The 72,089-nt window shown below is 36.5% G+C and overlaps 1 protein-coding gene across 2 annotated transcripts; it reads right to left on the bottom strand.

The window, feature by feature from the left end:
- Positions 1-49,900: 49,900 nt before the first annotated feature.
- Positions 49,901-71,490, bottom strand: LOC131145021 (uncharacterized). Of its 2 annotated transcripts, XM_058094049.1 has the most exons (4): positions 71,394-71,490; positions 70,618-71,200; positions 69,426-69,590; positions 49,901-50,392 (listed from the first exon to the last, which is right to left on the bottom strand). In XM_058094049.1, exons 2-4 carry the CDS (start codon positions 70,904-70,906, stop codon positions 50,340-50,342), a joined length of 507 nt encoding a protein of 168 aa, XP_057950032.1. In that variant the 5' UTR covers positions 70,907-71,200; positions 71,394-71,490; the 3' UTR covers positions 49,901-50,339. The 2 variants fall into 2 exon arrangements, with proteins under 2 accessions (XP_057950032.1, XP_057950031.1); XM_058094048.1 differs by having other exon boundaries at positions 70,618-71,490.
- Between the last annotated feature and the right edge of the window lie 599 nt (positions 71,491-72,089).

Here is a 72,089-nt window from a genome sequence, read left to right as displayed (position 1 = left end):
AAATATTTGAATTTTAATCATAAATAATTAAAAATAATTTCTAGTGAAAGTTTTTATTTAAAAATATTAATATTTGTAATCTAAAATATGATTAAAAATAACCACATAATTCTATAATAAAAGTAAACATCCAAATACCATTTATTTTAAATACAGCCAAACATCACTCATAACTTTCAACACTTTTTTAACTCAACACTTATTATCAGTATTTATTAAATTCAACACTTTTTTTTTATAAAATAAACTTATGCATAAGTGGATCTAAACGAACCATAATTATGTTGAGTTACTAAAATGCACACTTTTTGAAATAAAACAATTAGTTATATATTATATAATGCATGTATAATTTAATTTTTAATCATTTAGCCACGTAAACATAGCTATTGTATCATTAAAAACAAATGTTAAAACTATTCACTATATTTTTGACATTTTAACAATGATTTTTCTCATTATTACTACATATAAATTATAATTAGTGTTAACGATAATTGTTATCTCTTCGTCAATATTATTGAATTTTTAGTCTTCAATATTTTTTCTATGACTAAAAATTCACAATGACAATAACCAATATTTTTTCTGTGACTAAAAATTTATAATAAAAATTCATATATATATATATATATATATATATATTGTAAATAACAAAAGAATGCGTAACTTCATATTAATAAAATAAAAAATAATGTTGAGTTATGCTAGACTACTTTTTAAAAATTTTATTAATAAAATTCAAACACATTAAGCAAACAAAGCCACCAAATACTACAAGAAAAATGCATTTTAGAATAAACCACAAATAGAAGTTTGAGCCTCGAACAAGGTAGTATCCATAAGATGTCGAAAAGTAATTAGAGGATTTAGGCATTTTAAAAAGAAATAGCACAATTGGTACTATCTATTGAATGCCTTTCAACACTACTTAAATTTCTAAGTGCACTCAAGAGCACAACAAAAAAACTTATGCCTTGATTTGCATTGTCATTAGAACAAATATATAGCATATCATGTTATTTTAAACTAGTAATCCCAAAGAATGTTTTCAGTTGGAGAAGGAAAAATATTCTTGAAATGAATTGTTCCAAAGTGAGTTCTTCCATTGATACATAAAATTATCATTATGAACTTTTTTTTTTTTTTTAACTAAAGCAGGGCGGCACCTCCAATTATTTATTGATATACCCTTACTTTTGGCGAAAGAATACCGTGGTTACAAGGCAAGCATTGAGAGATTACATATAAAAAAAGATTAAAGGCCTCCCAAAAAACAACACCAACAACCAACCAAAACCGAACTACAAATCCAAAAAAAACTAAATAAGAAATAAATCTAAACAGACCTATCAAAAACAAAATTAATAAAATAAACTAACATAAAAAAATCGAAACCAACCAAACAAAAATCGAAAGGATGAACTAATGACAAAAGGAAGTGAGACCCAACCTATCCATTCAAAGGATACCTTTTAGAGAACGTGGTAAAATATGTTGTTCTTTGTGGATGACATTGTTTCCCATTTCTCCTTCTCTAGCAAGAAAATCAGCCGCACTATTGCCTTCCCTATATTGATGGATCAGCATGAAGTTCACTCCCTTTAGTTCCCTTATTTAAACAACTACTAGCTCATTTTAGAAACCAAAGAGATCCTCAAACTAATGGTTAAGACATAAATGTGCAACTGACTCATCTCAAACTTGAATTTTGACAACAATGACCAAAAACAGTGAAAGTTTAAACATGCATAATTCCAATAGCAAGATTATCTTCTAGAATTTGGGTTGGGGGGGGGGGGGAGGGGGGGGATCTCATTACCTTAGCCCATAAAATAAGGAACCCAAAAGAAGTAATAAATGAGATGTTGACCTTATGGTCATATCCGGTTTTGATAATAACAAATACTCTTAGTATTTGATGACTTCGAGTTTGTGTGCAAGTATATATTAGTAGATAAATTGATGACACATAAAAACTCAAAGTATAAAGACCCTGAAGTTTTCTTTTGTTGTAATTTATATTATGGCTCAATTTGGGCCTATAATAGTAAATATAGGAAAGTTCTGTAATATTAATGCATATCATACATGTAGGATTATAAGCTCAAAGACCATAGATTTGCCTTAGGGTGATCGTCGACTGACGCCGAATTTTTTCAACAAACAAAATGACCTTAGAAAGACCCTAAGTCCCAACACTTGCACATAAGAAAGTTCCCACAACAACTTATATTATTAGGGGAAACAATTGAAGTGAATAGAACATAAAAGCTAAATTTTGTAAGTGATCGGACGACCGAACCTGGTAGTTCAAATTGCCTCGGTCGACCGAACCATGGACCAGTCAACAAGTTGACTTGTGTTCGGTAGACCAAACCAAATTGCATGTATCTTCCTAGGTCAACCGAACATGTGTCAAGGTACTTTCCACCAACCCAGGTACCCGAACCTTTGCGTTTAAAATGGCCTCGGGCAACCGAACTTGTCAGTTCGGTTAATCGAACATTAGACTAGACACTCGAACTGCGGGCAATAGGAAAATTGCCTTGGTTCAGCCAAACTAACCTAGACTCGGGCACCCAAACATTTAAAAATAGCTTTTTGAGTTGAGTCTATTCGAGCGATCGAACTAAGGTTTAGCCACCCAAAACCTCTCGGGTTCCTTATATTTTACCGGGGTTAAATTTAATTAAATGGGGCTAATTTTCCTGATTGTTTTTAAAACATTTCTAATAATGACCCCTATGTCCCCAATGGTTATAATTTGGCCTATGTCTATATATAAGGCTTCATTTGTGTGGATTAGCAGGTGATTAAGAAAATCACCAGTGAAAAATCCTCTCAAACACAAAAAGCTTATTTTGCCTATTCCACTCCAAATACTCTAAAATATCCATTTCCTTGATCACCCAAAGTATTGTGAGAGTTTATCTTGTGTTATTGCTTTATTGTAGATTGCTTAATACTCCCATAATTTTCCTTGATTGATTGTTATTGATTTTGGGAAGTTAAGCAAGAGTTATCCCACATATTTAATTTGATAAATCTAGTGTTGGTAAAAACTCAGTAGCTTGAGGGTCTTTGCATTATCATTGCAAAGATTCCTATAGCAATAATCTTTTGTGTGCAAAAATTTTACAAGCTATATACTTCAAACTACTCTTGTCCTTATTTCATTGAAGGAAAATATTTTGAGTTAGTTTTAAAATTTAATCAACATCTTTGAAACCCTAATCTAGTATTGAGATCTGTTATATCTAGTTTCAAAGAAATAACTTATTAGAACACTCTTGTGTTTAATTGTTTATAGACATAACTTTGAGTGTTGATTTCACATATAGAGCACCAAGCTTATAGTTCATACATGTTTGGTGTGCATTGATCATACTATGCGTAGTGGTACATTTCTACTTGTGTAAGAAGTATTTTCGTGTATGCAAAAATTGTATTTCACATTTGTTGTATTCCAGGCATGGGCCTAAAGAGGGAGACTAGACCTTTTGAATAGTCTCAGATTGGCTTAGACACAGTTAGGAAAGTTAGGTGCACCATCCTGATAAGGTGTAGGTAAAGGTCAGCCTCGTTAATTAACCTGGTTGTAGCCGGTGCCGCTCCACCCTTTAAGTGAGTATTAGTGGAATCCTCAGGCTTGCGAGTTGGAGGCGAGGACGTAGGCAGTATTGACCGAACTCCGATAACATATTGGTATTGATTTTATTTTGTGCAATTTACGTTCAACACCTGTATGTTTATACATGCTTATTATTTGAATATTTTTTTGGTATTGTGAATGATTGGGTTTACGATTGTATAGACAGACCCTAGGTTGTGTAATACTATTGCTAGACTGGTTAACCTAAAAATAAAGTTTAAATACCCAATTCAGGCCCCCTCTTAGGAATACACCAAAGCTAACAATTGGTATCAGAGTCTCGTTGCATAGACTTAAACGTTTTTGCAAAAGATCACAATGGCTCAATTTGGTGTATCCCTATTCGGCAAGGGACAATCACCTTCTAGGCCTTCTGTATTTTGTGGTGTCGATTACACCACTTGGAAAATTAGAATCAGCATATTTATAAAATCAATGGATTGGATAGCCTGGCGAGTGATTGTTAATGGAATTTGTATGCCCTAGGAATGAGAATGATATTAGGATAATACATGTGAATTCATATGCCATTAACATGTTATATCTTGCATTAGATTCTAATATTGTTGTTGAGTTTACGGTATGTCATAGTGCATAGGAAATCTGGGATGAACTCGAAAAGAAATATGGAGAATCCCAGGAAAAGGAGACCATCACTCTAGAGGTGTCATGTTTAGATCATCGGGGAGTGGTAAATGATAAGGTAATTGCATTAACAAAAAAAGAGGTATATGATTCTCACTCTAGCTCAATTGATGATTCTAGTGCCAAATCCCATGCTATGTCAAATGCTAAATCATCTATTGAATATCATAATAATTTTGTTAATGATGCATGTGATGATTCTTATATTGAATGTTGCAATATATTATGGAATAAATCATCTCTTGTATTTTGTGATAAATTTGTTGATGATGCATGCAATGATTTATGTGAAAATAATTGTATTAAATCTTATGTTGAATCATGTGCATCAAATTTTGGAAGCATGACATATTATGACAAACCAAAAAGGAAAATCCTTAATGCTCATAAGATTACAGTTAGGATGTCTAAGCAAAAAGTTTTTTTGAAAAACAAAAGTAAAAAGTTGGCAACACAATTAGAAAATCTAAAAGCCTATCATGCCACATTAGAAAAGAGAAAGATTAAGAAAGTATTGAAAATTATCTGCTTAGAAGAAGACATAAATGATTATTCTAAACTAACACCCAAAGTTAAAAATGAAAAGAATAATCATGTAAAACCTTTTGGAGTAAAAAGAATTATTTCTTTCAAAAATGGTTCATCTTTTAAAACCCATATTTTTCTGCATGCCTCATCTAGTGTAAATAAGCAAAATTTTTCACATGCATATAAAGTATGCTTATACGGTGAAAGAAAAGGGCACATCATATACACTTATCCATCTAGAAATGTCAGAGGCTTAAATATGAAAATGATGTGGGTAATCCTAAAGGCGAACTTTTCAAAACCAAAAGATGAATGGATTCAGATTTAAATTACATATTCATTTAGTCCATCCTTAAATCTTAGGGTTAGGGGTAGTGATGACCAAAAGGCTAGGAAGTGGTCTATGATTAAAATGTCAAATCTTAGTATGTGCATTTCATTATATACTAAGACCATTAGAAAATCTAGCCAATATGAAATCTCAAATAAAATATTCAATCTAAACTTAACACGAATATATATCATAATGATTGGATAAAATATGAAAGCATTGGCTATAGCATACTTGAATGAAATCCACTTCCAAATGGACAAAGCATTATTTGTTTGTTAAATAAGTCAAATTGCTTAACTAGCAATCATCTAAAGTTAAGCATACTTTCTCTATTGCATAAGTTTGAGTTTTAGGAAATGAATCTTCTAGTTAAACATCTTATCCTAAACTCATCTTAAAAGCCTAAAATGCCTAATAAAATGTTTAGCCATCACTCTAAGCTTAAGCACTATTAGTTATCAAGTTCCCATTCCATCAAGTGCTTATTTAAAAGACATCACTTCTCAACCAAATTAGGGGCATCCACTAAGGGAACCAAGTCTTCATCTAGTTATCATAAAATTATTCCCTTCATACTTGAAATATAAAAATCCTTTATTTTGGTTCCCCATCCCCTCCATAGGTAATCTTTATCATACCATGATCACATTCAGTAAAGATTTTACCTATTCCTTGGTTTGTATCCTTGCTCAATATTGTAATCATATTCAAAGGATAATTTCCATTCTCTGAAGAGAATTGTTCAAGAAAACTCATACTCATAAATGCTCTTTGCCTAAGCGGTTGGACATATTCTATTCCATGAAAATATCTTGAATCATGTCCACTCATAATGAACACTCTTTGAACATAACATAAAATTTAATTTTTAAAAGTATTTACCCTATACTTCCCTTCACAAGCTCTTAAATCATTAAGTCTTATCCTTTAGAGCTTTATATACTTTGAGATAAGATGAATGGCTAATATGATAGCACTAGGTCTCAATCTAGATGGATGCATAAAATTCAAGTAGACCTATGCACATGCAGTTAACCATGAGTAAGCCCAAGTTGTGACCACCCTTAGAAGTGGCAAGGAGGTAGATAATAAGGTCGGAGAGAAATTAGACTTAGGTAAGGGTAAGGAGAAGATAAGGGTCGATCCCATTGTTGAACCATGTAACCCTTCTTCCTCCGATCCGATGAGTAATCCCATGATGCCTACCTCCTCCGATGATGGCATATTGCCCCATTATATCCTTGCAATACCATTTCCTGCAGCTCTCCAGTCAAACTCTAAGTCTAAGAAGGAAGCCGACGTAGAATCCATGATGGAAACATTTAAGCAAGTCAAAGTTAGTCTTCCTCCCTTAGATGCAATTAAGCAAGTGCCAGCATAGGAAAAATTTTTCAAGGACCTATGCACCCAAAAGTGCAAGTCTCAGATGCACATGAACAAAATGTATAGTTGTGTCCACAGAAGATTGGTGGTCTAGTTGAAGATTGTCCCTTTCCAAAGGGAGCTACGCCTAATTGAGTCATTTAGATCTTTTTATAGCTACTAATTAAGATTTCCTATAACCCCTCTCTGATACCAATTGAAAAGTAAGGTGTAGTCCCAAGAGGGGGGTGAATTGGATTATAAAATTTCTTTTAATTCCTTCTGAGAATTCTTAAACTTCTTTTATTTCTTTTACACAATTCTTGACTCGTTTGTTTAACTTTTTAATCACAAAAGAACTTAGATTCTTTTATCCAATCAACAACACTATTGCCTAGCCAAACATGTAATCAATAACTCAACCAAACCAATCAAGCACAATGCTTAAACCAAACAACCAAATTATTTGTCAAATACAAGTTAACTGCAGCACTATTTGATTAATAGAAGATTCAGCACTCTTTGAAATATAAACACGAACCACTCAATATCAAACTTTAAATCATTCAATCACAATATAGCTTATGTTGTCAGCCTTGGATATATATAATTGAATTAAGCCCTGTATGAATGAATTTGTCTCTTTAATATGATGTGTAATATAGAATTCAATCAACACAATATTCACACTCTTCCCAATACTTAGAACTCAACTAAACTCTCAGTTAATTTATCTTTGGGGTGTTATCCAAATAACATACTCTCGTATGGTTTCTGCAAGATATAGTATAATCAACATACTCCCTTTGGATTTCTGCAACCCAAATCAAAATTAGACTTCAAGTTTACTTAATTTCTAAATTACGTAGTTTGTATGATTTAGATATTCAAAACATCCACGCAATTGTATATGTATTGAAAATAAAAAGTAAGGGAAAGAGAGAGTGAGACCGGAATTTTTACGAGGTTCGACTTATACCCAGCCTACGTCCTCGCCTTTGGAAAAATTCCAAAGGATTACTAAACATGTTCCTTAAATGGGCGGAACAATACCTTTACAACACTCCTTAGTTAAGGCTAGAGCCCGCCTTCTCCAAACGATATCCCCTCTTCTGGTCACTACTTAACTAGGCTAGAGCCCGCCTCTCCAAACGATGTACCCTCACTTGCTCACTCCTTAACTAGGCTAGAGTCTACCTCTCTAAGCAATATCCCCTTGCTTAGCCAACGATCCAAACAGTCCTTGGATTTGTCAATCTACAAGATAAAAATCAAATAGATGTGTACAAAGAACTTGCTCCTCAAAGAGCTGGTTAGTACAACAATTACAGTACAACTAATATACTTCGAAGTAAGCTCTAGAATTTTTTCACTGTAGAATTCTTTCAATAGATGAAAGAATTAGCAATTTAAGCACAAGATTGGTGAGAAGATCAGCAAGACTTAAGTTGATTCGTGAATAAAAATAGGATATTAAGTCTTGTAAGGCTAACAATCTCCCCCTTTTTGATGATGACAAACAAGAAACAAAAATTGGAGTGGGCCTTAAATAAGACTCCCCCTTTCGATAAGCATCATTTTAACAACATTCAAGTTTCAAGTTTATGAAACAATTTCAAATACTTCTCATCCTTTTGATATATATATATATATTATGTTCAAGCTCAATTTTTGTAACTCAATTTTTGCTAAACACTTCTCCCCCTTTTGACATCGATCAAAAAGAAAAAAAATATGATGATCAAGTTCAAATATCATTTTGAGTATATCATCAAACATGTGTACACCTCAATTTATTTTTTAATATAGCATGGGTAGTGTGTGTTAATAGGCATATCTTTATTAACAGGTTTTTCTTCCTTTGTTATTATTCAATTTAAAATTTGATTCATGGTATCAATTGATTAATAGGGAAATGAGCATATAGAAGTGATAAGTCATAACACTCCCCCTGTCAATCAGCATACTCAATAATTTCTTTTAAGTCATAAGTTCAGAAGATTCAAAGTTTCAAATTTAACATTAACATTAGAACTTATAGTAAATCAAACTGTTAACAAAACATTACATAGGTTCAGAGCTTCAGAACTAGAAACAAATACATACAAAGACTCATAGACTTTGGTCACATTTACTCCCCTTTTTCACATCAACAAAAAACAAAAACAAAAAAAAAACAAAATACATCCAGATTTTGAGCATGTGTAGCATACAAAGTAGAAAAAACAATATCAAAAGTTTATGTATCAGTATTAGTGTCACTATCTTCAGCAATTTCTTTTCCTTTGGATTGTTGTGAACCTTCTTCTTCCTCTTCAGTTGCTTCTTCATCATCTCTTGCATCTTCAGCTTCTTCTTCATCTTCTCCTTCATCTTCAGCTTCTTCACTTGCAGCTTTTTCTTCATCATCTTTTTCATTGCTCTCTTTATTTTGTGTGACATAGTGTTCTATTTTGGCAATGCGTTGGTCTAGTAAAGTGTATTTTTCATCAATGTTTGCAATTTTGTCCTGAAGAGAAGCAAAATTTTCTCTCATCTCATAACTAAAGTCGTAGTAGTGCTGATAAAATGAAAGAAAATAAAGTGGCATATCAGCTTCTTCAGAAGCTAGATTCCTTTCTTCTTGTGCAGGTCTTGCCGGTCTATTGCCCCGAAACATCCAACCCTCGGTATACTTTTTGTAACCCATTCGTTTCAGTGTAGTAGTTGAGAAAACATGATAATGGGTCTACTTTACTATTTTTGAAGATGGAGAGAGGACTTGAAAATGAGCAACGATCAAGGAAAGAATGCCGCCATACGGAAGCCCAATTCTAAGAGATTCGAGCTTCATAACCATCCATTTCAGTATAATGTTGAATAAGTCTAATTTCTTCCCTTTTAGTAAGCACCACATTAAGAAACAATCGAAGAACGAAACATGATCAAAGGATCTAGACCTCGGAATTATATTGTACACAATGATCTTATGCAGGATTTGTGCTTGAAGATTGAGTTGTTTATATGGTGGAGGATGTCCAAAATAAACAGGTGCATCGTTCATCACAAGAGGCAGAAATTCTTGTGGTGAAAATCCTTGCTCCATAGTCCATTGCTTTTCTACTGGAGTACACTCAAAATCTCCATGCTTGATGCGAAGAATTTTTCGTAAAGAGTGTGGGGTAAGTGTTATTTTCTAGCCATAGATTTCAGTAGCAATTCCAACTTCTTTCCTTACCAAGTTTGAATAAAAAATCTTAATCTGATCTGAGTAATACCCCTTAACTCGGTGAAGAATGAACTTATTCCATCTTATAGTTTTTAACATTTTAAGAATTTCAAGAAAATTTTCTTCAAAGAAAGTGACATCTAGTACCTTGCACAACATTGGATCAATTGCCGAAATGTGATTTTGATATAATGCTTTTGCATCCGATGAAACCAGCCATTTTTCTATGTCATCGTTGCTTGTAGGCTTTGAAGAAGACGAGGAGGCTTTTTCTTTTCTTCCTACAGTTTAGGTACAAACCATTTTGAACCAGTTGAAGTTCAGAAACCCTAGATGTGTATGGATTAGGGTTATGATGAATGATTGTTGGGAGAAGTTTAGGAGAGAAAGAACTTTGAAGAGAGTGAAGAGGAGTTGATTTAGAGAAGGGGAGACGAATGGACAAACGTCTGGGGGGGGTTTAAAAATAGTGTTCTGAAGTGAAATGAACACTACTCGCCGCGAGACAGTCGTCTGTCCACTGTCTTTTACACTGATAGTAGCCTACGAATCGCCTGCCAACTCTCTGGAAGTCGTCTGCCCTAAACAACTATTCTCTTCTCTCTTAATTCACCTCTCGTATATGTAATATGCTTGATTTTTGCTTTCATATGACTTTTTCTTTCAAAAACTCTCTATCATGAGTTTGTATGAATCTTTTTATGATTTTTGGCCAATAATGTTATTTAATTATTTATGTATTTCAATAAACACTATGAGTTTTTCAATGCTTTTAATCTAGGTACCCATACCTTTTTGGGTCCTGTAGGTTTCACAAGGGATGTTTCCTTCATTCTCCATATTTGTTTCATTTTCACATTCTTTCTCTTGAATGGACATTCAAACTTTATATGCCCCTTTTTCTTACATTGATACAATATTGTATTAGTGTTGGCATTACTAGATGTGGTAGTGTAGTCTTTGGATTCTTTTGAAAAATAACCCATATAAAGATTCTTTTTCCTTTTATTTTTAATTCCATTAAAACCAATGCCTTCTTTATTTAGAGTCATCCTTTGTGAGACTATCATCTTGTCAAAGTTTGCTTTTCCTTTTGTAAAGTTATAGATGATCTTTTATTTATCTTTAATTTGATTTTTGAGATCATTAATTTAAATGTGTTTCTTGTTATCATCCTTCTTTTGTGATTTCTCTAACTTTAGAGGTAATTTTCTTATTTTATCCTCTAATTCAGAAATATATATATATATATATATATATATATATATATATATATATATCTTTCTTATATTCTATAGAAGATAGGGATCAAAGGTCTTCTATCATCTTTTCATTCTTGCTTTCTAATTCTTTGATTTTTAAGTCTTTTTTTCTTTTTCAGCAAGATTTTTAGCTTCTAACTCCTTTGACATAGCTTCATTCTTACTTTCTATTTTCTTGTTTCTTGAATCCTTTTCTCTTTCAGTAGTTCTAAGACATTCTAACTCTTTCATCATTCCTTCATTCTTGTTTTTCAATGAAGTATTTTGTTTAGTTACTTTAATTAACATCTTATGCACCTTGAATAAATCATTTTGAAGTTCTTCATAAAATGGCATGCTTTCATCATTGGATTCATTACCACAAGAATTATTTGAAAATTTAGATGAGGAGTTTTCCTTATCATCCCAAGCCATAAAGCACGTATAAGCAACCTCTTGATCACTTGATTCAATTTCAGAACTACTTGTACTCATCATGCCCCAAGTAGTGGCTTTTATGGCCTTTTTCTTTTTCTTCTTAGACTCTTTCTTTAGTAATGGACATTCTGGTTTAATATGTCCAACTTTGTTGCAATTGTAACACGTAGGAGTTTTATTCTTTGATTTCTTGGTGCTAATATCTTCTTCTTCTGATTCGGAATCTTGACTTCTTCTTTTAAATTTGTTTTTCCTTCTTAGTATCCTTGCTAGCTTTTTAGATATGAAGGCTACTTCATCTTCATCCATTTCTTCTTCACTACTTGAGTTGTCTTTTAAGGCTTTGAAGGCTATTGTCTATTGGGTTTTGGTTTTTCCATTCTTTTCATTCATTGTCATTTCATATGTAAGCAAAGAACCTATAAGCTAATGTAGGGAAGTGGTTTTCATATTTCTTCCTTCCATTATAGCAGTGGCTTTTGGTTCCCATTTAGGTGGCAGCCCTTTAAGAATTTTCCTAACCATCTCATAAGTAGTGTAGGTTTTTTCTAGTGCATTTAGGTAATTAATTATGTGAGTGAACCTAGTAAACATATTAGTTATGGATTCATCCAGGTTCATCTTAAAAGCTTCATACTCACTCGTGAGCATATCGACCCTATTATCCCTAACATCTATAGTGCCTTCATAAGTGACTTCAACCTTGTCCCATATTTCCTTAGCTGATTTGCAAGCCATTACTCTATTAAATTCATTGGCATCTAAAGCACAATATAGAGCATTCATAGCACTAGAGTTTATTTGCAACATTTTACATTTTCTTTCAGTCATGTCTTTCTTTTCCTTAGGTATTTGTTTTCCATCTACTAATGTGATAGGAATTAGATCACCATCCGTGACAACCTCCCAAGCTTTCCAATCCATGGTTTGAAGTTATATTTGCATTCTCTTTCTCCAAAATGTAAAGTTGTATCCACAGAAGATTGGTGGTCTAGTTGAAGATTGTCCCTTTCCAAAGGGAGCTACGCCTAATTGAGTCATTTAGATCTTTTTATAGCTACTAATTAAGACTTGCTATAACCCCTCTCTGATACCAATTGAAAAGTAAGGTGTAATCCCAAGAGGGGGGTGAATTGGATTATAAAATTTCTTTTAATTCCTTCTAAGAATTCTTAAATTCCTTTTATTTCTTTTACACAATTCTTGACTCATTTGTTTAACTTTTTAATCACAAAAGAACTTAGATTCTTTTATTCAATCGACAACACTATTGCCTAGCCAAACAAGTAATCAATCACTTAACCAAACCAATCAAGTACAATGCTTAAACCAAACAACCAAATTATTTTTCAAATAAGAGTTAACTGCAGCACTGTTTGATTAATAGAAGATTCTGCACTCTTTGAAATATAAACACAAATTACTCAATATCAAACTTTAAATCATTCAATCACAACGTAGCTTATGTTGTCAGCCTTGGATATATATAATTGAATTAAGCCCTATATGAATGGATTTGTCTCTTCAATATGATGTGTAATATAGAATTCAATCAACACAATATTCACACTCTTCCCAGTACTTAGAACTCAACTAAACTCTCAGTTAATTTATCTTTGGGGTGTTATCCAAATAACATACTCCCGTATGGTTTCCGCAAGATATAGTATAACCAACATACTCCCTTTCAGTTTCCGCAACCCAAATCAAAATTAGACTTCAAGTTTACTTGATTTCTAAATTATGTAGTTTGTATGATTTAGTTATTCAAAACATCCATGTAATTATATATGTACTAAAAATAAAAATTAAGGGAAAGAGAGAGTGAGACCAGAATTTTTACGAGGTTAGTCTTATACCCAGCCTACGTCCTCGCCTTTGGCAAACCACCAAAGGATTACTAAACATGTTCCTTTAACAGGTGGAACAATACCTTTACAATACTCCTTGGTTAAGGCTAGAGCCTGCCTTCTCCAAACGATATCCCCTCGTCCAGTCACTCCTTAACTAGGCTAGAGCCCGCCTCTCCAAACGATGTACCCTCGCTTGGTCACTTCTTAACTAGGCTAGAGCCCACCTCTCTAAGCAATATCCCCTTGCTTAGCCAACGATCCAAACAGTCCTTGGATTCGTCGATCTACAAGATAAAAATCAAATAGATGTGTACAAAGAACTTGCTCCTCAAAGAGCTGGTTAGTATAACAATTACAACACACCTAATATGCTTCAAAGTAAATTCAGAATATGAAATTCAAAATTGAAGCTCTAGAATTGTTTCACCGTAGAGTTCTTTCAATAGATGAAAGAATTATCAATTTAAACACAAGATTGGTGAGAAGATCAACAAGACTTCAGTTGATTTCGTGAATGATCTGAGCTTTGAAGAACTTTCTGAATTTCAGAATTTCAGAATTTCAAAAGACTTGAGAGAGTATATTTGCAAAATTTGATTTCTTGGTGTCTCTCTTATTGTTTTAAAAATCAATGTATCTTGAGGTATTTATAGAGGTAGAAAACCTCCTTGCTTGTTCCCCAATAATACTTAGAGTTGTTTCCAAATAATAAAATTATTTAAGCTTCCAATAATTTGAATTTCAAAAATTATATCCATTGGAAAATTGAAACATGCCGCAAGCCAGATGACTGTGAAGTCCTGGTAGTCATCTGTCCATATAATATAACTATAAAAAACATAGGCAAAGAGGTGGCAATCGTCTGTCCCTTGATTGGCAGTCGTCTGTCACCAGAATAATGTAGTTATAATACAACTCCGTAGGGTGGCAGTCGTCTATTCATATGGTGACAGTCGTCTGTCCATGAACAAATCAAATTTCTCAATATACACAGAGGGTAGACAGTCGTATGGCAGAACACTCATAGACTTCTCACTTAGCACTGGTAGTCGTCTGTCAAAACTTTGACAGTCGTCTGTTAGGCTTCTGTCTTCAGTTAAACTACACTAAATTGGCTAGTCGTCTATCCATAAACAAATAGTCGTCTGTCAACTGACATTTTTGCATTTCAACCTATTTTTAAATTCTCTCTTATTTGCTCAATTCATCTTGGAATATGAACTTGTTTGAGCTTGGAAAATTTGTTCCAAGTTTTACATTAAGGTCTCTAAGTCTCTTTGCCTAATGAGCTTCAAAATGAAAACTTCATATTTGAATAAACTTAGAAGTACTTATAAAGACTTGGATCTAAGTTGTTTTGACATTTTCTTGGCTTTAAGGTCTCTTGATCTTCTTTGCTGAACTTCTGATCTTCCAGACTTCTCTGAGCTTTCAATTTGGATCATTTGCATTTATATAAGGCTTTCATGTTCCTTGATCCTTGTGAGCTTTCAAGTTATAGCATTTGAAGTTTGAGCTTCATTTGAACTTTGAGCTTTCCATGTTGAGTTTTGGCTTTTTATTCTTTAATCCATGCCTCAAGCTTGATATACTTATCCATCTCTGAAGTACAAGCTCTCATGAACTCTTTAACCTTGCATTCTTTATTTAGTCCTGAAAATAACAACACTTAACCAATATGTTAAGTTCTACTTTTTTGTTATCATCAAAATAGGATATTAAGCCTTATAAGGACAACAATCTTCCTCCGTTGTTGCGCCCTTGTCTCTTCTTATGAGGGGCCTTGCTAGCATGACACACCGCACCGATGCCCGGGGTGCTCCTAAGTAGCCCTAGTCTTATAGTGCCGCATCGAAGCGTAAGAGGGTTGAGGAACAGCCCGTGGTTGAGTCTGGCTTCAAGTCTAATCGAACTCCTCTATTTTAGACCAAGAAAAGGGGACGAGAGGCCTAGAAAGAACAAAAGAAGAAAGGCAAAGGTGAGAGGGTTTAGTATATGACTTTAGAGGATTATGTTTTCAAGCCGATGTACTCATACCAACTTGATGAGACTCGGGCCCATCCAAGGAAAAAATTCTACATCGATGTGTTGGAGAAGCAAAAATTTGACCACTACATGACCCCTCCGACCAATTTCTATCATCCGCAGTTAGTGCAGGAGTTCTACACGAACATGTAGCATGATCCCTCCACTTGCATTTGGACCACTGAGGTGCAGGGGATCGGTTTTGAGCTGACAATTAAGGTGATCGATAGAACTTGGCTGCATGACCAGATCGATGACACCCTATGGCAACCTATCGACTCCACTGACATGCACCATATCATTGCCCAGATGTTTTATGGCTTGTATTCAGATGGTGTTAGTTATCAAAGGGGGGATATGCATGGCTCGAAACCGCTTGTACAACTATTTGCTATTGCTTGACCTCACTCTACAGTGCAACATTTACACTTTTGGGCACCATTCGGAGAAAGGGGGCATCCATCTCCAAGTTTTGTATGCGGTGCATCGATTCCCTAAACTTATATTGGAGGACAAACTCACATTCTACGAGAAGAACATGAAGCATTCTAAAAGGAAGAAGCCCCATTTGAGGCCTGTGCAAGGTCAGCCTTCTAGGGAGCCCAAGCGGCCCCTCATCCCCTACGCCCAGCTTATCATGGCCATCTTGAGGGCAAATAAAATTATTCTGGGTAACCACAATGCGCATATTCCAATTGGCAAGATCACCAATGAGAAGACTTGGAGTCAGAGTCTTAGTTCGGTTGCCACTGCGTGGTTAAGGGTAAATAGGTGGGCTCCATTTGAGGGCGCCTTGAGGACGAAGTTTCAAGCACCACAATTCTACCCTGGGCTCGAAGAGAGACTAAATCCTCTGATTCCCCTGCCACACCGAGCCCCGAAGAAGAAGAAAAGGGCAACTGATGTGTCCTCCACATCTTCTGCTGCCCCGCCAGAGAAGACGACCTTTCCTCCAGCTTCCCCCACTACTGTGCCTCAAGCAAGGGATAGCTTGGGTCAGCTGCATCAGAACTTCCATAGCTTCACTTCGGCGGTGCAGCGCTAGCTTTCATAGTCTCACTCCAAGATAAGGCAGGGATTATGGGTTATCTTTGACTTCCTCCGCATCTACTTCCCATGCACTACGAAGACATTTTTTTTCTAGGTTTTGCAGATCTGCCATCACTACAATAAATAAGGTTATTAGTGATGGTTTTAAACCATCACCAATAATCAAAAAATTGCCACTAATACTATTAGTCACGGTTCTCTAAGTATTAGTGATGGTTCTAACTTTGTCAGCATATCTGTGGATACTATTACTTATTAGTGACAAAATATTCAAACTGTCACTAATAGTGGAGTATTAGTGACAGAAAAAACTGTCACTAATAGCCTACGACCGTCATTATAAATTAGACATGTGGTCAGTTCAAATTCGTCATTAAAGTGCTTATATTAGTGACAGATCTAATAACTGTCACCAATGGTACGCTTTTTAGTGACGGTTGTGAAAACTGTCACTAATATTTAAGTATTAGTAACAATTGTAAAATTGTCACTAATATTTGGCATTTAGTAACGATTTTGGCCCCATAATGTTGATTCTATAGTGACGGTTCCTAAACCGTCACTAATACTTCATCTTCCCATTATTAGTAATGGTTTTGTAAACTGTCACTAATCCTTTGAAAAAATTAATTTTTTTTAAAAAAAATTCCTGTAAAAACTTGTAATTACATTTTAGCAAGCATAAAATGAAATTAGAATTACTAAATCATTCATAAATTATTAAAATTTAAAACACAAATTGGTCAAAATTAAAATACATACAAGTACAAATTCAAATTAAAATATAAAAATTAATTTTGTTCAGTTAACAAGAAATACAGGAAAAGTCAAAACTTGCGCATATTCGACCCGACTGCAATGTCTGGCATCGTCATAGTGTTCTGATAGCCGCAACCCCCAAAAAGTAATAATTTCATAAGAAATTAGCTAGCTAGTATACAATGTTTGAACATATATGTACATACTATATTAAGGCATGATTTTTTGTTCATAACCAAGAACAATCCATATTTAACCATAAAGCTTTAAGAGCCAAATACGATGTTCGAGGTTTTCGGAAAAGCCTCAATATAAAAAGTAAAGCACGTGATGCAAATGGGTTCTTTATACTCTATTTCTAAGAATGATGTTCAGCTCCTCTATATATGTTCTTATGCATGCATTTTCAATTTAGGATGAAGATCAATTTTCAATTTGCAATCACTCATCCTTTTAATAACAATTTAACCATGCATCGTATTATAAACATTTAGCACTTGATTTTTTTGCTTTGATTATTTTGGGAAAAATTTTAGCAAAATTCTGGCAGCATGCCATCTGTAAATAGAACATTTCCCAAATCTGTAAATCAAAGAGAGTATACCAGATAGCCTAACAGTTTTCTATAGCATACAAAACATAAATCAGTGCATCAGCCGTGTAGATGACATTCCAAATAAGGCATGCAATCCAATAGCACAATTAATAGTTCATACAAAATATAAACCATTCATCAAAGAAATTTAATCATTCACTTGGTTTGCAAAAATGAGACACAAATTTTCACCTGCTTAATTGAGCGGTCATCCAAGAACACATCTGAACTCTGCAAGAACTTATGGGGCAGAGGGGTCTACGATTTTTCTCTCTTCCAATGCAAACGTCTTGTGTGAGCGCTTCTAATGATCTGCATACTCCACGAATAAATCCCTTAGCTCCTTAGTTATCCTATATTTTGTAGTTCCTGAGTGATAGAACTTTAATTCTTCGCCAATTATAGCATTTGTGCTCTATAATTCCTATTGTAAGATGAGAATCATAAAATCAATTATGCAGTTCCACAATAGAGCTCCAATAGTAGCACAAAATCTCACTTTTATAGTTGATGATATTTCCTCTAGAAAATATCAAAAATAAAAATAAAAGTTGTAACAACCCAAAAATTATACTGCCATAAATTTAAAAATAATTAATCTACTAAGATACCAAACTGTAGCAACCTTGTAAATTCTACTAAAAATATGCCCTGATACCAATAATAATATCCACAATGCCAACCCAAACCCAAAGTGAGGTACCGGGGATATACCTGTCCATAAATACATACTATCAAAGCAGCGGAAAACATAATGTACCTGAACCTCATATACAATACCAGAGTTCTACTGTCTCCATAAATATACATACATGTCCCCAAAAATCCATAACATATCCTAGGGATTACATAGACATATCCCCCAACTCAAAACACTTAGCTTGATACTATGGTACCAAGACCTCCTCTACCTCGGAGCTCGCTTTACACGCTTGTCTGAGTTTCCTAAAATGTTTAAATTCTTGGGTAAGACACATCTTAGTAAGATAGTTTAGATTATCATCAGTGTGTGGCAAAATGAGTTCTATTGTGTTATAAACATATACTGTACATAATTAATTATATCTGGTAAATCAGGTAAATTTATACTCATAATTATATAATTCTTGTGAAATCATATTTTCAACATAAGCATATTGTGTCATAATAAATTTCTATATACATGTAAATCATTTTCTATATATGAATAATACTAAAATTTTTCCTTGGATAGATAGCTAGCTGATATCATGTATTACCCTCATATAATTGGGCTGTGCAGCTCGTAGGCAGGACTTAGTAATGGCTGGCTGACCACACTAAGCCAAAACTGACGCGTCTGTAAGTACAATTGGCCACCCCTACAAAGGTCTGGACCTAGGAGGGTATCCTACTCTCCAATGGCCCAATCGACTATCCAATCACCTACACTCTATTAGAGAAGTGTGGGGGCACTAACTGATCTCATCTGATTAGCAACGGTACCGTGCTTTGAATCTAAACTAATCCATCAAGGTTCTACTATCATATAATATATTTCATATAATATAACTGTAGCATATCTCATTTCATATTTCTGTGTAAAATTTGTCATATCATAATTTATGAATAAACTGTTATATTATAATTTATCACGACATTGGGTCGGCTGAACTGTCACGACACTAGGTCGACTGATCTGCCACGGCGCCCAACCGACTGAAACTGAACTGTCATATTACTAAGCAATATCATAATTTCTGTAAGGTTTATACGTATTCTGAAAATCATTATCTAGCTACACATAGTTTGTATAATCATAAAATATTCTGGCCTGCTGATATATATATATATATATATATATATATATATATATATATATATAGTAAAACTATTCATACTCATGCCACACAAGTGAGTGCTATACTATATTATACTATCTGCCTGGGGAAAACATATTTTTTCTAAAAATAATATTAAAACATCTTCTTCTTCTAGGGTTTACTCAACTCAAACATCTGATTTCCCAAAAAACATACTTTAATTCATAAAATTCATTCCCATATGCTTAAATATCTAGGAAAATCATACATATAATTTCTGTAATTAAATACTGCATTTTAGTCGATATATCTTCTAAAAGTACCTTACATAACCTATCCTCTTACCTGATTCTTGGAGAAATACCTACAAGGATCCTAAAGAGTGCTTGCGGCGTTCGCAAAAAACCATGTATTCATATACCCTAATTTAATCAGCTTGTTAGCTTTGGTGCAATCCCAATAGGGGGGATGAATTGGGTATTTAAAAATTTTATCCCCTAAGTTAATCACTAATCAACAGTATTACGCAACCCTAAGGTCAACCTAGTGCATGTAAAATAAATCAATGCAAATATACAATGGAATTTAAACTACAATGGAAATTTAATCAAACATGCACAATAAAGAAGTAAAGGAGACGACACCCAGAAATATTATTGAGGTTTGGCCAAATTGCCTACATCCCCGCCTTGGCTAACAAGCACAAGGATTACCACTATAGGCTCACTTAATAGGTAGAGCGACACCTAATACAACCAGGTCAATTAGCACAGGGCTAACCTCAACCTTTACAACCAGGTCAATTAACACAGGGCTGACCTCAACCTACACAATCCTTACCAGGCTGGATTACCACCCCCTTAGGCTACACTTGGAAATACAACAATATTCATTCAATCAAATGGTATAGTGATTGTGTTTTCATGTAAAGCATATATGTACCCAATACTTGCAGTATAATCAATACACTACCAAAAGATAAGATTTGATAAGCTTAGTGTAGTCTAAGTTTCTACTCTCAAATAATTATGCAAATATTGCAATCAGTGTATGAGAGTGTAAGTGATATGATCTTTGTGTCAAATAATAATTTCAATCACAATGCACAACCAAAGATCATAAGCACACTTCAAATATCTCAACAGATAATTGTTCTCAATATAAACCAAAAGAGATATTCAAAAATGGTTTACAAAATTTATTTAATCTTTGTATCAAGATAAAAATATATAGCAACAAAGATCTTCAATATGCTAACAAATATCTCAAAATATTTTTCTCAAGATAAATCACAAGAGATATTTGAAATTGGTTTGTAAAATATTTTATCTTTGTGTCAAGATAATATTATCAATCAAAAGGTACAATACCAAAGATCTTCACAAGAAAAATATCCCAAAAATATTTTTCTCAAAAATAAGCACACAAGATATTTGAAAATGGTTCTTAAAAATTTATTTCACAAACAAAAAGTAATACGAACTCTTGAGTATTGCAATGATGATGCAAAACTCACAAGTTCTATGAAGTTTTCCTACAAAAGACTTATTAATGAAGTCTCCTAGAAAACCTTCAAGCTTACTCATGGATAAAAATATATATTAATCAATCTAGAATTAACGAGAGTGTAAGCTTTACTAGATACTCACACTAGCACCCTTACTTAGCAAGATTTGCAATGAGGATGAGTGAGAACGAAGAAATAAGGCTTGGTTGTGAGAAATAGAGCTTTTGGAAATCAAAGAGAATTTGCTAATCTGCTTGCTAATTTTCCCAAATGAAGGGATATATATAGACACCCCATGAACTATAACCGTTGGGGACAAGGTTGGGATTATTAGAAAATTTTTAATGACATTTAGTAATTTTGTCCCTGTTAAAAAATTAGTTAACCGCGGTAAAAATACAGGGCAACCCGAGAACACCGGTCGACCGAGATGGGTTCGGTCGATTGAAGTTCTTGAGGTTCGTTCGACTAGGCCAAAAATGAACTGCAAGGTCGATCAACCGGACAAGTAAGTCCAAAGGTGATTTTTCAGTTTTGCGAGATTCGGTCGACTGGGAATATTTGAACTGGAAAGTTCGGTCGACCATACCATTGGGACATCTCCCAAGGACCCTTGGTCGACTAGAGTGTTGGAGTATATTTTGTGCTCAGTCAACTAGGAGGTCAAAAAGTTGACTCTTAGGAGGTTCGGTTGACCAGGTGCATTTGAACTAAGCGAGTTCGGTCGATCGGGCCATTTTGTACATGGGAGTACAGTCGACCGAACATGTAATTTTCATGCATTTCGATTCTTTTCAAGTTGTGCAAACATCCTAATCAAAGGACCAAACATATATGTGCATGAGTGAGTGTGCTAGGGTCATTTCTAGGTTTTTTGAAGACACTGAAAAAATATGGTGTAAAGTCCATCTATGGTCTTGAGCTTATCCATCCTATTATGCAGGTAAGCATTAATTATTATAGACCATGTTCTCCTAATTACTGTTACAGACCCAAATAAATGATTAAATTACAATACAACATAAACAGGGTCTTCAAGTCTTCACTTCGAGTGTCGTGTGCGTGCACCATATGATACTTTCAATTGGTCCTGCACACAAACTCATCAACCATTAAATATCAAAGTATTTGACATAATCAAAACTGGATATGACATATAAGGTCAACACAGCTCAACCCCAGAGTAATAGTCATTTTAATATTCCTAAGCCCACACATTCCTAATAACTTATTAAACTTTAAAAACATCTTCCTTACCCTAGTTTTGGAATGGTGCTTGGAATGCCTAAACTGCAAAATTGCTTCAATTAAACCACAGAGAATTGCTGTTGGGATCTCGAAATCACATTTATCCTTTGATTTGGGATAAAAATGGGTGAAGAATTGAAAAGAGAGAGAGAGAAGGCCACAGCTTAGAGAGAGAGAGAGAGAGAAGAGGGTTTTAATTTTCCAAATATAATGAGCTTGAGGGCTATATATAGATGGTTGTAACCAGACAAAACCATTGACGATTTCCCTAAAACCGTCAACGGTTTGGTCTTTAACCAAATTGATTTTTACCATTTTACCTTTACCGTCCCTCGATTACTCGAAACCGTCGGCGGTTTCGCTGAGCTCCTTGAAATCGTTGACGGTTTGGCCTAGACCAAACAAACTTTCCTCTTTTACATTATTATTTTTATTTTTATTATTTTTTTGAATCTTTACATCCTCCCCTCCTTTTATCAATTTCGTCCTCAAAATTTGCTACTAACACTTATACCACTTCTGAAAAATTCGCTGAACTTTTATTAATTACCCTCACTTATGGCGGAAGAATACCATGGTTACATAAACGGCTATGGGAGATTACAATTAACCATAAAAACTCTCCAAAAACCATGCAAAATATAAAACCATTAAATAAAAATCTACAATTAATTACACCCAACTGATTCACCTACTCAAAACATATTTACATATCACTAAATTCTTACTTGGACTATTATATTATCTGTCTAACTCTAAGCCCCACTGAACAAGTGTGGGGACCTCTGGAGCATCTCCTATTCTAGTTCCCATGAAACTTCCTCGACTACGTGATTACGCTAGAGTACTTTTACCAGTGGGATTTTCTTAGTGCGTAATTCCTGCTCTGTCTGGTCTAAGATCTGAATTGGCACTTCATCGTATGATCAAGTATCTCCAAGCTCTAGTGCTTTATAACTTATTACATGTGATGGATTCGAGACGTACGTCTTCAACATAGACACATGAAATACATTGTGGATCCTAGATAATGTTGGGGGTAACGATAACCTATAGGCAACTGGATTAATTTTTTTCAGTATCTCAAACGGCCCAATATACCTAGGGCTTATGTAACGACCTCAAAATTATATCATTTTTTTTTTACATATGAACTATTCTAATACCCCCTGTTATAAAATTCGAGCCTCGGAAGGCACTGGGGTAATCCTGTATACAAAAATCATACCTACGCAGTGGAAACATAAATCATACAACCACATATACCATACAATACCAGAACTCAGTATTTCCATTCCATAGTCCTAAAATACATCTCTCCTTAGTAAAATCTATCTCAAAAATACAAAATTATATGCCATCTTACCCTGTAACTAGGGTAACCAAGAAATCTCTATCCGCGAGCCTGATCTACTCTCCTAACTAGCTCACCTAAAAAATGTTGGAATAATAGGGTGAGTCGACACTTAGTAAGTGGAAATATGCTATTACTAGTGTGTGGCAACTAAGTTATATATATACTTTAAATAACATCTAAGCTGTAATGAAATGATAAAGATGTAAAGCATATCTAATATTTTTCGCAGTTTATAACATAACTGTCTTCTGTGTTTTTCTACTTTTCATACTACTAATATCATACTATATTCATCAAATATTATAAAACTGTATACATATATATAATTGTGCTTTATCCTTGAAGTTCTATATGTCATGATTTGACCCCTCATGACAGGGTTGTGCGGTCCGTAGGTGGGACTTAATCTGGTCGGCCCTCCAAATAAGTCACTATACTCTACACTACCTCAGCCCGGCCAAACTACATACTCTCTTAGACGTAGGACTGGCTGCTACCTCATCAAACTAGCCCCCTCAACCCAGTGAACTAGGGAGCTACAAACTCTCCGAACACAGTTGATGGTACCCACACACTATCTGAGATATATTGTTGCACTCTATCTGTATTAGCAACGGTACTGTGCTCTGTATTTTGTATCTGTATTTGTATCTGTCTGTAATCTTTTCACAGGGATCTGAAACTATATATATACATATATACTCTTTTATTGTTTTCATCATGTTTCCAAAATAACCATAACACCATAACTCTATACCGTAAATACTGTAATATCTGTAGCATCTTGATGCTAAAACTGTATCATCTGTCTGTATACTCTGTCTGTATAATCTATCTATATACTTTGAGTGTTACGGCATTTAGGAAAACATAGCTTTCTATATACACTGCATATACTGATCTGAATAAACATCTGTATACTATTATATATATATACATATATATATATATATATATATATCTGTCTATGTAATCATTTGAATAAAAACTGTATATGTATACACATTCTGTCTATATAAAATCTGTAAATATCTAACTATATCTGTACAACTTGATATACTGAAAAATTGTATAAAACTCCATATCAGATATTATCTACTCATGCCACACATACTTTAAAAATTCATGTTCTGTATAATAACTGGTATACATGCATATATATATATATATATATATATATATATATATATAATTTCTGATAACGTAAGTAAATCTCCTAGCATAGCATATTTCCCTTACCTAGTTTCTAAAAAGCCCTCCTAAACTCTGGCCCTACACCTACATGGTTCTCCACTCAACACCCTGAAACGACATCCCCCATAACAAAACATCGGTATTTTCTTGCATACAACATTTTCTCTAACTATAGGGAAAGCATATTCTGAATAACGAACCAGCGAGCAACAGACTCGGAATCGAAAAGAGAAGGAGTGAAAGACGTTTTAGAGAGAGAGTGTGTGTTTACTACACCAGTTTCTATAAATTAATTCAGGTTTTTACTATTTATAGAGCCTAATTGTCGATGAGAAACATCATCTCGTCGACAAGTCCTGTAGAAAGTTCATCAACGAACATGTACCCTCATTGACGAATTTCAGACTTCCAAAAACCCTCTCTCAGTATCTTCTCATCAACGAGACGTGCCTTCATCGACGAGACACTCAAGAACCCTCGTCGACGAAACCCCTATGTTCGTCGACGAGATGCTAAAAAATTCGTCAGGTTATTACAGCTTAGCTTATCCTTCTTCCCAAATCTCATCACTCCTTTCATTGGTGCAATTTTCAAGAACACGTTATCTCCTACACCAAATTCCAGCGCTCATTAATGGGTATCTGCATAGCTTTTCTGTTGACTCTGAGCTGTTTTAATTCTTTCCTAGATAAGCTTGATTTTCTTAGAGGTCCGCTATATGATTTCCACTCCTAAAAGCTACCTTTCACCAACTTCATCCCAATATAGAGGAGTTTGGCACCTCCAACCATATAATGCTTCCTACGATGCCATTTCAATACTGACCTGGTAGCTATTATTATAAGCAAACTCCACCAGTGGCAAGTATTGAATCCAACTACCCCCAAAATCCAACACACAGGCTTGTATAATATCTTCTAATATCTGAATAGTCATCTCTGACTGTCCATCAGTCAGGGGGTGAAATGTCATGCTAAAAGTCAATTGGGATCCCAAAGCCCTCTGTAAGCTTTTCCAGAACTGAGACATGAATCGTGGGTTTCGATCTGATATGATGGACATTGGTACTCCATGGAGTTTAACTATCTCTTGTATATATAACTCAACCAACCTATTCATGGAGTAGTTAGCCCTGATTGGAAGAAAATGGGCAGTCTTTGTCAAACGATCCACAACTACCTATATGGCGTTTTGCCCATGCTGTGCTGGTGGCAATCCTATAACGAAATCCATGGAGATATACTCCCACTTCCATTCTGGAATGTGGAGTGGTTACAATGGTCCTATCGGTCTTTGATGCTCAGCCTTCATCTGCTAGCATGTCTAGCAGCATTCGAATGGCTTCCATTCTAGCTACTGGTGTGAAGGTTTCCTCAAAATCTTTCCCTTCCTCCTGGTTATATCCCTAAGCTACTAGTCTTGTCTTATTTCTAACAACTATTCCATGTTCATATTTCTTGTTCTTATATATCCATTTTATTCTAATAACTATCTTATCCTCAGGTCTAGGAACTAATGTCCAGACTTTATTTCTCTCAAACTATTTTAATTCTTTTTGTATAGATATTATTCATGATTCATCCTCAATTGCTTCACTCACATTCTTAGGTTCTTCTTGTGATAAGAAAGCAAAATGACTAATCATATTTCTAAGTGAGGATCATGTAGTTACTTCATGTGATGGTTCCCCTATAATTTGATCTATAGGATGATTTTTTATGTACTTCTATTCTCTAGGTATTTCATTAACCTCTTTTTCTACTTGATTATCTTCAAACGATGTTTCCTTAGCTTCATTTCTCTTCTCTAAATTATCTTCAGTGGATAATTTTTCAAATTCCTTATTAATTTCAATTTCATCCACATCGGTCTTTTCAGCAATTACTTCTAATTTTTCTCATATCTCTTTAACAGTTTTACAGGCCATTACCCTATTAAACTCATTAATGACTAGTGTGCAGTATAGAAGGTTTATAGCAGTAGCATTTATTTGAGCAGATTTCCAATCATCATCAGTATACTCATCTTCAGTCTTAGATACATTTACTTTATCAACTACTTTCATAGGAACATGGTTTCCTTTAGAAACTATTCTCCACACTTTCCAATCAACATTTAAAAGATATATACTCATCCTTCGTTTCCAGTAGGTGTAATTTACATCACAAAAAATTGGTGGTCTAGTGGACGAGTGTCCCTCACTGAATGGGGTTACACCGATGTGTACCATTGTGATCTTTTACAAAAATAATGGTTAAGTTTATGTAAACCCGCTCTGATACCAAATGTGATTTCCGATGTTATCCCATAAGGGGGGTGAATTGGGTATTTTAAAAATTAATTCATTCAAGTTCTAATTTGATAAATATCAATTACAAACTTGCAAGCTACTTACAACTACCTCAATGTTTTTTAATTAATCAACCCAATGAGTGATTTCATCAATCAACCTAATTTACCCAATTACTTTGTATACCTACTATACATTTAAAATATTCAAAATATTCACATAAACAAGATTACATGGAAATTAAATAAAGGTAAGGGTAAGAAAGATGCAAACTCAGATTTTACAAGGTTCGACCTACCCCAGCCTACGTCCTCGCCTTGAGCAACCCACTAAAGGATTCCACTAAAAATTCGCTCCTTTAACTAGGATGGAGCTTCCCTTACAATCTGCTGCTTACAAGAGGTGTAGATTCCCCTTCAGCCTCGGTTCACAGCCCGAACTGTGAATACAATATACAAATTACAATTTCTGCAAAACTCAAAATGCTTCTAACCAAGCTAGTGAGTACAAGATAAATCCTAGCACATAATCATATGATAAAACATGAAGCTCAATGAGTGTGTAAGATATTTTCAATGATATTTGTGTATCAACAAATATATGATCTTTGTACATAGATATATAAATATGATAAAATATCTTCAAAGATTTGAACACAAGTTAGTATTTTTCAACAAGATTTCTCAAGGTTATGTATTTTAAAATCTTTAGGATTTGCTTATCAAAATTTTTTGCAATAATATCATAAGATGAAATCTTTGTGTAAAATATAAACTTGAATATTTGCAAAGATTCAGACTATAGCAAAAACCTTTCTCAACTAAACTTTTCAAGTACTAAAACAAGGATTTTTCTTCTCAATAAAAATATTAGATATTAGAGTTTGAGAGATGAAAAACCTTTGATATATTGCATCCGCAACTAAATCACTTATTTATCAAACCTCAATCACCAAGGATTGCTTACAAGAGGTGTAGATGAAATCCCTTTGACAAGCTGAGATGATTTGCCCAAAGAATATGAATGTAGTAGAGTGTTGGCAAAATCTTTGGAATAGAAACACACTTTGCACAAGATAACAAGATTAGTCTCTCTAAAGTGTTTCTTCTTGTGTCTCTCTAAACTGTACTGGATCATACTACTATTGGAGTTGTGGCAACTCGACTAGTCCTCCCCCATATCCTCCAATGCAACCCCCTCGCCTCTGTCAATGCCCAACATGGGCTCTCCTACGTGGTGCCTGCTTAGCAACTATAGTGTCATCATCGGCTACGACATCACCTCCGTCATCATTGTCCACTTGTACTCGCTATGCAAGGGTAGCTCTATAAACTAAGCTCCAAGCCGCCACAATCAGCATACAAAAAGTTGCCCTTAGTTTGGTCTGACACTCTTAGATGCAGTCAAATAGCTAAATGTCCCCCATAATCTGCTCATGTAAGAAGAAGTTATAAGAAAATTAATCAATAATAGAGAATTTTTGTATATTAAACAGAGAAATTGCATAACTTATTCACTCACCACTATCATATACAGATCGGCATACCTACTGATGGATTAAATAGTGATGGACCGATACCGCTGACAGTATCCATTCTCTTCCCTCATAATGGTAGGCCTAGGCATGGGTTTCTCTATCAATATGTATATGGCATTTTCTAATTGTTGTGGCAACATCTGTAAGAAATTACTATAGCATGTGAGCTAATCGATGTTATAATGACTACACTAATCAAGGTTGTGCAGATCTGCATAATGACCATCTAGGTTGTACCCCATATGAGGTAGATAGGATATCTTTGCCTCAAGCCAAAATTTCGCAACACTTTGTCCAACACGTGCCACTCCATAATCTAAAACATATCAAAGGCGTGCGAACGATCTAGACTCATATCCTATGGACACGGATATGCGGTAGCACTGTGTAGTTCTTTGACGTGTACGCAATCTATGTAAATTGCACAAAATTGATACATGTAAGAGCAAGACTCATTATTAACTAATCACATTGTACAATAAAAATGATAACATAGATGTATTACTTGATCCTCACGCATCATGCTTGTGCCATATCAGTATGATCATAAAGTATGCGTGGGGACATGTAAAGTGTGAAATGAATCTCACCACCTGCAATATATTATTCACATAAAATTGGACATAGGTGATGGTTATTTAACTATATGCAAAGACAATTAAATTTTTTAATGTACGATAATTAAAATCATAGACTAACCGGATGACAAGTGGACACGGTGGACAACAAATGGATACGGTCCAACGCCTACATCCATAAGAAGACATGGTATAATTAGAGAAATGAAAGGCATCCTCTCCCATGCCCAAACCTGCAGAAGGAACAATGGTCCTCCTATTGAGTGCACCTACCCTCAACCAACCTAGTACATCTCTCTATACACCCAGGAAAGTGTGACGCTACCCTAACTGTAGCTAGGCGTCCTCTCCAAGTCAATGAGGAGGGGCAAGAACATTAGCAAGGCATAGTATTGCGACTTGTTAATGAACAACAAGTCACAGATGAGGTGTAATATATATGCTCATGTGTACTACAACACGCCCTTTTTGTCTGCATCATTAGCAAGGCTCAATAAGGCACTGTCCAACTATTTCATCAAAAATGAGGGGCCAAACTATCCACTCCAACTCTAGAGAGGATCGTATTCAAGGAGAGACTGGTAGAGTAAAGGCCACTCCTAGTGTGTGGTGGTGGTAACAATGTCCCCATCAACTAGTAGTCTTGTAATCATCATGACATCATTTAACACCACTAGAGTAGAGGGTCATAGGGGAAGTGAAATGTGTGAGTCTTTAGCCTCCAACACTCTATAAGTACACTAATCAAAAGGTGATTAGTAAAGTGGGTAAAAACCTGCTCGGCAGATCCAAAGAATGATCCTAGGACTAGCATGTTAGTTCGTCTCTAATGTCTTTGCACGCTACCACCCTTTAAAGGCTTCAAAATGATCATCCTCCCACCCCTTGTGAGAGGGATGGGCTACCCCCATTGTCAGTGTCAAACGATCAATTGCATCAAGATCTATGCTACTGAAAGATATGGGCAAATTAATATACCCTTAATTAAGATGTTTATTAACTATTTCTTCAATTTTAATAAATATGTAAATGGTTTGTTCACATTTAAATGTCTAAAGAAGTATCGGTTAGTAATGTGACATTCAAGAAGTTTATCGTATACATATAAAGGTAAATAAAAATTTCAAATTTTTTAGGTGTTCAAAAAATATATAGATATATATATATATATATATATATATATAACAATTTTTAGAATAATAATATATTATATGTTAATTAAATTGATGTGTTTTCATTAAGTTCATACTTATTTGGATCAATAGATAAATAGTATAAATAGTGTTGTAATTAACATGGAATTTTTTTGCCACACATAAAAACTTTCCTTGGATAAATTATAGTATAATTTATGGTGGTTCGTAATTTTCATGCAAAAGTTGCTTGTACTACAAGCAATAGAAACAAAAATTAGATATTGCATGTGGTTTTATTAGCTTTTTTCATAAACAATTCCTCATAGATAGTAAATTTTGTGTGCCATTTCGATTAGTATTTCATCATCCTTCGTTTGAGGTGTGATATTCATTAATATAAAATTTAATATTGCAATTAAAATGCACCGATATTTACATCATCCATCATCGTATGATTTCAACAATAAACATAATAAAGAAAATAAATTTAGACAAGATAATAAAATTTATATGGTTCAGTTATAAAGCCTACATCCACAAAAGGGGGTTATTGTTCCACTTTTAAAAAAATAGTACATCAAAGAGATTACTATATCACATTTACAAGTACAACAAATGGAATATAGACAAAATTTTAATAACATGTACAAAAATAAATAAAAAATATAAATGATGAACACATTAACTTGTCATCAATATGATTGTCCAACTCCATCTTGATCTATAGTCCTCCTTGGACACCAACTACAGCTGTGGCCTCCTTCGTGGTAGAAACCACAACTCATCTTCCTTCTGCCCTCTCGCATATCCATTTCATTACGCAATCTCAAGCTCTTAAGATGATCATTTTGCCTAATCAAATATTAATTCCCGTAAAATTGGTGTACTAGATCTTTCTAGTAATCTTCATTGAGGACGAGGATGAAGTCCATTGCATATGTAGCATAATGTTCTGTCATCATGAAACAAAGGTTGACATAGTGATTGTACCCCACTTTCCTCAACCCACACACAGCTTACAAATTTGAACAAGGGTAGTGTGGATTTTGCCACTTCCTATATGTACAATGTTGTTCCTTTATATCAACAGTTTGACCATTCTGACCCTTATTTGGATGGCGTGGTGCAATTCGAATACTAAAAAATTCCCTTTCAGTATTAAAATTTATAACCTCATCCCAGCATACAGCATTTCCCTCGTTTGCATTTGCAATAAAAAATGTGGGGTGTAACCATTCCCTGACTCCGTTGATTGTTGAGATGTCTCTTGTTGAGCACTAAAGTATTGCATAACACGATACAATGTCATTTGTACAATGGAAATTATTATTAAACTATGAGTTCCTTCAAATATGGCATTAAAGCATTCAACAATATTAGTGGTCATATTTTTGTACCTTCGACCATTATTGTGGGATTGCATCCACATATGCAAGGTTACCTCCTTAAAAAAGTATTTTACAAGTGGCTACCTTCACTTAGTATCTTTTCATCAAATTATTGAATTTCCCTACTTGGCATTCCCTTCCAGTGATTTCAACCAACCACTTTAACATGGTTGTTGTAGCATGTGGCTCACATTGAGTGGAACACATGTACAGAGAAATCATGCCGAGGAAAACTAAGGAAGCTATTCTGAAGAAAATCATCGATAGTTTGCATAGGGAGTCAATGGATAAATCGACCTTTTCAAGCAAAAGGCAAGTCAGGAAGAAACTCTCAACAGTTTTGCATAGACCATCGATGGTTACATCGACGGTTTCAAATAGAAGAAGGAAATCGTCAATGATTTGATGAAACCATAGACGGTTTTTTTTTTTTTGGTGCTATTTTTGAATTTTGAAGTGGAAAGATCAATAGGTTAGGGATAGGGAGTCAAATGCTCCGAGGATTGATGTAAGGGTATTTAGGGAACTTTCTAATCCCTTTATACATGTAGGGTTAGCATATATACAATGTTGTAACCCTGGTTATGACATGTATAGTGAATTTCAGCCGCCGCTTGCTCCCGTGGACGTAGGTATTCTGCCAAATCATGTTAATTCTTGTGTCATTGTTTTTATTACTTTTCTTATCATCTATGTGATTGTGTTTTCCGTATTGCTTATTGTTAGTTGCTACGTTGCATAATCGGATCCGCACGCATTAATTTGCACAACAAATTGGTATTAGAACTATTGGTTACAATGGTTGGGATTTCTTCAACAAATTTTGACGGATTAGGAAATTTTGGACTATGGCACAGAAGGGTTAAGGATTTATTAGTGTAGCAAGGTATGGTAAAGGCATTATACGAAAGGTAGCTGGAAGATATGGACGCGAAGGTTGTGGCAACTATCAGGATTTTTCTAGCTAATGATGTAATGTATCACATCATGGATAAGGAATCGTCGGTGGCAGCTTGACTGAAACTGGAGAGTCGATATATATCCAAGCTGTTGGTGAACAAGTTTTATCGTAAGCAGAAATTGTATGTGTAATGACCCGACGAGGGTCCATTTCGTCGACGAGAAGATACCGAGAGGATGTTTTGGGCGACTTTGAATTTTGTCGATGAAGAGGAGAGTTCATTGACGAATTTCCTCTTGACCTCGTCGATGAGGTGACATGGCTCATCGACGAAACCCATAGTATAAATAGTGCAAAACCTCAAATTTTTAAGTAGAAAATTTAGGAAAAAGTTCTTTCTCTCTGTCTCTCTCTCTCCTCTATGTTTCCTTCCCTTCTCTCTCTTCGATTTCAGCCCCATTCGTCATTGGATCGACGATCTGAGGTCACCATGATGCTCCTAGGGAAGTTATCTCCAAGTCTGCCGGAGCGGATCATTGGTGGGACCGAGTTGAAATTCATCCCTAAGTTAACGAAAGGCTTTTTATGCAAATTTTGGTCTTATCGTAGTTATAGGAAATGATATTCATGGAAAAATACTGAAGTTTAGTTCTAAGAGTTGTTGAATTCAGGGTGTTAAACAGGGAACCCTGCAGGCACAGGACGAGTGGATTTTTAGGGGGTTTCTTCTCAGTGTCAGGTAAGGGAATAAACTAAAGCAGTTATTTTTCATACAAATTATATTATCATTATTTATCAGAAATTTTATTTTTAGAAAGTATGTATAATATATATGAAGAGATTGGTAAAAATGCATGTTTGGGAAAATACTGCCATTATGTTGAAATGTATATATATTAGTATGATATGTCAGGAAATATGATTTTTAGAATGGAATGTACAGTTTATTCAGCATTGTGTGGCATAAGTATTATTTTACCTGAAAAGTATTATGTTATGGAAATTTTACAAATAAAGCATGTTTTTACAGATTATGAGATAATACAGTACATAATGGTTTCAAAATACATGATAAATGAATTATTTATTCCAAACGATATTTAGGAAATGTTTGACACAAGGCCGTGATTGATAGCCGGTGCAAGGTCGTGTATGATATATGATTTCGATGCAAGGCCGTATGTATGATTTTGGCGCAAGGCCACAGATATGAAAGTAAACGACGCAAAGCCGTAAGTTTTTACGTTATTACAGAACATGCTATCAATCTATTTACAATAAACTGTATATTATCATGTATTATGTATTATCAGAACCAGGATGATAGTTCAATTCAGTTACAAGAGCACGGTACCGTTGCTATACAGATCAGATATCTATGTTCAGACTTGTACTAACCACCCCATAAAGGGGTAGGAGATGGATAGTCGATGTGGCTTTCAGTATAGAGTTGTTGACGTCCACCTGGCAGTTTGGACCAAGGTGCGGCGGGCCCATCGTACTTACAGACATTCTTGACTCGGTAGTGATCGGCCAGCCATTATTGGGTCCCGCCTTCGGGTTGCACAACCCGTCATGGGGGGTAATACATTACATCAGCTAGCCATACATCCTGGGTGAATTTTTAGTATTATCAATTATATCAGACATTTTATGAACTGTATGATTTATTAGAAAATACATTATTCAGTATGATATGATGAATGTTTTCAGGTATATGAAATGTACTATATATGTATAATTGTATCAAATATTCACGTTGTCACACAACCGTATTTAGTTTATTTTCCCTTACTGAGAAGTGTCTCACCCCTGAACTTAAATAACTTTCTAGGAAACCCAGAAAGACCAGCGGATCGAGGCCTCCATTGAGGTAATTTGATATTACCACGCTAGGAGGGTAAGTTTTGATCTAGGAACAGTGGATTTGTGTTGTGGGTTCCTAAATATGTATATATTTTGTATTTTTTTGGATATTATATATAAACACAGATATTTGGGAATGTAGTTAACTCTAGTATTTGTATTTTATGGTTATGAAAATGTGATTTACATTTACTGCTGCTTAGGTTTCCGCTGTGAATGTCAAATGAGTCCCCATTACCCTCGGGTTCGAGTTGACCTTGTTATTAAATATGTTTTATTATATGATTAGATTAGCAGGTCATTACAGTATGGGCTTAAGATGTCAGAAGGTTCGGATCTGAACTAGAACATCAACGTGTTCAATCAGATCATCAATGATGTGAAATTCGAAGACAAAGACAAGGCGTTGATGCTGTTAAATTCCCTACCTACGTCTCCTACGTATAAAAATTGGTTACAACTCTGATATGGGGAAAGAAAACTCTCGAATTGGAGGAGAACACAAGTGCTCTTTTAGGTTTTTATCAGAGGAAGAAAGTCAGCGATGAGAATTCACAAGGTGAAGGGCTTGTGGTGAAGGGTGACCAAGAACGTGGAAGAAGCAAGTTCTGAAGTGGACCAAGTAACACTAAATCTCGGTCCAATTCCAAGAAGAGGAAGGATATACGGTGTTTTAAATGCAGAAAAAAGGGGTACATAAAACCAGATTGTCCATAAAGGAAGAAAGGGAATGCAAAAAATAAATAGGGTTCGTCAAAATCTATGAATTTAGCGGAAGAAGGAGACTCAAAGAGTGGTCATGGTGATATGCTTTCAATTTCAGTTGGTTCAGATCATCTCACAGATTCTTGGATCCTAGATTCAGCATGCTCCTATCACATAACACCCAACAAAGATTGGTTTGACTCCTATAGGTTAGTAAATTCTGGTTATGTTCTAATGGGAAATGATGCTTCATGAAAAATCATTTGAATAGGGAATATTGGAATTAAAATGTTTGATGGAGTTGTGAAAACATGTATGATGTTAGGCATATACCAAAGTTAAGGAAGAATCTGATTTCATTGGGCACTTTAGATTGTAATGGGTTTAATTACAAGTCTGCAAGTGGGGTAATAAAGGTGAGTAAAGGTGTCTTAACCATGACGATGGGGTAGAAATTACCAAAAATATCTATAAACTACTAGGTACCACAATTATAGGTGGAGTTGCAGCTGCAAAGTCTAAATCAAATAGTACCATCTTGCGGCATATGCGGTTAGTGCATATGGGTGAGCGTGGAATAATGGAGCTTCATAATAGAAATCTTTTGAAGGGTGTAAAAACATGCAAGCTGAATTTCTACAGTATTGTGTTCTTGGGAAATAGAATAGGGTATAGTTCAAGATAGCCATACACAAGACGGAGGGAATTCTTAACTATATTCATTCAAATGTTTGAGGGCCAATATGGGTAGCATCACGGGGAGGACATATGTACTTCGTGAGTTTTATCGATGACTACTCACGAAAGGTCTAGGTGTACTTCATGCGGCACAAGTTAGATACGTTTGTCAAGTTCAAATTGTGAAAAGTTGAAGTGGAAAACTAGACCAGGAGGAAGATCAAATGTGTTAGGTCCAAAAATAGTACTGTGTACACAAATTCAAAGTTCATGGAGTTGTGCGAGTAGCATGGCATTAGGGGATACTTCACGTATGCAAGACACCACAACAAAATGGTGTGGCAGAAAGGATAAACCGACCAATAACTAAAAGGGCTTGGTGTCTCAAGTTAAATGCAAAACTTGCAAAGAACATCTGGGCAGAGGCAATAAATATGGTGTGTTTCTTGATTAACATATCACCAAGGACGGCACTAGATGGGAAAGTAGCATAGGAGCTGTGGACAGGAAGTGTGGTAGACTACTCTACTTTGAGAGTGTTTGGATGCCCATCTTATGTACATGTTTCTAGTGAGGAAAGATCAAAGCTTGATTCGAAGTCTAGACAGTGCATCTTTCTAGGGTATCAGAAAGGGGCGAAAGGGTTCAATTTGTGGGACCTAAAGGCAAAAAAGGTGGTGATCAGTAGAGATATGATTTTTTATGAGAAAACCACATTGTAGCATACTCAGGATGAAGAAGAAGAAGAGAAACGGGTGCTAGAAAACTGCGGCAACAATAAGCATATGGTGCAGGTGGAGTTGGAGAATCAAGGCAAAGATGACAATGTTCATAATGTAGGGAGTTCTAGCTTGGGAGACCAGAAGCATCACAGTATATATAGCTATACACAGATCCAAATGCACTATCAGGTCATCGCCCAAGTATTGATTTGATGATCTGGTTTCTTATACCCTAATTACTAGTAGCAAGGATCCTACTAATTTTCAAGAGGTGGTATATAGCCAAGAGAAAAGTAGATGGGTGCTATGGCGGAGGAGATGGGGTAACTGCATAAGAACCAGATGTGGGAGTTGGTGGAGCTTCTTGAAGGGAAGAGAGTGATAGGATGCAAATGGGTGTATAGGAAAAAAAAAGTGGTATTACAAAAAGAATGAGAGAAGTTCAAGGGTCAGTTAGAAGCAAAGGGTTAGTCACAGAGGAAAGAGGTTGATTATGATAAGATCTTCTCCCCTATGGCCAAACACACTTCCATCAGGGTAGCGTTGGGATTGGTGGCACATTTTGATATGCATTTGGAGCTAATGGACATAAATACGGAATTTCTCTATGGAGATTTGGAGGAGCTGACTTACATGGTATAGCCAGAAGGGTGTAGTCAACCTGGACAGGAGCACTTGGTCTATAAACTGAGGAAGAAGAGAAATGGATGCCAGAAAACTACAGCAATAATGAGCATATGTTGCAAGTGGAGCTAAAGACTCAAGGTAGAGATGATAATGTTCAAAATGTAAGGAGCTCTAGCTCAAAAGACCAACAACATCATAGTATAGCTATAAACAGGCCCAGATGCACTATCAAGCTACCCCTAGGTATGGATTTGATGATTTGATTTCTTATGCACTCATTACTAGTAGTGGGGATCCTACTACTTTTCAAGAGGTGGTACATAGCCAAGAGAAAAGTAGATGGATGGGTGTTATGGTGGAGGATATAGAGTCTCTGTATAAGAATCAAACATGGGAGTTGGTGGAGTTTCTAGAGGGGAAGAGAGAGATGGGATTCAAATGGGTTTATAGGAAGAAAGAATCAGTATCAGAAATGGAAGGAAAAAAATTCAAGGCTCGTCTGGTAGCAAAGGATTACTCACAGAGGAAAGAGGTTGATTAAGATAAGATCTTCTACCCTATGGTTAGACACACTTCCATCAGAGCAGTGTTGGGATTGGTGGCACATTTCGATATGCATTTGAAGTAGATGGATGTAAATACAGCATTTCTCCATATGATTTGGAGGAGCAAATTTACATGGTACAGCCAGAAGGGTTCAGTCAGCCTGGAAAGGAACACTTGGTATGTAAATTAAGGAAATTACTTTACAGGCTAAAGCAATCTTTGAGGCAATGGTACAAGAGGTTTGACTCCTATATGATCTGGATTGGCTACAGGTGATATTAGTATGATTGTTGTGTTTATGTAAAGATCCTTAATGATGGTTCACTTATTTTTCTGTTGCTTTATATAGATGACATATTGATTGCTGCAAAGAGTATGACTGAGGTCAACAATTTGAAAACCTTGTTGAGCAAATAATTTGACGTAAAGAACTTGGGTATGGCCAAAAGGATTCTTGGGATGGAGATTCGCAAGGATAGAGCTTCTAAGAAATTGTGGTTATCTCAACGTAGCTATATGGAGAGCGTGTTAGAGAGGTTTAGTATGGATAATACAAAACCAGTGAGTAACACCGTTGGCGAATCACTTTAGATTGTATACCACCCAATGCTCGAAGACAGATAATAACATTCATGACATCTCAAAGGTCTCATATGCCAGTGTTGTGGAGTGCTTGATGTATGTTATGGTCAATACAAGACCGGATCTGGCACAAGCTGTCAGTGTAGTGAGCAAGTTTCTTTCAAATTTAGGTCAATAGCATTAGGATGCAGTCAAGTGGATTTTCATATGCTTAAGGGGTACTATAGACTATGGCATCATGTTTGGCAGACAACAGGGTGATCCTTCAGTTATGGGATATGTGGATGTAGACTATGCAGGGGACTTGGATGATAGGAGGTCTACCACAAGGCATGTATTCACCCTTATGGGAGGGCCTATTTGTTGGAGGTTCATGGTTCAATCTCTAGTTGCACAATATACTATTGAATCGAAGTATATGGTAGTGTCTGAGGCTACCAAGGAAGCTTTATGGCTTACACGACTGCTCAAGAAGCCAGGTATTCAAAAAGGTGGAGTTTAGTTGCATTATAATAGTCTAAGTGTCATTTATTTGGTGAAGAACTAGGTGTATCATGCGACGACGAAGCACATAGATGTGAGGTTTCACAGGATTAGGGAATTGGTCTCTTCTAGTAAACTACTACTTAAAAAAGTTCACACTTCTGAGAATGCAACAGACATGTTGACAAAGCCTGTTACCACAGACAAGTTCAAGCATTACTTGGACTTGATTAACGTCTCCAAATGCTAGATGGGAAGTGTCCCAACCTATTGTCCCAGGTGGAGCTACGGGTTATGTAAGAACCTGAACCGTGATATATAGGTTTGGATAAATAAGAGAGAGCAAAATTGAAAATTTAGCAGGATTCATCGATGAAGCCAGAGCTCGTCGACGAAGTCCATGTATCTCGTTGACGAAGTTTAGAGGCTCGTCGACGAGGAGAAGCTGAGAGATTTCGAGAAATCTATGATGACCCAAATAATAATGGTATTTAAATAATAAAGAGGAAGGGAAATGAAAACAGTAATAGAAGGAGGATGTCGACTTCAGCGACAACATTGCACTTTGGGAGCAATAAACTGAGGAAATTTATCAGGTCCTCATCGATGAACACAGGGGATTCATCAACGAGGGTACAAGAGGGCCTCATCGATGAAGACTAATTTTGGGAAGTCTGAAACTCGTTGACGAAGGTGCAGGTTTGTCAACGAACTTCCTACAGGACTCATTAACAAGGTGACGTGTCTCGTCGACGAATCTGACCCTATAAATAATAGAAATCTGGATTTAAATGTAAAAATTAATAAATCTCTCACTCTCTCTCTATCCTTTCAATTTCTCTCCCTTCTCTCCTTGATTTCAGCTCCGTCGATCACCTGATCGACGATCTCAGGCCACCACGACGCTCTTGGGGAAGATCTCTCCAAATCTGCCGGAGCGGATCGTTGGTGGAAACTAGTCGAAATTCATCCCTAAGTTGAGGTAAGGCTTTTTATGCCAAATTTGGTCCTACTTCAGTTATAAGAAATGATATTCACACGAAAATACTGAAATTTAGTACTGGGAGTTTTCATTTTCAGGGTATTGATCAAGAAATCCTACGATTGTTAGTCCAGGAATTCATAGGGGCTTTTTAGTTGCCAGGTAAGGAAATAAACTAAAGCAGTTATTTTCCATGCAAAATATTATTGTTTATCTGTAAATATATTTTCAGGAAAGCATGTATTGTATCTGTATATTACGAAGGAAACGCACATTTGGAAAAATACTGCTATTATGTTGAAATGTATGTACATGTATAAGATGCCAAAAATTATGATTTTAGAATATGAAGAAAGGTTTTACACAGCAAATGTGTGGCATGAATATTACTTTGTGTGAGAAGTATTATGGTATGACTATGTTACGAATGAGGCATGTTTCAAGAGTTATAAAAAGATACAGTATGTTATGATGATTTTGATAAGTACATGATAATTGATTATTTTCAGAATGATATGAATGAAATGATTTCAGTGCGAGGCCGTATATATATGTATTTATGAAATGTTCGGCACGAGGCCGTATTTATGAAATGTTCGGTGCGAGGCCGTATTTATGAAATGATGTTCAGCACGAGGCCGTATTTGTGAAATAATTTTTGACGTGAGGCCGTATTTATGAAATTATGAAAAATTCTATAATACCATGTATTATATGTTATCAGAACCCGGATGTTAGTTTAGTTTAGTTTCAAGAGCTCGGTACTGTAGCTTATAGATCAGACATCTATGATCAGATTGGTGCTAACCACCCCACGAGGGGCTGGGAGATGGATAGTCGATTTGGCTTTCAGTGTAGAGTGTAGACGTCCACCTAGCAGTCTGGACCAAGGTGTGGCGGGCCTATCATACTTACAGACATTTTTTACTCAACAGTGGTCGGCTAGCCATTGTCGAGTCCCGCCTTCGGGTTGCACAACCCATCATGGGGGTAATACATGACATCAGCTAGCTATTCATCCTGGGTATGTTTTCAGTATTATTAGCTATAACAGACATTTCATGATCAATATGAATTATTAGAAAATATGAAAGTATATGATTATTTACTATGTTATGATGTATGTTTTTAGATATATGAACATACTGAGTATGTATAACTGCATTAAATATTCATATTGTCACACAGCTGTATTTAGTTTATTTTCCCTTACTGAGAAGTGTCTCACCCCTGAATTTAATTAATTTTTCAGAAAACCCTGAGAGACCGGCGGGTTGTGACCACCGTTGAATTTATTGAGTTACCCCACTAGGAGGGTAAGATTTTGTACTAGGATCAGGATTATTTTGTTGTGAGATCTTAGATATATTTGGAATGTTATGGGAGATTGAAAATAAATGTATGATATTTTGGTTTAAGTAGACTCTAGTATTATGATTGATGGTTGGATGGTTGTAATTTTATACTTACTGCTACTTAGGTTTCCGCTGTGAATGACAGGTGTCCCCGTTACCCACAGGTTCGGGTTGACTATTTTATTTATTATGTTTCATTTTATATTAAGTTAAGCAGGTCGTTACAAAACTGGTGATATCAGGATTCGTCGACGAATCCATTATTTTGTCAACAGCTGTCTATATGACCTCGTCGACGAGGACACCTCTTCGACAAAGACGCTTCAGTCAAAGGGCTACAAATAGAAGTTTCATTACTTCCAAGCTAAGAAAACTCAAATATCTTCTCTCCATCTCTTTAAAACTCTCCCTACTCTCCATCTCTCTAGATTTCTTTGTCGTTCGTCGCAAAAACCTTTAATCTGAAGTTACCATGAGGATCGTGGAAGGATTCTCTACAAGTTCTACGGATCGAAATCCCGTTTTGGAGATTTTTGGGTTTTGCCTTAAAATCAAGGTAAGGCTCGGTTTTCAATTCTGATCCGATAGTTTAGTAGAGAACAGTGTTGTGAGTATATTCTGTACTGTTGATTGTAGGTTTTGGATCTCAATTTGCTGTTTAGGGGCCTTAGAGTTCGGGATTTGCTATATGGGGAAAAGGTAAGGGGAATTGCGTTTATATCGGTTATTTTAGAAATCGAACTCGGTAGAACTGTGGTTCACGGTCTTGTGTGTGTTTTGGCTACTCATTTGGGGGGGATCTAACAGGGAAAACTATGGGTTTTTCATGATTACAGTTTTGGGAAAAAGGGGGGCGACGGGTTGCATCCCTGGTTTTGTTGAAAACTAAATGTATATGTTAATTTATACTGTGTTATAGGCATGGTCTTGCCTTGACTTGTTTAAACTGTATGTGTTTGGAAAACCATGATTTTAGATTACCAAATGAGTGTAGTTTGTTTGGTTATATGAGCATGCATGTTTGTGTGTGATTGGTTGAAATACTAGTAGGAACACGGTTCCAAATTTTTCCAGGTACTGAGAGTGTCCGACTCTATATCCAAGGGCATATGAAATCGTTGGCCATAGCTTGGTAGAGTGTCCAGCTCTATATCTGAGGGCATGAGCCTATTCCGGCATATCAGACCGAAAGGTGTGGATCCACCAGTTTAGCGCCGATACGATGCCATAGGAGTCGAAGACTAGCCATGTGCCGATGGCGCCGTGTTCGCGGGTTGGCTATGGGCCAACGCCATATGTCGCGGGCCGTCTTCAAGCTAATGGGTGTGACGACACTGGGATTGCTGATCATGTGTGCGTGTACGTGTATGCACTGTTGTGAAATTAGTACTGGAACTGCATTTAACTGCGTGTATGTTGCATCATGATAACACTCAAATGCCACACACCGATATAACATGTGTTCTTCCTTACTAAGAGGTGTCTCACCCCTACTGTACGTATATTTTTACAGGTCCTTCGAGTAACTGGAACTAGCGTCCTTGTATTAGGAGTGTAGTGGTCGGTGTACTGCGGGTAGCACTTGGGTAAGTGCTAGGACTGTGTTTTGGTGGGTTGCCATTTTGGGATGTGTTGGGCACCCAGTTGTACATTGTATGATAGAGCCTGTTTCTGCTCTTGTATAGACTCTGGTATGATACTGCATATATATATATATATATATATATATATATATATATAATGACCTTTTTCCGCTGCATATATGATTGTGTTTGGATGTGTTTAGGGTGTCTGGTTCGAGTAACCAGAACTAGCGTCCTTGTGTTAGGAGTGTAGTGGTTGGTGTACTGCAAGTAGCACTTGGGTAAGTGCTAGGACTGTGTTTTGGTGGGTTGCCATTTTGGGATGTGTTGGGCACCCAGTTGTACATTGTATAATAGAGCCTGTTTCTGCTCTTGTATAAACTCTGGTATGATACTACATATATATATATATATATATATATATATATATATATAATGACCTTTTTCCGCTGCGTATATGATTGTGTTTGGATGTATTTGGGGTGCTTGGGAACTCCACGAGGTCAGACCCTCATCCTTTGTACTGTATCTGTGGATGATTTGTATGATACAGGCACATGTTAGGTTACATTTTCACCCTTGGGTCTCATTTTCGAGTTCAGGGCATGACAGGTTATGTTTTCGTTTTCTCATAAGGGGTAAATATTTTCCAATGTGGAGATTCTTGTAGTATATGGCTTATATTGAGTGGAACACATATACAGAGAAAGCATGTTGAGTAAAAACAAGGAAGATGGTCTAAAGAAAATCATCGACAGTATGCATAGGGAGTCAATGGTTACATCAATGGTTTCAGGCAAAAGCCAAGTCAGGAAGAAACCATCGATAGTTTTGGGTAGACCATCGATGATTTCAAACAGAAAAAAGAAACTATTGATGGTTTAATGAAATTGTTGACAGTTTTGTTTGGCGCTGTTTTTGAATTTTGAATTGGGAAGATCAACAGGTTAGGGATACAGAGGCAAATCCTCTAGAGATTGATACAGGGGTATTTAGGGAACTTTCTAATCCCTTTGTACGTGTAAGGTTAGCATATATGCAATGTTGTAACCCTAATTTTGACATATAGTGAATTTCAGCTACCGCTTGCTCCTGTCAACATAGGCATTCTGTCAAACCACGTTAATGCTTGTGTCATTGCTTTTATTGCTTTCCTTATTATCTGTGTGATTGTGATTTCCATATTATTCATCGTTAGTTTTTGTATTGCACAATAAGTTCCACATGCATTAATTTGCACAACAATGGTATTTTGCACCCTCTTATTGAAGTTACAGTTGACGTGCTGCAAGTAAAATCTATGGTGTGCACAAGGCGGTTGCTTGTCAACATTGCAACGAATGGCACTAATAATACTAAGGTTCCTATCTGATATAAGACATAATCATTACGGTCAATCACTTTACCCCAAATGCACTGAAGAAACCAAGACCATGTTGGTAGACTCCTCCTTAACTATTGCAAATGCTACAGGAAATATTTTCTAGTTTGCATTAGGAGTCATTGCGACTAGCAATTTGCCTTTGTACTTACCGTATAAGAGTATTCCCTCTACACAAAAAATTGGAGGACAATGACGAAATCCTTCAATTGAGGCTACAAACAACCAAAAAACATATGTCAACATTGTAGAGTAATTAGCATCAGAAATATCTCTTTATACCCACTTCACCTTTGTCCCAATATTTGACTTGCACATAACATGCATCCATTTTTGCAGCATTTGATATGAAAGATCCCAATCTTCAAAAATCTTTGCAATTACTAATTTCTTCCCAAACCATACATTTATATATGATGCATAATATTGATACTTCTACCTCATGTGGGCACTAAGTACTGCATAACACGATAAAACGTCATTTGTACAATGACAATTATTGGTAAACTACGAGTTCCTTTAAATATGGCATTAAAGCATTCAACAAGATTAGTGGTCGTATTTTTGTACATTCAACCATTGTTGTGGGATTGAGTCCACATATGAAAGGGGATCTCCTCAAAAAAATATTTCACTAGTGGCCACCTTCACTTAGTATCTTTCCATCAAATTATTGAATTTCCTTACTTGATGTTCCCTTCCAATGATTTTAACCAACCACTTCAACATGGTATTTTGTACCCTCTTATTGAAGTTACGGGTGATGTGCTGCAAGTAAAATTTATGGTGTGCACAAGGCAGTTGCTGGCCAACATTGCAACAAATGGCACCAATAATACCAAGTTGCTTGTCGGACATAAGACATAAATCATTATGGTTAATCACTTCGCCCTGAATGCACTGAAAAATCTAGGACCATGTTGATAGACTCTCCTCTTCAACTATTGTAAATTCTATAGGAAATATTTGCTAGTTTGCATTAGGAGCCATTGCAATTAGTAATTTTCCTTTGTACGTCTCGTACAAGAGTATTCCATCTACACAAAAAACTTGAGGACCATGACAAAATCCCTCAACTAAGGCTACAAACGACCAAAAAAACACATGTCAATATTGTAGAGTAATTAGCATCAGGAATATCTCTCTATACCCATTTCATCTTTGTCTCAAGATTTGACTCGCACATAGCATGCATCCATTTTGGTAGCATTTGATGTGAAAGATCTCAATCTTCAAAATTCTTTGCAATTGCTAATTGCTTCCCAAAGTATACATTTCTATACAATGCATAATATTGATACTTCTACCTCATGTGGGCACTGAGTATTGTATGATGCGAAAAAAACGTCATTTGTACAATTGCAATTATTGGTAAACTACGAGTTCCTTTAAATACAGCATTAAAGCATTCAATAACATTAGTGGTCATGTTTTTGTACCTTTGATCATTGTTGTTGGATTACATCCACATATGAAAGGGGATCTCGTCAAAAAAATATTTCACCAGTGGCCACCGTCACTTAATATCTTTCCATCAAATTATTGAATTTCCTTACTTGGTGTTCCCTTCCAACAATTTCAACCAACCAATTCAACATGGTATTTTGCACCCTTTTATTGAAGTTAAGGACGATGTGCTACAAGTAAAATCTATGGTGTGCACAAGGACGTTGCTAATCAACATTGCAACGAATGACACCAATAATACTGATTTGCCTATCTCATATAAGACATAAATCATTACGGTCAATCACTTCACCTCGAATGCACTGAAGAAACCAAGACCGTGTTAGTAGACTCTCCTCCTTAACAATTACAAATGCTACAGGAAATATTTGCTAGTTTGCATTAGGAGCCATTGCGATTAGTAATTTTCCTTTGTACTTCCCATATAAGAGTATTCCATCTACAAAAAAAAAAAAAAAATGGAGGACAATGACGAAATCCCTCAACTGAGGCTACAAACAACCAAAAAACACATGTCAACATTGTAGAGTAATTAGCATCAGGAATATCTCTCTATACCCACTTCGCCTTTGTCCCAAGATTTGACTTGCACATAGCATGCATCCATTTTGGCAACATTTGATATAAAAGATCTCAATCTTCAAAAATCTTTGCAATTGCTAATTGCTTCCCAAACCATACATTTTTATACAATGTATAATATTGATACTTCTAGCTCATGTGTGCCTATAAAGTGGCAATTAAGCACCAGCATCACACTTGATAATTTTTGTTATTTCGTCTGCAACTAAGGACGACTTTAATTGTAGGTGGTCTTGCAAAAGAGTCTCATTAATGCAAGTATAGGGGACCTCTATACTATGCAATTTTAAATAGCCTATGCTTCTTATGTTGACAAGCACGTAACCTTCAAGTGCAACTCTCATCTACATTACACCTAACAACCCATGTTGTTGAGCTCGAATGCACGACCTTGAGGTTGTGGTGTGTTTGGGCATTATGCACTCGCATAGAGTGTATCAACTTATCCTTTATGTCAAAAATCATACACTTACAAAATTCTAAAAACCATCCCATTGAATGCCCTCAAGGGAACTCTCAAATTGGGTTGTGATATCACCAACTCTAACGTCGATCGTGTACGCTAATGGCGGAACATCATGTACCCATCTCTCTCCCTCAGTTGTGCTCTCAAGAGGCATGACAACTTCATTACGCTCAACCACATAATCATTCGGTCCACCCACCCCTCTTCTGCTTCTTTAAAATCCTTTTCTAAATCATCTTCTTCCTCTAATTTAGGGTTACCTTCAATGTCAGGTTGCATTGGCTCCAATGCATACCCCCCCCCCCCCCCCCCCGGGGCTCTCGTTAATTACAATTGATGGAACTATTTGGAAGTTTGGTATGGATAGAGTTGTACCTTAACTTTGGTCATGTCTATACTCAGTTACTGTTTATGGTTCGTCATGAAAATTGTGGTCAACATTGAACCCGTACAAATTTGTCTCATCATTTGCAAACTCCATTAATAAAAACTCTAGTTGAAACGATGTATGGGGCATGTCATTCAAATTCAAAGCTATCGTTAATCGTTAATTGTAAAAGGTGATCGCATAGCATATCCATCTCAGTGGTGTCAAAATCATTATATGATTGATGCTGAAAAAATGTCTCTCTCTGCACAATTGAACCTCCTCCCATACTCCTACTTCGAGGGATGTGTTGGACAAAAATTTCAGCTACATACACATGAGAACAAAAACTATGCAAGTCCAACAGCTGAATTATCTTTTATTAACACATCAACATACACTATACTTCCACCACCCCCTCATTGCAAATATCTCGAAATCAATTCTAATTTGTAATTTGTCTGATTGATGCATAATCTTTCATATATTTTCCCTTTAAGACTATCTAAATTCATTCTCGTTCGTTGGCCCAATACGATACTCAATACTAGTCGACACATCATTTCTCCACTAATGTAAAATAAAATCGTAATTTTGTTAGCAGACAAACTTGATGTCATTCTAAAATTTCAATACCAAACTTTTTAGTAAGTTTTCAATTCTACGCAATAGATTCTTCCATTTGAAATCCTAATTTATTGATTGCTATCTTAATAATAGATATATTCTTACCTTAATTTCCAAATTTTAACGAGTTATAACTTCATAATACTGACTAATAATCTTTCCAAAACAACCTAACCAACTAAAATAATACTCACTATCTCTAAAACCTAATTATTAACCATATTTTACGTAAATAAACTTAGCTGTAAAAAAAACGATTGTAATTTTAATTCTTATTTCTTAAAATCTCCTAATACTTAATCTAACCAAACATATGCTCACTAATACACTTTTCAAATTATAAACACTAAATAACTATCGTTAAAACAAAATCATAATCATTAATTACTAAAGTGCCAAAATTGCTAATTTTACTTTTAATTTATCCAAATCACCTAGTATTTAATCTAACCAAATATAAATATTATTCACTAATACTATTATCAAATTATAAACACTAAATAACTATCGCTAAAACTCATTTATAATCAATAATTACTAAGTCACAAAATCACTATTTAATATACTAGTAATAATAGTAACTTTGTTTTACCCAACCCAAACCAACAATTTTAATTGCGTTATTTGAAACCAAATTAATATATTTAAATTTTATACTCAACTAGTATAAAATATTTTTTCTCAAAAAATAAAAAAAATTTAATAACTTAGATATTATTTCAATTTGACAAAACAAAAAATTATGTCCCACGTAACACTTTGAACTAAATATATTTTACTAAATAAATAATTTCAAATTAAATTACTATTATTCCAAATTCAACTAAACTGATGCAATTATTATTTTCTTGCAAAAATTGATTTTAACTGCAACTTAAAAATTATTTTTATTTATAAATTATTTGTATCTAAAATATTTATTTTTTATAAAAAATACTTTTTTAACAAAACAATCATCTCAATGAAAAAATTTTCAATAAATATTAACTTCTATTAAAAACAAATATCTCAATAATATATATATATATATATATATATATATATATATATATATATATATATATATATATGAACAACTCTTAACTTCTTTTACTTAAGATCAACTTTCTTTCTAGCCAAATTTCAACAAAAAATCCTTTGGAAGTCATCTAAAACTATTATTTTCACAATAATATATTATCAAAGTTGAAAAAAATAATTTCACGTATAATCAAATAATGCAAAATTACAGCACAATAATAAATACTATGATTAAATAGCAATAATAACAAACAAATCTTATTTCACATACATAAACTCCAATCTCACAAAATACATTAACACAAATACACTATAATCATAAAACACTTCGATAACAATGAAACCAATGCAAGAAATCAAAGCTCAAACACCAAATGCTTAGTTCTACTATAATAGTCAACACAAAAAAGAAAAAAAATAGAGAAAATTTCAACTTTAAATTGATAGAGGGGAGGATTTTTTCGAATTACCTGATTTGAGGATGAAAGAGGATATATACTCGTGATGCTTCTTCCTCTCAGTGAAAACATTCCACTAACAACCTACTCAGTGAACATTGGAGGAGAGCCGTTGATGGAGAAAGTGAGGAGGGAGGATGGTTGCAGCAAAGAGGAAGAAGGACGGAGGAGGGAACAACCTGCTCAGTGACTGTTGGAGGAAAGTAGTTAGAGGAGGAGGTGGGAGGACGAAGGTGGTAGAGAGGGTGGAGAGGAGGGAGGAGGAATCGCACAAAGGAAGAAAGGAGCAGACAAGTGGGGAAGAAGAAGAAACCAACTTTCCATAAGTTGGTTTCAGTACATAGAACTAACTAATGGAAAGTTGATTACCCCTGACATTGAAACTGCACGGCTCTGACTCCATTGACGCGATGGGACGAACGAATAGTGACCGTTTGAATGTTTTGAACAAAAACCGACTTTTCATAAGTTGGCTCTACCCAAAAACCGACACATAGAAAGTCGGTCTTCCCTAACACGAAGCGACGCTGCATTGACTCCGTTGAAACGCTGCTAACAGTTCGAATATTTTAAACTAGAACCGACCCATGGAAAATCAGTTGAGTACATTTTTATATTTACTCCACCAATCATCGTGCAATTGAGTTTATTTCATTTAAAATTTATTATTTTCATAAAAAAAAAAAAAACTTGCCCAAAAGGGGAGGCAGGGTGTGGGTAACAATTCATTTACCACAATGGACCAAAGCACAGATGACATCTTCTCATGGCAGATCTAACTCCTGCTGTAGAAAAAACCAAAAATAAAATATTGAACAGAATCAATCAATGATACACTAGTTGAAAGATTTTGTCTACAGGGCCAAAAAGGCATAGGTAAATCTATAATTAAAAAAAAAAATAGAGAGAGAGAGAGAGAGAGAGAGAGAGAGAGAGAACTTCAAAATGTAGGAGCTAGTCGTTTTGGACAATACAGAACATTTACTGTTTTGATGGTAATGTGCAGCCCACGTTTCCATAATGAATTCCGTGGTGGGTCAATAGCGCAGCAAGTCAACCAAATCAGTTTCCCTTATTGTGCGGATGCGGGGCAGCATCGCACCAAATCTATAAATGGCAATAGGCCGCTGCACCTTTTCTTTCTTTTCCATACTTTGAAACTGATAACCAATTTGTTGACCATCATAATTTACATTCACTCCTCCTGCCTTCTCTAAAGCCAAAAATCTACGCTACACACCTGCTTGTCGCTTGTCACGTACGCCAAGATCTGCGTCAGGGGAACCTACAAATGAATACATTTCCCACAAGGGGAAAAAAAAAAATCAAAGGATTAGTCATTTCATAACAGGCAATTTATTTAAAATATTCCACTAGTAATGACTCCTCACAATCTGTTCTGGAGAGAATATTTGGTTTTTATATACATAAATTTAGCAGAATAGTTCATATGAACCTAACTGCCATGCAAAGGGAGGGGAAACAAACCATATTAGCAACAGAAGTAATCCTAGGATCTATTAACAAACAAACCATATTAGCAACAGAAGTAATCCTAGGATCTATTAACATACTTATATAGCATGATTGGTTTGTGGAATGAAATGGATCAAGGAATAAAATAAAATTTTGAGAGGAGAACATGATGAAATCAAGTAAAAAATTCAGTTCCATTCCCAAGTACCAACATATCTAGACCTAAGGATGTCACCATAAAAAAAGTGCAAGAATATGGTAAACTACCAGAATATTTTCTGAAAACAAAAATTATTAAGAAGAAATTATCTTTGAGTTCTACAAAATGGCTAGATCGAACAAAAATTTAAAGTTTTATTGTAAGACATGCAAAATGTAATACAACTAAGGGATTTCAATTTCAATTTTTTTTTTCCCTTTCTCACTTTAGGTTTTATGAGTTGAGAACATCAACTCTGCCCACAGGCAAGTTCGTTTGAGTGCGCATTCGGTTACAAGCCCTATTGCCACAATCCAAGTTTGTTCACGGCATTGTGTTTGTCTACGAACGCTTGGTCTTGTGAGCATTGGATGGGTTATGATCCTGTAAACAGTAATATAGGTTTTGTTAATTATGTTAATTCCTCAATGTAGAATGGGAGTATGACTCAAGAATTTTGATGTTTACTAATGTCAAAACTAAAATAGCATATAAAACTCTTTTAAGGGGGAGTTCATCGGTCTTGCAAAACTCACTAGCATTTCGTAAACATATTTAGCCTACTTGCCTTCCTTCTTCCTTGCTAAACATATGTTGGTTGCTAAACATATGTTGGTTACAAAGATATGAATGAATAACGTTGCTTCAATGTTTACCACATCCTTGTCATTAGCCTACATGAATTGCTTACTGCTTCTGCTTACTTTTCATTGAATTGTTGTGAATGTGTTGTGATAAACCATGGTATACTTTGGCTGATTATTTAAGCAAGAGTGTTTTAATTAGTACTGCATGACCCTTCACAAGGTATAAAGTGTTCAGCCCGTGAAAGTTGGTATCAGGGCTAGGTTAATTACTACGTGAATTACCACCGTATTGGATTGTGTGAAGCACTGGTAGGAGACAATGTCATTTAGAGGTGCAGGTTAAAAAAAGGGCAGTCCGATGCACAAAGCTTATGCTGGGTCCAGGGAAGAGGTGGACCACAATGGGTCTAAATGACAAAGTTTAAGACAAAATGCTGAGAGAAATTTGTGTATTATGGCATCTCTGAGTGTTCAGAAGGATACAAATTGGAGGGTTGAGAAAGGTAAGGAGGAGACGAAATGGGATGATGTGTCCTATAATGATAGTGATGAAGCTAGTGAGGTTGGGTTATAAGGGTGGTTTGCTTTTGCGTGAGGATCAGCCAGCCAAGTACAATATGGATGAACATACATTCAAGGCTGGGTTTTATAAGCAATAGAGGGGGCAACTCTATTGCATTTCAAATGTGGGAGATGTATTAGTCACCAAGAATGCAACTCTCTACCTCTCTATCCCACTTTTAAGTCTTCAACTCAGTTTTCATTTTCCAGATCCCACATTCCACACCAGGAGATGAATGTTTTATGGGTCTTCCCTTTTCCTATATAAGCCAAGTTCCTATTCAATTGATTATTATTGTTAATGTATTTTTCTATCATTTTATAATTTGTATAGGAAAGTAATAGCTAAATTAGCCAGTTAACTAAATAAAATATTTTTAAAATATTGAAACTTAAATCGAGCCTATTCACAAGCCAAAATGAGCTTGAAAATTGGGCTCAAGAATCGCTCGTATAGATCATAAACGAGCCCGGACGAGCTCTTGATGAGACAAGCTACCTAGTCGCTCATGAGGCGGTGGTTCGTTTGCAGCCCTAGTCTTGCCCCCCATTAACCCCTTCCACCAAACCTCTTTCAACTCCTCTATCAATCAATCAACTTAAAGCATCAGCCACAATAGTGAAAAGGAAGGGGGATAGGGGATCACCTTGCCTCTGACAGTCAGACCCTTAGAAGAATGAAACTTTAGCTTCCCCATTAACTAAAACAAAAAAGACCATAAACACATATCCACTTCCTCCATCTTCCACTAAAGCCTTTCCTATCCATGGCTCTATCCTCCCCACCACCCCCCCCCCCCCCCCCCCAAAAAAAAAAAAAATGGAAGAATAAGAAGAAATTTCTCAAAGTTCAATTTTGAAACCAAACCCCTCTTTTTACTTATAATAGCATCCTCAACCACCTCATTGGCCACCAACGCAAGCAGAAGCTTTCTTAGAGTCCAATTTCGAAACCCACCAACGCAACATCAAGGATTTGTCTTCGACCAATAACAGCACTCTGATTATAGGAAATGGTATCCACCAAGACCGTTGCTAATCTCTTGGATAAGGACTTCAACTAAAATCTTATAAACACTAGTGACCAAACTAATAGGTCTAACATCATTAAATCTAGTAGCACCGTCTATTTTAGCGACCAAGGTAATAAATGTGGAATTAAGACTTCTACCAACCCCCTGTCATAAAAGAATTCATGAAAAAGTCTTAATAGGGCACATTTCAAAAGTCCCAATGATCTTTAAAAAACATCATTGTAAACCCATCTGATTTGGAGCTTTCCCTTTATGTATTTCAAACATAGTGCCATTAATCTCTTCCACCTTAAAAATCCTCTCAAGCAAATATGTTTTGCTCCTCAAGATAGGGCACCAATCCAACCCCTCAATCATGGCTCTTCCTACATCCCCCTCAAAAATCAAGTTCGTTTAGAAGTTTGTAATCATACCACAGAGCGATCCAGTTCATTGGCATGATGTTTGGTGCAACCAAAGGGCCCTAAATGCTAATTTCCTTCCATCTTCAGTGTTGGCCTTAAAAGGCTTAAAATCTTGTTTTGATGATAACAAATCAAACAAACTTAACATATTTGGTAAAGTGATAATGTTTCAAGAAACAAGCATATAAGTTCAAGATCGAATGCTCAAAATGCTCACAAGCCTTATCAAAGGAGAAAGCTTATATTTCAAAGACAATCAAATGAAAGCTCACCGGATATTGAAGCTTGGATTTAACGAGAGATAATAGACAACTCTAATAAAGCTTGAAGTATATTGAGACATGAAGTCAAGATGGACTCAAAGAAATGGAAAAAGCATGAAGACTTAGTGCTTAAAGTGTTTACATTCAAGAAATCTTATGTAAGTATTTCATTCAATATCAATATGATTATATGAAGCTCTTTAGGGGACATTATAGACTTAAGAGACCAATTTTTGAAAACTCCGGAAAATGATTTTTAAAGTTACATTTGAGTTTTTCAAAAATTAAGGATTCAAATTATTGAAAAATTGAAAATTGCGAAAACTTGACTGCTCAGCTGACTGACCAGAAAGCCCTCTCGACTGACAATTTTTTAACTGAATTTATGCTCAAACAGAATGGACTCAGTCGACTGACCACAAGCAGAATAGGCCCAGTCGACTGACCCAGTTGACTAACCTGTGGAAATTTCAAATTTTAAACAGCAACGGGAAATTTCCAAAAATAAGTTTTTGAAATATAAACGTTGTAAAAACTTCGGAAATACTCCAAGTAACGTAGGAAACAAGGAATTACTTTCTAAAACTCTATAAATACTCCCTAGACCCAAGGATTTTTACACATCAAGCAATACAATCAGCATTCAAGCATTCATATTAAAAACTCTTCTAAAGCTCTCTCTTGCTCAAACTTTTGCTAAAGAATACTACTAATATTCTGCTGATCAAAAGCCTATGGTTCTTAATTTGCTACTGCGTTTTTAATGCTAAGAAAGAACCTCCAGTGATATTCATTCTTGAGCTTCATATTGTCTTTATTTGATATTTGATTTGAAGTATATTTAGTGTTGAATTGTTGTACTAATCTGCTCTGGTTTGAGAGTGTCTTTGTACACGGATATTTGTTTCTTATTTTGTAGACGATTCAGGTTCTTGAATCGTTGTTGGACCAAGCGTCAGGTATCGCTTGGAGAGGAAAGCTCTATCCTATTGAAGGAGTGACCAAGCGTGGAGTATCGCTTGGAGAGGGGGCTCCACCCTAAAGGAGGGATTGTAAAAGGTTTGTTCCGCTCGGAAAGGAACAATATAGTGGAATCCTTAGGTGGTCTTGACTAAGGCGAGGACATAGGTTGGGCATAAGCCAAACCTCATAAAAACTCTCGTCTCACTCTCTTTCCTGCTCTCTTTAATTTCCTGTTTATATTAACTGTGTGGTTGGATTTAAATTTTTGATCATATATACTACGTGGATTGGAAATTAAATAAACCAAGGTTTAATTCGGTTTTGGGATTGCGGAAACCGAAAGGGAGTACGTTGGTGAATCAATACTAATTGCGGAAACCATAAGAGAGTACGTTAATTGGTTAACACCCAATACTCATTAATTGAAAGCTTATTTAAAATCTGAGTTTTGGAAGTGTGCTGAAAATTGATATTGTGTTTCATATTGAGAAATCAAGTTCACTAATACAGGGTTATTATCAGCTACCTACATACATACATACACTCTACTTTGAGTTACTCAAGGTGCTGTAACTTTGAAAGTATTGCTAGAATCATTGTGGATTGTGTTATTGTGACTCTTATCTTGGTTACTTTGGTTGGATTGGTTTGTTGAATAATTGCTGAAAGATTTCTTGACTAATTTATAAAGCATTCAAAGTAAGCATACTTATTCATTAAGGTTGATAACTAATTTAATTATTCACTGTACTTATTGTTGTTAATCAATTTTACATGTGTAATTGTTAAAACTAAAGAGGGTTGAGAAAGAGTTTAATAAAAAGGATTTAAAGAAAATTTTAAAATCCCAATTCACCCCTCCCCCTCTTGGGGAATACACCTTAGTTTTCATTCAGCTTGTCTTGCAACAAGGATGCCCTCATCGGTCAACATCTTCAGATCTCAGATAAAAGTGATCCTCTGGAACATTCCCTTCATTATAAATGTTGTCAATTGGGAACTTGATCACCTCACTAACTGTTAGAGCAGTTTGTACAAATTCCTGTATCGAAACATTACCAATGAACCAAAATGTAACTTGAAGATTCAGTCAGATTTTTTTCAGGGAAACTCCCCAATGGGAACAAATTGCAGCAACCTCCCTTTGAATGAGGAATCACATCCGGAAGACAGCAGCCCCCACAACAACTACTTGTCTTGCTTGGAAGTCAACACACAGGAATATTTTAACCCCAATGGGAACAAATTACAGCAATCTCCCTCGGAATTAGGAATCACATCTGGAAGGCAGCAGCCCCACAACAACTGTTTCTTGTTTGGAAGTCAATGCACAGGAAGGTTTTAACCCCTGACAGCCTGCAGAAAAAAGGGGGCTGATCCTCGCCAACAGGTGTTTTCTATGTATGATTGATGCCGAATCAGTCAACCACATCCTCCTGCACTGCCCCTGGATTAAGAAGCTTTACAGGATGGCCTTCTCCTTGACCAAGTAGCATTGGGCCACTGGCAGCTCTGTTATTTTTCTCTTTGGGAGGGGGAGAGAGTTTTGGGCTTGGAAAGGTATTCGAGCCACCAAAGAGAAGAGGAAAGCTTTGACTCTCCTCCCTCTTGCCATTTTTTGTGTGCTCGGAAGGAAAGAAAATACGAGAGCCTTCCAAGAATCAGCTTCACAGCTTTAGATTAGTAAAGATCACTGATTTGCTACAGCTACCAGCTGGCAAAGTGGGCAGTTTTGAATGATCATAATGTAATTCTTAATTTTTGTGACACCTTGCAGAGTGCATGATCCTTGCTCTGTTTGTGTACTGAGTTGGCATCCCCTTGATGCCCTATTAATAAAGTTATTTTTGCTGATAAAAAATATTTTAAAAATGAATAAATAAATAGAAAGCTATCCACCACTTCTAACATAGCTTCTTGCAACAAAACAACATCAGGGGAAAATCTTACCTAATATCTCCTTAATCTTTTGAAAGTCAACCACATTACCTAATCCTCTAAAGCTCCTAATCAGAATCTCCATGCTAACATCTTACAACCCCCACCTATCTTCCCCTATTCCCCTCATTATTTTATATAAGAAGCCAATTTTTGCAATTCCTTTTCAACTTTCTTTCTTTTTCCCTCATCACTTCTAGGGGATGAACTAAACTTCAATTTTTGCCCTAGAGGATTAAGTAAATTACAACTCAGTTTATCTAAAAACTCTGTGGGTCAAGGGTCTAGCTACAGAACCTAATACTCTCTGGCAAAGCAAGTCATTCCTTCCAAAAGAGTCTTCACAGGTAAAGGCAAAACACCATCTAGACCTAAAAAACTCACTACAGGTATCTGGAAATTTATGCTTGATAGGAGAGGCAAAGCAAGGAGACACAGAATTACCTGAAAGGATACCAACAGCTGCAATTACTTCAACCTCAAAACTGCGTTGATTTATATGATCCACGAGAAAATATATACCATGATAATTAGAAGAAGAAGAAAGATTAAGGTCACCTACACCCTTTTTTTGGATCTGCTTTCTATGATTCCCCCACTCCATTGTTAGCTAGACAAACCACATCTTCCGCCAATAGGAGTTTGTTTCATCCTCATACACATCATCCAATTCCTGATCGTGATCACCCTGCTTCAGATAGCTTAACTTCTCCGGAGCTAGAGGGCATACCCCAAATTCATTGCATTCTGGAATTTCTTCATAATGCATTAGATTCATTATTTTCAGGCTTGAAACTTCATCACTCTCTGTAATTACTATCTTCCCCTTCTCTGCGCACCTTGAATTTAGGTAACCATCCTCTCCTGAGTTAGCATTCCCAAAAGCATCTTGTGTAAAGTCTCTTTGCCGGGTTCGGACTCTTCAAAATACCAGAATCTCTACCAGCTCTGATTGGCAAAATATCCACCAGCTCTCCTGATTTCCTCCTTGTGCTCGCCGAAGGATCTGAGTTCTTTTCTCCATGATGCTTGGCAGTGTGAGTTCTGTCCCTTCAGAACCATCTTCGAATGAGCCTTTGTTAGAAATGAGTAATGGGTTCTCATCATTTAAAGCAGGCCCAACTAAAGAGGGATTTAACAACCCGCTTCCAATTTCGAAACACTGAAGGCCCAAAAGAAAAATTCATGTGTCTAGCCCAACTAAATTCCATCAAGACTTTCAACCCATTATGTTTGGGCACGACTCAATGTGCCCTTCTATAAAAGGCCCACCCACTGTCTTTGAATTTTAAATTATTCTTAGATCTTCCAATTCTTCCAAAACCAGAAGTGTATCTTCCCTCTTCGTTTGCGAATGTTGGATTAGTCATAAACCTTCCTCTTTTAGCACAGACAGGATCCTGACGATTGCAAACTTTCCCTTCACCGAAACAAGCAGAACCCTTCACCAGAAAATTCCGAAGAATTTCAGGCTATGAGCCAACTAGAAACCTTTGATTTGCGCTCGATTCTCTCCTGCTTTGATCCTTTGGATGTTTTTCAACCCACATTACCCTTATCACATCAAGCCATAAGTCCTCTTTCTACTTTGATTCGTTGATAACATTGCATTCAACTCAAAAAGAATAGTGGAAACCCATCTGTTAATGTAACTGTAGCCACGGCATGCAGCAATCATGTAAAGTAACTATGAGAAGGTTTAGGGTTACGGATTGCAGTAGCATAGAAAAGATAGGCAGTTTCTAAGAGAATGTTCAAATTGATGGAGGCTAGGCTTGAATATCTTTGATGCAAGGTTCTGGATATGGCTGGCATTGTGATTGAAGCAATTCTAGTTGTGACAACGGGCAGAAGGTGCAGAGAAGTGATCTGGATGAATATCTCTGGAAATGATTGCTGATTTAGAGGCGAGTTTTACCGAAGACATGATCACAAAGGGGATAGGTATGTATTAAGGGACTCCGATGGAGAAAATTAACAGGAGGGATTCATGCTCATTGACTGTATTTCAATCTTATAACAGCATCATCACTCAACAACCAATTAGAGGAAGCACCAACACAATCTGCTTTCTCTTTCATCACTAGCCACTTTGTCGCAACATCTTGCCATTACATATTGATGTCTATTACCATCAAGGCAAAGCAAAGTGTCACGGTCCGACTATTTTCACACCATTGTGAAGGGCCGTGCGGCGCTAGCTAAAGCACTCTTGCTTAACTAGCCAGCCTATCGTTTACCAACATTCATCCACGAAGCACTTTCATTAACATTCATTCAGATAGCAGCGGAAATAGTAATCAATTTATAAAAGTCGTGGCAAGCAAGTAGTAAACATTGAAGCAAACGTAATTCATTAACAAATCCTCCGTTGACATGTTGTACTTAGCGAGGGAGGCGAGTAGACTAAGCACGTTGACAATTGCTAGTGAGTTTTACAATGACTGATGAACACTCACCCTCACCTAAAGAGCTTTCTGGGCTATTTTCACTCTGGCACTAGGAAACATCAAAGTGACCAAGGAGTCATACTGCTTTATTTGGCTTACAATGAAATAAATACCAGAAAATAACCCTACAATAGTATTTACATGATGGAAACCCATCCCAAACACACGAGACAAGCGGTCACAGGCAAGCATAATGCCCTAAACAAGCTTAGCTCGTGACATTCTCCCCCACTTATGCGGTCAACGTCCTCGTAGACTTTGACACTAGGTACACTTCAACTTCGTCTACGAACAGTTGCATATCTTCCGCAGAAACCCAGCTAATTTCTTCGTCACCAAGGCCTTTCCACTTCACTAAGAATTCCTACCGCTTCTTCCTTGCAGATGTGAACTCTCTGTCTGCAAGGATATCTTCAACTTCACGTCTGTCAGGTTGCACTGTACTCACTTCTGCTCTGGCTAACTAATTTCTGCTTAGATCGTCAGTGTCGGCGTTGTACGGCTTGAGGCAGCTGACGTGAAACACAGGATGCACTTTCATCCAAGTCGGAGGGTCGATTTTGTAGGAGACCTTCCCGACTTTGGCCAAGATGGGGACTGATCCTTCATATTTGCGAAGTAGTCTCCTATCTCGTCCTTATAGTGACCTGACCTGTTCAGGATTAAGCTTAACAAGCACCAAGTTACCTACGTTGAAGTGCTGTGGTCTTCTCCCTGATCTGCCCACTTCTTCATTCACTTTGTAGCTTTCTCTAGGTAGGCTCGGGCAATCTCAACATTCTGTCTCCATTCTTTGGTAAAGACGTACGCCCTAGGACTCTTTCCTTTGTACGCCTCATCCACTGTGTGAGGTAACAGCGGCTGCTGGCCTGTAACAAGCTCAAAAGGACTCTTCTTGGTTGTGGAGCACTTTTGGGCATTGAAACAGAACTGAGCCACATCAAGTAGTTGCACCCAATTCTTCTGGTTGGCATTGACAAAGTGGCGCAAGTACTCTTCAAGTAGCCCATTGAATCTCTCCGTCTGTCCATCTATCTGTGGGAGATAACTCGAAGAGATTTCTAGTTGTGAACCGAGGATTCTGAAAAGTTCTATACAGAAGTTGCCGGTGAATCTTGAGTCTCGGTCACTAACAATGTCGTGGGGAACACCCCAATATTTCACAATGTACTTAAAAAACAACTGTGCTGTCTCCTTTGCCGAACAATACTTTGGTGCAGCTATGAATGTACCATACTTCGAAAACCTGTCTATAATAACAAGTATAGACCCTGCGTCTCCCACTCTGAGCAGGTTGGTGATGAAGTCCAATGAGACACTTTCCCACGGTTTGGACGGTACTGGTAGGGGCTCCAACAGCCCAGCAATTTTCCTCCACTCCACCTTGTCTTGTTGGCAAGTGAGACAAGTTCGAGTATAATCAACCACATCATCAAGCATGTGTGGCCAATAGTACCCCCGCTTCAGTAAGGCCAAAGTGCGCTGCCATCCTGGATGTCTGGCCCATGTGGTATCATGACATTCCTTCAGCAAGGTCTTCCTCAGATCACCCGCTCGTGGCACAAAGAGCCAGTTACCATGGGTCATCAGTAATCCATCTTCCATCCAGAACTGTCGTGTCTTCCCTTCTTCGGTAAGTTTCATTAAGTTTTGCGCAACTGGATCTTTGGCTAAGTTCTCCTTGATGCGCTCCCGCATCGTTGTGGTAACAGTACGTGAAGTCAGATGTGCTACCATTTGTAAGGCCACCATTTCGGCCTTTCTACTCAGTGCATCCGTGACTTGGTTCAATTGCCCCGCCTTGTGCTCAAATGAAAAATCAAATTCTACCAAGAATTCTTGCTATCGGCCTTGCTTGGGTGTCAACTTTGGCTGTGTGAAGAAATGGCTAACGCCTGAGTTATCTGTTTTCACCACAAACCTTGACCCAAGTAAGTAATGCCTCCACACACGGAGACAATGTATCACCGCTAGCATCTCCTTCTCTTGAGCTGTGTACTTCCGCTCTGCTTCACTAAGCTTACGGCTTTCGTACGCAACAGGGTGCCCCTCCTGTACCAAGTCTCCTCCAAGGGCAAAGTCTAATGCATGTGTTTATACCTCGAAGGGTTTCATGACGTCCGGAAGAGCCAATACCGGATCTCTCATCATGGCATCCTTCAAGTCATCAAAGGCTCCCTAGCACTCCTCTGTCCAGTTCCACCCATGACCCTTCTTTAGTAGTTCTATCATAGGGGCCGTTCTCCGTGAATACCCCTCTACAAACTTCCTGTAGTAGTTGGCAAGGCCAAGAAAGGAACGCAACTCTTTTACTGTCGTTGGGATCTTCCATTCTTGAATTGCCCTTACCTTCTCCATATCCATTCTGATATGACCTTGTTCAATCACATAACCAAGGAATTTGATGCTCTGCTGAGCGAAAGAGCACTTCTCTTTCTTCACATATAGACTGTTCCCCTTCAGCCTATCGAACACCTTCCGCAGATGCTCTTTATGTTCCTCTAGAGTGGAACTGTAGACAACAATGTCATCCAAGTACACCACGACAAACTTGTCAAGGTACTCGCGGAAAACCTGGTTCATCAAGGTACAGAATGTTGCAGGCGCATTCGTCAACCCGAATGGCATCACCAAGAATTCATATGCCCCATACCGTGTCACACAAGTAGTCTTCGGCTCATCCCCATCAACAATTCTCACATGATAGTAACCTGACCTCAAGTCAAGTTTAGTGAAGTACTTGGCGTGACTCAACTGATCCAATAAATCAGCAATCAACGGAATAGGATACTTGTTGCGAACTGTCAACTTGTTGAGCGTGCGGTAGTCTACACACATCCGCAGGCTCCCATCATGTTTCTATTGAAACAACACCGGTGCTCCAAATGGTGCTTTGGAAGGGCGAACATATCCTGCTTCCAATAATTCATCAAGTTGCTTCCTCAATTCTGCTAACTCTGGAGGCGTCATTCGATATGGCCCTTTTACAGGTGGTTTCACTCTTGGAAACAACTCGATCTTATGCTTCACTCCGGAAAAACTTCCTTGTACTCATCCAACATTGCTTGGATGGTTGTAGGCACCAGCTCTTTGCCTACTTTTTTATCTACCACCATCGTGGCTAGATATGTCTGTTCTCCCTTCCTCAAACCTTTCTTGAGTTGCATGGCTGAAAGGAACTTCCCATCGTCTCCTTTTGTTGCAACAGATTGCACCATGCATGGGTGATCTCCCATTAGACATAGGGAACCAGCCGAAGGCATCAGCACTGCTTTCGTTCCCCTTAGGAACTCCATTCCCAAAATGACTGGAAAGTCATCCAATGGCACTGCTGTGAAATTCACATGACCTTCCCACTGCCCAAGCTTCACAGTAACTTGCTTGGCTACTCCCAGAGTAGGCTGGGCTACAGAATTAACTGCTTTCATGCGCCTTATATCCTTCTCTAAGGATAAGTTGAGTCTCCAAGCTTCTGGTTGCGAAACAAAGTTATGGGTAGCCCCGTTATCCACCATAGCGCAGGTGCTTTTCCCATTGATTCTCAAGTCCACAAACATTAGCCCTCTAGCTCGTGTAACATTTGGGGCTTTCGCCTTCTTTTCCAATGCGCTCACCTGCCGCATTGCACCCATCCTTGGGGTCTCATCTTCTTCCCCATCGTCTTCCAGTGCCTGTTCGGCAATGAAAGCCTGTAAAGCATTAAGTGATGCCTTGTGAGGGCACTCAAAAACTCTATGAGGACCTCGACACAAGAAACACTCAAGTTTACCCTTTCTCTTAGGTGTGTTGAACCCTCGAGACAACGAAGCTTCCTTTGAGGTTGATGCTTTATAGTCGGCTCCCCCACTCTTGGATTTGCCTTCCTTGAAAGACTTTCCATTGTTTACCTCTCTGCCAGATCCTTTGGAGGAAGTGGTATTCTCCCTAGCGTAGTCAGTCAAGCGTTCTGCAGCAGCTTGTGCGGTAGACAAGTCTTGAACTCTTTGTCTATGAAGTTCAGTCCTTGCCCACGGTTTCATCCCCTCTAGAAAATAGAACAACTTGTCCTTCTCCGACATATCCCGAATATCCAACATCAAAGCAGAAAATTGTTTCACATATTCCCTGATCAACCCAGTATGCTTGAGGTCTCTCAGCTTTTTCCTTGCATTGTATTCAACATTTTCAGGAAAGAATTGGGCCTTGAGCTCTCTCTTCAAGTCCGCCCAACTATCAATTACACAATTTACATTTTCAATGTCATTGTACTTAGCACGCCACCACAGTTTGGCGTCACTCACCAAGTACATGGTTGCAGTATCCACTTTCACCTGTTCTGAGGCCATCCTCACAGCACGAAAATACTGTTCCATATCAAACAAGAAGTTCTCTAACTCCTTAGCATCACGGGCACCCATAGTAGTTAAAAATGCGCCTGAGGCGCACCTAGGCGCGAAGCGCAGTGTGGCAACCAAGCTAGCGCCTCATCCTTCTTCAAGCGAGGTGATCTTCAAGAGGCTGACTCTCTAGGCGCAGTGAGTCGCGCCTTGAAATTTTCGAAGCTGTTAAGAAATAAAACATAGCCAGAACCAGCCCCAGCCTACTTCCAGCAATCCAGCCTTCGACAGTTCAACTTGCACCAGCCCAAGCCCTTCGCCTTCGACCCTTTGAAGCAACACGAAACCAACAGGAGAAGTTCGTCTTCGACCAATCGATCCTTCAAAGCGGTACGAAACCAGCAGGAGCCCTTCGTCTTCGACCCTTCAAAGTTCAAACCAGCACAAAGCTTTCATCTTCGACCCTTCGAACCAACAAGAGCTCTTCATCTTCAAGCCTTCAAACCAACAGGAGCCCTTCGTCAGTTCATCTTCGAGCCTTCGAACAAGCAGGAGCCCTTTGTCATATAGAGGTTCTTCAGTTCTGCTGCCTCTTGCCAGCTGCTTCGTCTTATAATAGTAACTAGCATTAAGCTCTAAGTTAATATTATATAATGTGTAATTAATTATGTAGTTTAATGCAAGTTCATACTTTATTTTGCTGCTGTTTTGTGGAAATGCAACATACAAACTATACATGTTTCTGGAATATATTAATATATAACATTTTTTACTGAATTTAGCTACTGTTTTATTGTACTCCTTTATTTTGATATTGAAGGTGCTTTTCGGCCTTTTATTTCATTTCTAATTTGAAGCTTGAAATCTTGTATGCATAATTACTTGTGTTGAATTATGTTTGTTTCACTTGGAACTTGGTACTTGGTTGTCATAATTAGATGGACTATTTTGGAATTTTAAATTCTAACATAACTATTGATGTGTTTTTATATCAATTATCCACCAAATAGGCATTGTACACAATTTTAATAATTGTGCGCCTCACGAGCCTCGCCTTCATGAGGCGCATAGCCTTCACTTCACGCTGGGCCTCGGTGCGCTTTGCGCCTTTGACTACTATGCGGGCACCCCCATACGTCCTGGGTTCAGGTAACTTGGTCTTACTAACTCCTGGAGTGTTGGAGTTCCCCATAGCAAGAACCATCAGATTCACCTTTGCATCCAGATCAGCCATCCGAGCCTGCAAAGTTTCCACAATGTGGTGAAAGTCCTCTAACATTTCACTTGTCAAACTTGCTTGATGCTGCTGTGATCCCATCACTTCATCAACAAGTCCCCTTAGTTGAGCCATCTCGTTAGCCATATTGTTGGTTGTCTCTTCAACCTGTGCTTCTAGTGCACTAAGTCTTTCAACATTGTTTGGTGCCATGGTCAATTACCAAAGCTTCCAAAATCCCACAATGAAGGTAACTAAATTCTGAGCCTTGGCTCTGATACCAAGTGTCACGGTCCGACTATTTTCACACCGTTGTGAAGGGCCGTGGGCGCTAGCTAAAGCACTCTTGCTTAACTAGCCAGCCTATCGTTTACCAACATTCATCCACGAAGCACTTTCATTAACATTCATTCAGATAGCAGCAGAAATAGTAATCAATTCATGAAAGTCGTGGCAAAAAAGCAGTAAACATTGAAGCAAACGTAATTCATTAACAAATCCTCCGTTGACATGTTGTACTTAGCGAGGGAGGCAAGTAGGCTAAGCACATTGACAATTGCTAGTAAGTTTTACAATGACTGATGAACACTCACCCTCCCCTAAAGAGCTTTTTGCGCTATTCTCACTCTGGCACTAGGAAACATCAAAGTGACCGAGGAGTTATACTGTCTTATTTGGCTTACAATGAAATAAATACTGGAAAATAACCCTACACTAGTATTTACATGACGAAAACCCATCCCAAACACACGAGACAAGTGGTCACAGGCAAGCATAATGCCCTGAACAAGCTTAGCTCGTGACACAAAGGCCATCATTGGTGTTTTTTAGAGTTAGATGGAGTCATTTAAATAACCCTTAACCTTTTCCCAATCTCTTAAGCCCAACCTTAATCCTAGCTGGTACAGACAACCCAGATCCAGTAAACCAAGCACTTTTAGAATTCAAACCATGCACAAACAGAGCTCCAAACCCAACTCATTCCTCAGGAAAAAATAAATAAATAAATAAATTGCAATAAGGACCAATTTGAACCCATTACTGAATAAGTGGCAAAGTAAATGGATAGGAATAACCAAAAGGCAGATGAACAAATCACGCTCTCATGTTGTTGCTCTCAATTCTAAAATTTATCTTTCGCAAAATCAATTTGATTCTAAAATAATCATCATTAAATGCATTTTTCGTGCTATCATCATTTGACATGATTCAAACAGAATCATAGAAAACAAAAAGTGACTGTGTGTACTAGCACCACCCCTAGCACTACAAGCCAATTCATCTTCAAAGTGCAACACTAACTACCATGCAATCTTCTATCAAGCTAAATTCAAAATATTTCTTTCCATATCACTAGTGAAGGGAATCCAAAAGTGTTATTTTATTTATTCAACCAAGTTGCGAACATCTTTGCCTCAACGTGCTTCAATCTTGAAGAGAAGACCATTCATCTATTTGGTGGCTTAACCAGAAAATCAGGGCTGATTTCTCAGGTAGGCTCCCGAAACTAAGTGGAATCTCATGGAAAACAAATTCATACCCAGTCAAAAATGAGTGAGCTACATTCCAAGTTGTCCACATTAGCTCAATATGATAAAGAATTAAAGATGCGGATGCATATATGCTTGAATTTCAAAAAATTGGTTGCTAGGTTCTGCTTTGAGGAAGATGCAAACAACGGCACATTATTCAGTGCACTGATGGATTTTTTATGGAATTCAAATCAATTGCATGAATTTGATTCAATTAATCAAGCCAATGCTTTTGCTAGGGATGAGGGATGCCAAGAAAATGATACATACCTAATAACTTGAATGCTACAATTGTGGTCAAAATGGGCAATCTAACCATAATTTACTTAGAAAAGTCAAAACTTGAGAAAGTCATTACAATGAGTAGATTGTGGAAGTAGTTGAATATTGTGAGGACAATGGTGAAGTGGGTAATGTTGTTGGATAGCAAGCATGGGCTATTAATGGCGAAGTGCTTGCTTGAACTCAAGGTTAAGTTCTTTCTCAACAAGGAAGATTGAAGCAGTATGAAAACACAGCAATAATTTCAATTTTTTTATTTAGAATTTTTCATTTGACCATCATTTTCAACTTTTTTATTTTTAGATTCTACGATACTATTGTTTAGCACAATGGAATTTGAGTTTCTTTAGGCTCCTAAAATTATTTTTTCTTGCCTCCAAGCAATGGCAACTTATAAAGGACCCTCTGTTATGATTTCATTTAAATGACAAGGGGGGAAAGAAAAAGTTGTGCTGGACATTAGTCCTACAACACCATGTAGGATGGATATATACAAAGAGCCATGTTTTCAATGACATACACATGGCCACAATAGAAACTTCACTTTTCCAATGCTCCTAGAATAATGGAAAATTATGACATCTATTTTTATTTTATTCACAAAAAATGTAACTGTCAGAAAAGAAAAGAGCACCATAATACTTTATTGAATTTCCTCATTTTTAAACAAAAAAAGGTGATATGTTGAGTACTGGTGCAAGAGCAAGACAAAAGATATGAGTGTATGTGACTTGTGTACATGTTTGTTGTGTTGTGCATTATGCATGTCCCATGTTGCATGTCCCATCTAAATGAATTTTTGGAAATATCCAACCAATAAAAATGGGCACTTCACGAATTAATATGCTTCTTGAGTGACAAGGGACACCCACTTGGGGTCATGTTTCATCTTTGTCTAACAAATTAATAGCCAAAACATTATGGTGTACAAGAAAGTTGCATCAATATTCGTACTTATCACTGCCTGCATTTTTTACCAATGACAATTTTTAATTAGTCATCCCAAATTGAGGAACGTCACTTTGATGCTAAATTTTATTATTCAATCACAAGGTTTTCCTTTTTGAAATGCTTAGTAGCATGAATCCTTAAATAGCTTCTCTATTACAACAACTAATTAACTCACTTTTATATAGTTTTTAATTCATATAAACAATTATAAAATAATATTTTTCCACCTTGATTGCAATGTCATTATGCTTCAATGTGTTGAACTGCTGTATAAAACAATATAAGAACAACAAAAGACAAGCCTTAGGTCCTACTAGGTGGGATTGGCTACATGAACCCTTTTCTACCAATTCACACAATCAAGAACATTTTCCTCTGTTACCTTTAGAGCTATTAGATCCCTCTTCACTATCTCATTCCATGTTATTTTAAGTCTACCCCTACCCTTTCAATTACCAATAACAATAACTAGCTCACTCCTTCTCCTTGATGCACTATTTGATCTACATTTCAAATGTCCAAACCATCTAAGTCGCCCCTCCCTTATCTTCAATCGGTGCTAGGCCTAACTTATTACAAATATATTTGTTCCTTAGTTTATTCTTCAATGCTATACTACTCATCCACCTTAACATTCACATTTCAATAACTTTTACTTTTTGGATATGTTGCTTCTTAGTTGCCCAACATTCTAATCCATAAAGCATCGCTAGTATTGTAGGCTTTTAGCTATCCTATAGAACTTTCTTTTTAGCTTTAAGAGTATTCTATGATCACACAGCACTCTTGACGACTTCCCCACTTTAGCCAACTTGCTTTATTTCTACATACTACATCCTCTTAAATTTCTCCTTACGTTTGCATAATAGATCCAAGATATCAAACCTGCTAGCGCTATTAATTGTCTAACCACCAAGTTTGATCTTTTTGCCAATATTACCATGGTTGAAATCACAATGCATATATTATGTCTTACTTCTACATATCCTCAAATCTCTAGACTCTAAAGCTTCTCTCCATACTCTAACTTAGATTCTACTCCACTCCTACTTTCATCAATCAACAAACAACATACACCATGGCATCCCATTTTGGATACTCCTAGTGAGTTCATCAATCACTAAAGGGAAAAGATAAGGGCTCAAAGCAAATCCTTGATATACACTTACTGTGATTGGAAAATCTTTGGTCTCTCCACCTACAATCCTAACGCTAGTCGTTGCTCTATCATATATATCCTTAATAACATCAATATACCTACTGCAAACTCCCTTCTCTCTAAAACCTACTACAAAACTTCCCTAGGCACCCTATCATAGGCTTACTCCATGCCAATAAAGACTGAAAATCCCTCTTCTTTTCCCTAAACTTTTCCATTAATCTTCTTACAAGATAAATAACTTCTGTAGACAATCCCTCAAGCATAAATCCAAATTGATTCCATGACACCCTCATTTCTAACATTATTGTGTTTAATTACCCTTTCCCACAGTTACATCATATGAGTCATAAGTTTAATTTTGTGATAGTATGACAATTTTGAATATTACCTTTGTTTTTGTATATAAATATTAATGTGTTCTTCCTCCATTCATCTAGCATTTTCTTGGTTTTTATATTTTTGTTGCAATTTTTGTAAAAAACTGTATCCATTCTCCCCTAGACCTTTCCCAACTTCAATTGGGATATTACCTAGTCCTATAAATTTCCCACTTTTCATTTTTAAAGGCCATCTTAACTTAGTTACTCCAATTTTTCAAATAAAATATCACATTGTTTGCCTTTTCCTCATTTGTCACTTACAAATTTAAGCCTTAAATCTAGTTTTCATTAAATAACTCATTAAAGTATCTTTGTCATCTCTCTTTTATGTCTTCTTCTTTAACCAAGACATTATCATCCTCATTCTTTATACATTTTACATTTCCTAAGTCCTTGCCCTTTCTTTCTCTGGCTCTAACAAGTTTAAATATGTCGTTTTCCCCTATTGTATAAAATAGTGGTTTAACTATTTGAAAGTACCATCAACTTAAATATAGGAAGCACCACTACATTAAGCAAAAGATAAAAGCTAGTAAGGATTTAAATTTATCAAAGAAGAAATAGAAAGAAAAAATGGAAGTACATAGCGCATACAGAAATATACCATGCGGCAAGCCCACACATAGCATGCGATCCATGTTATCAACACGTCGTTGTATCGATTTTAAAAGCAAATTCAATGATGCAACTCTCTTTCTAACTCCAGAAATCTTGGCAGCGTGCTGCATAATGAATGGCAGGGGTGCATCTTCTAATAGTTGGTCTAGCTCTGCCAACATACATGATCAAATTTTCCAAGTTAGAGTATCAAACAGTGAGACAAGAAAGACAGAAAGACAGATGCCCTTGACTGCCAATCAAACATGACACTCTATTCATAAGCCAATGTTCACCCAGATAATAATAATAATAATAATCAGTGCAATGGATTAGGGGTTGCTCTTCTCCCACAGTTTTTTCAGTCAAAGTTAATGAGGAACCTTAAGTCTTGGTCTAACGCCCATGGGGGTGTGAGACAATGAATAGAAGGGTAAGCTCTGATGAATGATGCCATTTTTTTTTTTTTTCTGTATGAGGAAATGAGGATCATAGGAGCTTCTCTGTTGTGTTAACTATTTTGCAAAACCTTAGGACACTGGTATTAGAATTAATTTGTCTGAGTGAGACTGAGCAGATTAATTTTGAACCAGCTGTTCTTTCCCATTTAGCTTTGGTGGCAGGCCGCATTATACTGGATTGGCATCTTACTTATCTAATCATTCCCTTAATGCAATAGCAGTCTCATTTTTTCTTTTTCTTTTTTCTTTTTCAATGAGAAGGGGACTAGTTGTTGGATTGAATTCAGAATGAAATTTTCAATTATGAATCGTTTAATTTAAAACAAAGTCAAGAAGCCCCCTACATTTACCTTTTTCAAGGTGTATAACATCCAGAGCATTCTTTGCGGATATCTAGTGTTACGTAGTATTTAGAAATTAGAATCATAGCTTTAAACACATGAATTATGTCACGCAAGGAATATCAACTATCTTGTACAAACCATACCAACGGAAAGTAATGCATAAAATTCGAAGGGAAAAAATGAAAATTAAAAAAAAAAAATCACAAACAAATCAGCATTATGCTCGATAGTCGTTCCGCAATTGTAATGTACAAGTATAAACAAACGAAATTACAAACAAAACTAATGCTTAAGAACCAACAAATTGAAAGAAACGGAAATAAAGGAGAAATTCTAAGTTTGACTTAGTAAGGATTTGAAAAATAAACAAATAAACAAACAAATGCGGACTTACCTCTCGTAAGACGATCAATGGCGAAAGAGAGGTTGTCCTGGCTTGAAATAGCATCTTCAGCTCTGGAATCGAAACCCTTAATCACGGAGACGAGCGTGGAAGAAATACCCTTGGCCAAAGAATCAACAGAAGAACAAGCGGTGTGAGAAGGAGGATCATTAAGCTGTTCGGTGTTCGGTGCAGTCGTAGGAGCAGCAGCAGCAACAACACTTTCATCTGCAGAGTCAGAATGTTGATCCGGCGTCGGTGACTTATAATTACAATGATGTGGGACTTGCCCGTCGGACATGGCTGGGCGGAAGGTTACATCAGATGGGAGAAAGGCAAGACGAAAGCTGTGGTATGGCAATTAACAATGTACAAAAAGGGAGCTGTTGAGAAGCTGAGAGAATGAGCTTAGGCTTGGGCACCGGGAGAGAGAGAGAGAGAGAGAGAGAGGCGTTAGGGCTGTGAGCTCACCGCCGTCGCACCAGATAGCCCCCGCCACCAGCTCTCGACCGGTCTCAATTAAGATCACTTTTCCCCCTGCGGCGCCACCGCTCTTCCATGGTCCGACTTGATCCGCTGCGGCTAAAGCCTAAACCTGCTCATGGCCATTTGCATTTCAAATGAATTAGGCTTTAAGAAGATTTTGAAATACTTCTCCAAGAATTAGGTTTTATTATAAGCCAAATGCACCAATTCAAATATAAGTAAAAAGGAAGGCTAAGGTCGCAAATTCGAAAAAACATAATAGTGAAGGTTGTGGATGAGTCTCTATAAAGAACATTTTTAACCTTTTGAGTAAAGAATGTACTTCTAAGGCTCACAAGTCTACTTTCGAATTCTTAGGGGTCGAGGGAAATGCATTTACAACTCTAGGAAAAATCTAAAGGTGGAAGCATCAAAGACATAACCAAAAGATGAACGAGACTTATATAGCCTCATAGTCTCATGAATGAAATGTTCATTTTTATTGGAGGTTAACACTAATGGATCACACAAAAAGTGAAACACGCTATTGTACAAATAGAGCAACCTCAGCCAACTCTAAAGGTGCAAAAAAAAATTTGGAAGATGATATTTTAAGCTATCATACTACAATAAGGAATATAAGAAATTAGAAACTTCCAATGAAGATGTCCATATATGTGGATCGAGATCCGGCACCTTGACAAGGATGATAATCCAAATAAGCTTTTGTGGTCTTTATTTGATATTTAAAGTTCTACAAAATTGTCACTAACCTTTTAATTAACCTAGGTGTTGTTAGGTTACCCAATTACTATCAATTAAATAGTCTCTAAGTTTAAACTAAGTCTAAGGAACAAATAGTCAAGGTTTGGCGCAGTCAATGTCCAGTTTTGAAATAAGGTTATACAATGGAAAGGTACTAGTGCCCCATATACACTTGTCTTACAAATGGTACCTAATTAGCCCAATATATCTCGAGATTTAAATTTTAACACATCAATACTTTGATTCTTTCCTTT

This window comes from Malania oleifera, chromosome 12 (assembly GCF_029873635.1).
Source record: "Malania oleifera isolate guangnan ecotype guangnan chromosome 12, ASM2987363v1, whole genome shotgun sequence".
Classification (NCBI taxonomy): Eukaryota; Viridiplantae; Streptophyta; class Magnoliopsida; order Santalales; family Ximeniaceae; genus Malania; species Malania oleifera.
This window is presented reverse-complemented; position numbering and strand designations above follow the sequence as displayed.

What these genes read in the sequence shown, in the direction of transcription:
- LOC131145021 (XM_058094048.1), bottom strand. Translation starts at nt 70,906, where the DNA reads ATGTCCGACGGGCAAGTCCCACATCATTGTAATTATAAGTCACCGACG. An exon ending in CATTGATCGTCTTACGAGAG is followed by an intron (nt 69,591 to 70,617) that starts GTAAGTCCGCAT and finishes GTATGTTGGCAG; the next exon opens with AGCTAGACCAACTATTAGAA. An exon ending in ATGTGTGGGCTTGCCGCATG is followed by an intron (nt 50,393 to 69,425) that starts GTATATTTCTGT and finishes ATTCATTTGTAG; the next exon opens with GTTCCCCTGACGCAGATCTT.